Source organism: Medicago sativa, chromosome 3, assembly GCF_051527215.1.
Source record: "Medicago sativa cultivar Bolivia chromosome 3, Bolivia_mono, whole genome shotgun sequence".
Classification (NCBI taxonomy): Eukaryota; Viridiplantae; Streptophyta; class Magnoliopsida; order Fabales; family Fabaceae; genus Medicago; species Medicago sativa.
This window is the reverse complement of record NC_140751.1, coordinates 60,183,889-60,255,977: the sequence shown is the minus strand read 5'-3', so window position 1 is coordinate 60,255,977 and position 72,089 is coordinate 60,183,889. Positions and strand designations below refer to the sequence as shown.

The 72,089-nt window shown below is 33.4% G+C and overlaps 5 protein-coding genes across 6 annotated transcripts in view; 3 read left to right on the top strand and 2 right to left on the bottom strand.

Annotated features, from left to right (window-relative positions):
* Positions 1-4,076, bottom strand: part of LOC146938774 (uridine kinase-like protein 4) — a 6,427-nt gene extending 2,351 nt beyond the window's left edge. The window contains exons 1-7 of one of the 2 annotated variants that reach the window (XM_085752684.1): positions 3,802-4,076; positions 2,861-3,024; positions 1,816-1,907; positions 1,433-1,502; positions 951-1,063; positions 657-753; positions 207-286 (exon numbers count right to left, since the gene is read on the bottom strand). In XM_085752684.1, coding sequence (XP_085608810.1) covers positions 207-286; positions 657-753; positions 951-1,063; positions 1,433-1,502; positions 1,816-1,907; positions 2,861-3,014 — 606 coding nt within the window. In that variant the 5' untranslated portion in view covers positions 3,015-3,024; positions 3,802-4,076. The remainder of the gene's footprint in view (positions 1-206; positions 287-656; positions 754-950; positions 1,064-1,432; positions 1,503-1,815; positions 1,908-2,860; positions 3,025-3,801) is intronic. The other variant, XM_085752683.1, reaches the window with a different exon arrangement.
* A 23,620-nt stretch (positions 4,077-27,696) lies between these two features.
* LOC146938773 (uncharacterized) lies at positions 27,697-29,367 on the top strand. Its single transcript, XM_085757871.1, has one exon. It carries the CDS (start codon positions 27,697-27,699, stop codon positions 29,365-29,367), a length of 1,671 nt encoding a protein of 556 aa, XP_085613997.1.
* A 12,823-nt stretch (positions 29,368-42,190) lies between these two features.
* LOC146938772 (uncharacterized) lies at positions 42,191-42,688 on the top strand. The gene has a single exon (XM_085749682.1). The coding sequence runs from the start codon at positions 42,191-42,193 to the stop codon at positions 42,686-42,688; it is 498 nt and encodes a 165-aa protein (XP_085605808.1).
* A 13,719-nt stretch (positions 42,689-56,407) lies between these two features.
* On the top strand, positions 56,408-64,656 carry LOC146938771 (kinesin-like protein KIN-14F). The gene is made up of 17 exons (XM_085752682.1): positions 56,408-56,588; positions 56,797-56,970; positions 59,141-59,451; positions 59,595-59,957; positions 60,409-60,477; positions 60,608-60,832; positions 60,936-61,017; positions 61,103-61,198; positions 61,274-61,453; positions 61,682-61,788; positions 61,902-62,082; positions 62,190-62,352; positions 62,465-62,718; positions 62,982-63,145; positions 63,224-63,415; positions 63,538-64,190; positions 64,279-64,656. The coding sequence occupies exons 2-17, from the start codon at positions 56,808-56,810 to the stop codon at positions 64,436-64,438; spliced, it is 3,363 nt and encodes a 1,120-aa protein (XP_085608808.1). The 5' UTR covers positions 56,408-56,588; positions 56,797-56,807; the 3' UTR covers positions 64,439-64,656.
* A 2,738-nt stretch (positions 64,657-67,394) lies between these two features.
* On the bottom strand, positions 67,395-71,500 carry LOC146938770 (Leucine-rich repeat receptor-like protein kinase family protein). The gene is made up of 2 exons (XM_085752681.1): positions 68,564-71,500; positions 67,395-68,203 (listed from the first exon to the last, which is right to left on the bottom strand). The coding sequence occupies exons 1-2, from the start codon at positions 71,406-71,408 to the stop codon at positions 67,746-67,748; spliced, it is 3,303 nt and encodes a 1,100-aa protein (XP_085608807.1). The 5' UTR covers positions 71,409-71,500; the 3' UTR covers positions 67,395-67,745.
* Positions 71,501-72,089: the final 589 nt, after the last annotated feature.

Here is a 72,089-nt window from a genome sequence, read left to right as displayed (position 1 = left end):
TGGTATAATTCCCCAAAAATTGAAAAATAAAGCATGGGTTTCATTATTAAGGAATTTCAATAGCAGCCAAATCAGCATTATGAAATTAAAATTATTTTTCCCAAGTCTTGAAAAGAAATGATATAATCAATATGGGGGAAAAATACAAGACAAAATCAAAATGAACTCATGGTAGTGCAAAATGATGTAGTTTTAAATAGATATACTTGATCAAGAATTGCTCCAATGTCCCGATCCTTCTCGCTGGTATCACGCCTGATCCTTCTTGCCAAACGAACATCAGCATCTGCACTGAACATTTTAAAATGTAAAGTGACAGCTTAATTTAGTATTTCAACAATGACACGGAAAATCTACCGGCTTATAAAATAAGTAAAAGGTACACAGGCAAAAATTCATTATAAAAATAATCAACAAAATAAATGAAAAAAATAATACAGCAAAAGTTAATCTAACAAAATATTCCATATAAAATTAACATATGCTATGTATGGAGAGTAGGAATTTTCCTACATCACATTGTGGATTATGAGGAGCGGGGACACCAATTCCGCGAGATGAAATAAAATTAATCTAACAAAAGATTGAATATAAATTAACAAATGCTATGTGAAACATACACAATAAAAAATATGAACTAAAGGAAATAAAAGGACCTGTGTCAACAAATATCTTCATATTCATCAACTCCCGAACACGAGGATCGTGGAAAACAAGGATGCCTTCCAAAATTATAACATCTGAAGGGTTAACCTGAAGACACGTTAAAACAAAATAAAATGGAATGATCGTGACATGAGCTTTCTTACAAAACTGAGACTAAATATGCATTTAGATTATGATACTATATATATTTTATGCATGTGATATGCACTAAAAAAGAAAGGTATTCTTTGCATGATATTTACAACTTAAAACAGCTAAAAAAAAAAGGTTCCAAAGATATATACCCTTCTTAACGCATCACTTTTGTAACTCTTGAAGTCATACTTTGGAATATCAACAGCTTCGCCATGCTTCAACTTGTCCATAACACGAAGCAATTCCTCAGTATCAAAAGCATCTGATGATCAATCATATTAGATATAGAAGAACATTCACATAGTTATGCAGAAAATAAAATGTATATTTTTTTTCCTTATCCTGCTAGCCTGTCAATTTTCAGGATATTATTCACTAATACAAAGCCTCAACTAATACATTCTTAATTTGTCTGTGGTAATGACTAAAGAACGAAAAAAAGTCCACATTTTGGTCAATGAATAAGAAGTAAAGAGGAAATATACAATTGCACCAAACAAAAAAAAAAAGAGAAAATATAGAAAAGCATCACAGTAAGATAACATAAATTTTTATCATCTGCAGCATCTTAATATAAAAAGACACTCGCTGACACTAATAATGTCAGACTAAGAGGTATAATTGTACTGACCAGGATGATCAAAGTTGTAATCTTGTACTCTTGCTCGTTCCTCCTCAGTCAAGTTATTGTAAAAAGAATCCTGTCATGTTAAGTAGTTAACTTATTAAGCCTAAAGTATCAATATAAGTACAATAAGACAGGTTTAGCCCTAACTCTGAAACATATCTCCAAAAAAGAAAAATAAGACAAAAAGGAAGAAGGGAATGAATGATCAATAGAAGCATATGATATTGTTGAAGAGGTCAAGAACAAGCTTGACAGAACAGGATGCTTGAGGTCTGAAGCATTAATTGATTGATTGTGCCCCCAATGATCATTTTGAGAAACAAAAATTAAGTCTTAATATTTTCTTGATTTGACCACGATGTGTATGAATAGAAAGAATTTATTACCTGATTAACAAGCACAACTCGCTGGTCATGAAGCTGCTGAACAATCATATCACAAACTGTTTTTTTGCCGGATGCTGCACCACCAGCAACACCTGCAAAAATAGATAAATAAATTAGAATCATCAAGATAAAAGAAAAAAGTTGTAAAAATTTAAAACGGTGCATCAAAGCGGACTAAACCTAGGATCTTATCATGTATGATAGCTGTGCAGGAAGCTCTACTATATAAACATAACATGATATAAAAGCTGACAAAATCTTAAAGCTTAAAATAATCGCTTAACAGGAAATAATGCTAGATCTCGTACCTGCATATTAAATGCTAAGTAATTTAATTTCGTGTTAATTTAGAATAACACAAATAAGACAAGCGTGATTTCTTTACACAGAAAACATGAATTCTGACCTATTTATGAGATTATGTCACTTTTATTTCAAAAAAATGTATTTCAAATGTCAAGAAATTCTTTTATTTATTTCAACTTAAAATAAAATTGTGTTAATGTCTAGTGCTGCAACAGCAATTTTATTCATGTACTCTGTAGCAGAACTTAATGCCCTGTGTGAACTACATTCAAAGACATACAAACTGAGATTTTATTACAAAGAATTGGCGAAAATACTCTGATTGCAGAACAACAATATAAAACCTAGAAGGTAAGTAACCGCCCTGCCCTAAGGCCCTAATGCTCTCGAATGACTAGCTACTTTCTCCGTTTCGCTCTTCTGTATTTATGTGCACTGCGACCGTACCTATCCTCTCTAACTACCTAAGTATCTATTTACAAATAATTAATTAATGGTGTTATCGAACATAATGCAAACCATTTATGATCTCTATCACCTCTTAGTTCCTACAAAATATTAGGTTTTTAGATTATCCTTACAAAACTGACTTTTAAAGTAACTGGTCTCACTATTTATAAACTCTCTTCAGACATCAAGATAGTAAAACACAACGCATAGATTGTCCACCACCAAAGGACACAGATAGGTAGTCAATGACTTCATTACTACTTGGGGACCTTGTCATAAGAAAACACACCTATGACGAAAGGTTGGTTGTACATATCAGTTGCTGATGTTGTTGGTTGTTCTACGCTAGCCTCTCTTTTCTCAAAACCATCCATGTGAAATCCAGAAAAATGAACTTCAGAAGAAGATCCCATTAAATCAACAGCTGACTTAGCAGTACCCATCAGTAAATACCTGGTTAAAAATAACAGTTTGATAAATACTACAAAAAAAATATTCAAGAAAAGACAATAAACATATTAATTATGGATATAGAGGGTTTATGCAGGACCTTGAAGGTTAACACAATCTAAAAACATTCAAATCACAGCTTGAAAATATGTGTTTAATTGGATCAAGTCAAAACATTTATTTATTCAACCCTTACACTTTTAGCCATCACTCAATTATTATTATTATTATAAAAAAGACTAGGAATATTCTTATGCAGATCAACACACGCATTGACTAAAAACCACCTTAAAGTAGCATGTTGTTCCTTTGTCTCACCAAAGTCATTGCAGATTAAGATATTGTGGAAAATCCATAGTGGATTTGGTAATTTTCATACCCAACCATAGTATCATACAAGTCCATGGAGTCTGAATAAATTAAATATAGCTGCTAAAACCATGCCAACAGAATACTAACTTTGGCAGAATCACGGTATGGCACCGCAATTTTGGCAAAAAAACTACAAGGATTTCCCAGACACAAATATTTTCTCAAATATCCCCAAAAAACACTGTAACTCAATCAATAACTCAAGTTCAATAATAATTCATTCTCTAATTTTATTTTCCCCCAAAAAAAGAAAAAGTATTGAAGCTTTCCAGAGGACATAAATTGTATTGCTAAAAGTGAATTAAACATATATAGACAAAAAATTAAACACCTTCAAAGCAAGGAGAAGCTACTGTACAATGCAAATTGCAACCAAAATAGAAACAAAGAAACATACTTTATACTCACCCATTTCATTTCATCACTGTACAATCAAATGGGTTTTCCACAAATAATAAATCCAGATCCAATAAAAAGAAGAAAAAAATTGCATTTTTGATTAATTTTTTTTTGATACCAAACAAAAAACTAAGCAATGCACAGTAAAAGATGGTTGAACCATGAAACCAAGTAGTCAAATGCTGAGTAAAACACGTAGTATACCTTGTAAGCACAAGAAATTGAAGAAGGTGAGAATTTTCAATCTTTGTAGTAGTTCATATGTCAACAAAACATTCAATGATGAAACACCTCATGTGTTGGTTTGGTTTATATAGTATTGTCGGAAAATGATAATTATCCATGCTTTTATTTATTTTTTTTATTATTAAAAAAAAGATAAATCTTCGTTAACTTGTTTTAAAAAGTTTTTTTTTTTTTTTTTTGAGCAAAATTGTTTTAAAAAGTTATGAAAACGATAATTAAATATAAAAATAAGTAAATTTACGATAATTTTATAATTCTTGTATATTTCACGATGTCGGTATATTTGAAATGCTATTTTTGTCATTTTAATAAGCCTACAAAAAAAGTTCTTAAAAATTTGTAAGTATACATATACATATAACTTTTGGGTAAATACCTACAGTACTTTTAGGACTAAAATTATTCATAATTTAAAAAAGAAAAGAGGAGTTAGTCCAGTGGTTGGATTTGACACGACAACCTAATAAAATTGATTTGTGAGGTGATGATTGTCCCTAACTTATAAACACATTGTCGGATCATCTTATATTTGATGTGGAACTCTTTAATACACCCCTCACGCCCATGATTGGTCATCTGGAGCATGGACATAAATGATGGGTGACCCGTTAACGAAAACATGATAGTAGGTGGGTTAATGGATCTTGAAGAGACTCTGATACTATCTTAGAAATCGTGGTTGAGTTTAATACAACCCCATAAAACCGATTTGTAAAATGAGGATTGCCGTCACTTATAAATACATCGTGAGATCATCTCTTATTCGACGTAAGACTCTTTAACATGTTAGAATCTATACGATCTTTTATGAGTTGTATCCAACTTAGTTTAGTTTTAATTTTCTTCTAATATTTTTTTTTTGAAATAATTTTCTTCTAATGTTATAATGATCACTATAACTGTTTGATTTTTTTTGCGGTTTGTCTTTCTGTTGGGCTTAAGTTTTCTTTGTTTGGGAAAAAAAATAAAGGGTTAAATATGTTTTTGATCCCTATATTTTGCGCCACTTTGAAGAATAGTCCTTACAATTCAATAAATGTTTTTAAAATCCCTACATTTTTATTCCGTTAACAAAATTAGTCCCTACAGTCAAATTTCGCTGACTTGGCAAACTGAACATGCCACATAGACGCCACTATGTTGCCACATGGCCTCACTAATAACACATCATACCACATTAAAATCCTAATTTAAATTTAAATTTTAATATTTTTTTTATATATATTTGGTAAACCAATCTCTCTCTGTTTTTTTTTGTTGATAATCTCTCTTCTTCTTGTAATCGGAAAAAAAAAAAATCTCTCTTCTGCTTCCTCCGTGATCTCTCTACTAGTCCACCAACACCACCCATCATCGTATCTCTTTCATTTTTTTTTCTTCAGAAAACCTATAACACCCAGAATAGTATTGAGAAAAAACACAGATTTGAGGAACCACAAATCTAGTCTTTGATCGGAGCACCGCCGTCACTGCCGTCTCTGGCCAGCGCAGCTCCCACCACCATCAAACCTCTCTTCAACTCTCTCAAGGATCTGTTTGTAACCACCCTCACTCTCACATGACCCATGTCCCTCGACGATTTAACCCCGCCACCGTAAGTGCCGCTTATCGCAAATCAGAACTCTCATCCTCTGCATTTTCCACGCTTCACAGTCACAGCCATCACGACCTCACCATACCCATACCATCACTGTTGTCGTCGATGCTCAAATCCCACCACTCTCACCGTCTCACCACCACACCACTTCCCTTGTTGTTTATCCGATGCAGTTGAAAATGGTGTGACATCATGTTTGGAAACAACGGTCTGAGTAGTTGATGATTTTTCGGATCTAGCTTTGTCTGATTTTCTTAGCATCTGGATTGTCATGAATAACAGATAGATGAAAATCGTTTGGCTTATTAGAAATTTTTTTGATTTTTTTTCTTCTTTCAACATGCCTGCCATATAAGACGAAAATGGACCCCACTGTCATGCCACATCAGCATTCTGTTAACTAAATAGACGGCGGGGACTAAATTCAGTAACGGAGTAAAAATGCAGGGATTTTAAAAACATTTATTGAATTGTAGGGATTATTCTCAAAATGCACAAAATGTAGGGACCAAAAAACATATTTAACCCAAAAATAAAAAAGTAAAGATATGTGAGAAAATATAAGAGAAGAAAAGAGTGATGTGTTATGATCTTGTTTATCGATTACAAAAATTCTTAACATAATACTCCTTCCGTCCTATAATACTTAACACAGTTGACCGTATTACACATACCAATGCATAACTTTGAGCTTAAATATCTTGAATAATATATTACAAAAAATTATGAAAATTTGATATTTTGAAAACACTCATCGAGACGAATCTAACGACATCTTATATGATATTATTTGTCTTTGTATATTAGTAGAAAAATACGGTCAAAGTAAGTTAGGTCAAAATTGCACATTTTCAAATGAGCCATCTATTGTGGGACGGAGGGAGTATGTTATGACCAATAATAATGAGTGTTGTAGACCATCCTATAAATTCAAATAAAAACTTAGAAAAATAAAGATCCACAAATATTCATAATATCTCCAAAGCTACCAAGTTTCAAAGGTAAAACAAACAAACAATTTTACAAGTTTAAGTTATCAAGAGAAAGAAAAAGTGGGGTAATTATAATTGTATGGAGGGGCAAAGTTCATGTCACAATGAAAGAGTCTCCAATGAAGGTGATGATGATGATTTGAAATAAAAATAATTAAATAAAATAAAAATTGAAATTAACATGTATAACCGGTAAAAAGGTGATGGGTGGAATTTGTTGATGATGTGGCCCAATAGTTGAGAGTGTGTCAAAAAGAGTTTGATAGAGAGTTTGTCAATAGCATTTCTCATGCAGTATTTGTCTTTTTGGGTCTAGAATGATTATCATCATAATAATGCATACATATGACCGAAGATCACGTGACGTCAGTAAGTTATCAATTCGTGTATTTTTAGTCTTTATTTTGACTGTATTTGATATACATACCGTCTTGGACTTGTCAGTGTGTGTTCTTCAAAGTTGAACAGAATTCTTTCAATCCTCCGTGGCAGCTGAATCGGATAGGGGTATTTGTTAAAAGAAAATGAAAAGAGAAATGAAGATAAATACAATGAGGTGTTGAAGAGGTATAAAAGAATCAAAGGTGTACAATTTTTATTACACTCCTTTACAAATGTAATTTGTTGACATGATATCAAATTTAAAACACTTAGACCTATAATAAATTTTTGGAGAAAATAAATTAAATTAATCAAATGGGAAAGGACAAATAATTAAGATATAAATAAAACGGGGGACATTATGATTCAAAACCACCTCATAATAGAAAAGTTTGTCAACACCATGATTTTTTCTTGATAGAGAGGGACAGATCCATATATTTCAATTAGTGGAGGATCGAGTTAATATATTATAGACATTTATATATAAAAAATAAATAATGAAATCATTAAGAAATAAAAACGTGACATTATAAAGGACACACACTTAATTAATTATTTGTATAATTTTGGTCCCATAATTAATTTTTGGTCCTTTTAAATCCAAAAGGTACACTCAAACTCAATATTGATGGCAGCTTTCTAGAAGATTCTGGTTGTTTAGGTGCTGGTGGTGTTGTTCGCAACCACGATGGAGATTGGATAACTGGTTTTTCCCACTATGAAGTTGGAGGTGATGCGTTATTAGTTGAGTTACGTGCTATCCAAATAGGTCTTCATTTTTGTAGTACAAAAGGTTATGTCGACATTATTTGTGAGAGTGATTGTTTGGAAGCAGTTGACCTGATTATTGATGGTCATGATCATACCTTGCACACTTATGCTACTGACATCCTTCATATTAGAGATGTTTTACATGAAAATGGAAATACAACATTGGTGCATGTTATTAGGGAACAAAACATGTGTGCAAATTTTATGGCTAAGGAAGGATCACATGCAAGGTGTTTTGCTCATTGGAACTGCCCTCCGCCTGACATGGAATCTCTCATCCTGAGAGATAAGCTTGGAACTTAATTTCGCCTCTCTCTTTTTTTCTTTTTCTTTTTGCCTCGTTACATTGTAACACTACAAAAAAAAACCCATTAAGTTTATCTCTGTTATACAACTTGGTTCATTCCGTTAAGATATTAATCTCAAATGTCTAAGGTGGACCAATATTATAGGTGGTCCATCATAAAACTCGTTAGTTAATTTTTTAATCTTACATGTTTGATCTATTTGTCAAAAAATAAATCATTGGATATTTTTTTTTTAAGTTGTTGCGCTCACATTCTTCCTATTTTTTTAGAAATTGATGAATAAAAATTTCAATAAATGCCAATATGACACGTGTAATTGGGTTGCCGTTTTTTTAGTAAAATTAACGGAAGGGAACAAATTGTATGACGGATATGAACTTACGAAATTTAAATAGACAAAATTAATTATGAGATCAAAGTGATATGAAAAATAGTTTTTTCTACAAGACATAAAAAACACTTAAAAGATCGTAAAAGCAATATTTAGCCTAAATTATTAGCATTAAATTATTATTCTCTTAAAAAAATAGTCTTTTAAAAATGTAAATTAAAAAATTCTCTATTTTTTCCTTATATTTTCCACCCAAAGCCCTCCTCCCTTTTAAACTTCCAAACAAAATCCAAATGAATGTTAATTGACAAGGAATACTTCCTCCGGTCCTATTTATAAGAGAAATTTTGGTCAACAAAAGTTAATGTATCTAGTTAAAAAATTGGTCCAGATACATTCACTTTTGTTGACTCAAATGTCTCTTGTAAATAGGACCGGAGGAAGTACTATTTTATGTTTGAAAGACTGCCTGAATATTACTCCCTCCGTTTCAAAATGAGTGTCGCTTTAGCCAAAAAAAATTGTTTCAAAATGAGTGTCGCTTTCAGTTTCCAATGCAATAATAACTTTTTCTTTTCAATTGTACCCTCCAATTAATACTCTGTACACTACTTCCAAAGTATTACTTTTAAAACTAACCAATAGTTAATAAGGATAATTTGGTAAAATAACCATTCTCTTTCTTTTAATCATTGCATTTCTTAATATGTGTGTAAACACCTAAAACGACACTCATTTTAAAACGGAGGGAGTATATAGGAGAAGAGAAAACAATTAAAGACGACTAGATAGATAGGAATCACATTCCAAAAAGTGTTATTTGTTGAAATACATACCGTCTTGGACTTGTCAGTGTGTGTGTTCTTCAAAGTTGATCAGAATTCTTTCAATCCTCCGTGGCGCTGAATCGGATAAGGGGCCCACTTCCTTTTTCTAGCTTGTTTCATTTAATGCTTTTTTTCTTGTGTGGAAATTGAAAATTTAATGCTTAACTCTAATGCACGTGTCCTTATAGCAGCAAATATTCGTCCTTGTAGAGGGAGTCTCATTTGTTTTCTTTTTTGGAAAAAGATTGGTGAACAGACATACACCTCTTATAAATTATGAGAGAAATAAAAAAAAATTGATGTGAGAGATATAATATATTGATAAGATGATGAGAAGACATATTTGTTAAAAGAAAATGAATAGAGAGATGAAGATAAATACAATGAGGTGTTGAAGAGGTATAAAAGAATCAAAGGTGTACAATTTTTATTACACTTCTCTTTTATAAATGTAATTTGTTGACATATCTGATGTCAAATTTAAAACACTTAGACGTATAATAAATTTTTGGAGAAAATAAATTCAATTAATCAAATGGGAAACGACAAATAAGATATAAATAAAACGGGGGACAAAACGCGACATTATGATTCAAAACCACCTCATAATAGAAAAGTTTGTCAACGTCATGATTTTTTCTTAATTGAGGGGGACATATCCATATATTTCATTAGTGGACGATCGAGTTAATATATTATACATATTTATATAAAAAAATAATAATGCAAAAGCACTAAAATATAATGATAATCATTATGAAATAAAAATTTGACATTATAAAGGACACTCACTCACTTAATTATTATTTTTGGTATAACTGGTCTATAATTAATTTTTATTCATTTTCAATCTCTTAAGTTATCTACCTTATACAACTTAGTCCTTTCCGTTAAGGTGTTAACCTCCAATGTCTAATATCGACCAAAATTATAAGTGATTTACCATAAACCTGGTTAATTTTTTAATCTTATCTATTTAATCCATTTATCAAAAAATAAATCATTGGATCTTGACGATTTACTGGATTATATTTTGTTGCTGCTTGTGTTCTTCCTGTTTTTTAGAAATTGATAAATAAAAATTTCAATAAATGCTAAATGCCACGTGTAATTGGGTTATTTTTTATTTTTTTAATAAAACTAACAGAAAGAGAGCAAATTGTGTAACATATATGAACTTAAGGAACTTAAACGAACCAAAAAATAATTATGAAATCAAAATGATAAAAAAAATAGTTTTTTTTTTTTAACTAAACTAAAGAATAGTTAAGAGATCATAAAAGCAATTTAGCCTAAATTATAAGCATTAAATTATTGTTCTCTAAAAAAATAGCCTTTTAAAAAATGTAAATTAAAATAGTTCTCTATTTTTTTTCTTATATTTTCCACCGAACTCCTCCTTTCCCTCCCTTTTAAACCTCCAAATATCTCCGTGAGTTTAAGTTAGTTGGTAAAGACAATACATAATATGTGTAAGGTTCGGGGTTCGAACCCCAGACACCACAAAAAAAAAACTCCAAATAAAATCTAAATGAATGTTATTGGAGAAAGTCTTACTTGGATACAGACCCAACACCTCATATTTAAGCACACTCACATAAACTAAAAAAATTAAAATAAACTAATTTAGTCACATCGATTAATATTATTGAATTTCATTCTCTTTTAATTTCTTCCATTTTATGTGAGTGTGCCCAAATCTTTTTGATTTGGGTTTGTGACCATAAAAGACTTTCTCATGTTATTGACAAGGAATACTATTTTTTATGTTTGTAAGACTTCCTACGATAGTATATAACCACTAGGGAAAATACTTAATTGGACACAAGGGTTTGAGCACTTGGTTTGAGCACACATATTTAATTGAAAAAATATAGAGAGAGAAAATAATTAAATAATATTTCTTTTTAAATAATTAAATAAAATATGCTTTTGTGTGTGAGTGCCTAAATGATGTGTCTAAATGCTTGTGTCCAAGCAAGTCTTTCCCAACCAGTAGATAGATAGGAATCACATTCCAAAAAGTCTATATCAACCTTTGTCAAATGTTATTTCAATGGCTAACATAAAGAGACGATAGCAATAACGAATAAGAGATGATAACAATAACGATAGAGTCTTTAATGTCATAAATAATAAATATCTTTAATGTCATAATAAATAAATAAATAAATAAAATTACCACTCCCTACATTTTTTTAAGTGTTTTTTTTTCTTCCTGTTCTAAATATATATATTTGAAAAAGTTGACAAGGTGGTCCATTTTGTGTGTAACTCCTTTTAAAATACCATGTGTTTATTAATTAATTTGTCTAACTCTAACTTTTCATCTTTTCGAATAAAGTAGTCCTCCTTTTGTTCCTTTTTAATCAAATTAGTTAAGTGTATTTTTGCACATTTTCTTTCTATTAGACCCTCATTTTAATCCACCAATAAATTCTTATTTTTTTCACAAACAAAATTGTTAATTAGTTTGTCAAATTTTTTTTTGTTAGTTATTATCTCTTTCTCAAAATTGGCCTGAGGCCAAAACTGCAAAAAGGGCCGTACTTAGGAGGCTGGATTGTATTTTATTTTGTTAGGGGGCCAAAATCGCAACTTCCTGGTACTTAGGAGGCAAAAACTGCTATTAAGCCTTTTCTAAATATTGTGCACATCTCTTTAATTATTTTAAGTCAATTTCCAATGAGTCTTCCACTGTTTATTTATTTTGAACATTTATGGAGTCTTTTATTTATTTTTTTCTCAGATCTGTTCTTGTACTTTGCACTTCAAATTTTTAACAATTACTACCTATCTTATTTATAGAATTTTAACTCTTCATAGAACCATTATTATAGGTAACAAAATTTTGTTTAAATTTAACAAGAAACAAATTTTGTTTTTATTTTTTAAAAAAACTTTGTTTAAAAAACACAAACTTTAGTTTTCCAAATATATAACATTAATTAGTTTTATTGAAAAAGATAAGAGTAATTGACAGAGGGTATAATTGATAAATCGTACTCGTAAAATACCAAAACGACAATTAAATAGGAACGCTAAATTCGCAGTTAAACGACACTTAAAAAGAATGGAAGGAGCAACACTAAAACTTCATATACTTTAGGCTTAAATGCTCAATTGGTCCCTTGACTTGATTTCAAGTGTCGGTTTGGTCCCATCAGTAATAAAAGGCCCGTTTAGGTCCCTTAACTTTATTTAAAGTATCGGTTTGGTCCTCTTTGTTAATTTAATTCAAAAAAACGTTAAGTTTAGGGACCAAACCAATACTAATTAAATAAGTTAAGGGACCAAACTAATACTAATTAAATAAGTTAAGGGACCAAACTAATACTAATTAAATAAGTTAAGAGACCAAAATTTAACGTTTTTTTGAATGAAATAAACAGAAGGGACCAAACCGATACTTTAAATAAAGTTAAGGGACCTAAACAGACCTTTTATTACTTATGGGACCAAACCGATACTTGAAATCAAGTTAAGGGACTAATTGAGCATTTAAGCCTATACTTTAAGTAAAAGAATAAAGATTTAAAAAATTCCATTATTTAATTGAATAAAGCTATCATCTGCATGCAAATTGAAAGACTATAATCTCCACAAATTAACTGAGATTCATTTAATCCAAAAAATATGTTAACTGAGATGCCCTATGTTCCTTGAATCCTTATGTTCACAACCTGTGAATCCCAGCTCATGCATAAAAATCTTTTCCAAAATGGTATTTGGACTTGTAACTATCTGACAACACAAATTGCAGGACAAATTCAATCCAAAATCAGAAGCTTTTTTATCATTAACAACACCAATTGGATTCACTTCAATTTGAAGGTGAGAAAAACACAAGAAGGGGGGTTGAATTGTGTTTTGAAAAATTCTTCGTTTCTCTAAACAACTGAATACACTGATCAGAAGCTAAGTGAGACAGCTTCTGAAGTGATGATCAGAATCTAAATGCAGCGGAATAAAACAGAGAGAGAGAAGAAGAACGACACAAAGCAATTATACTGGTTCCTTCCACAATCCGGAAGTAGTCCAGTCCCCCTTGCACTTCCAAGGAGATTTCACTATGAGTAATATCTGATTACAAATGCTCAAGCACACAAGCAAGAGACTTCCAATGCTCAAGCACACAAGCAAGAGACTTCCTTTGCTCAAGAACACAATCAAGAGACTTCCTGCTCAAGCACAACTGCAAGAGACTTCCTAACTAAACAAAATTACACAGAAAATTGTTTAAGGTTGAACACTTGATATACAATCAGAGGTGCTCACAATACAAATCAGATACAGACTCAATGGACTTAAGAATTTCTAAGATATGACTTTGAGACACAGAAATTCTAAGTGAATGCAGAACAATTTCAGCAGAGGTTTGGTACTTGTGAAAATCTTGTGAGTCTTTCGTTCAGCGTTCTTGCATTACCAATTCTCTAGGTCTTCACTCCTTTATATAGAGGTGTGAGAGAGACGTTGTGAAATTGCCAGCACACCAAAGAGTCGTTGTTGAAGCTTGATCTTTCACCAATAATCTTTTGCCTGATTTGGCTGTTGTCCTATGAAGAACAAATTTGAAATCCATTCCTTATCCAAAGGAACATCTATGCAGGCGAAACCGTATTCTGGAGCTGTTTTCTTGTCCTGTAGTGCGGACACAAAACAGAGTAGTGGAGAACGTGGTTGTACAATTCGTACAAAGTACAATGTCAACGCTTTCGTCCAAATTGCAAACACATGCCTTCAAACACCTTTGAAATGACCGTTGCAAACTCCACTAATCCTTTGTTTGTGTTTTCGAATCCAATAGACAGCTTTTGCATTGATAATTCTTCAATTCTTGATTCTTTGCAAATCCAGTTGATATTCAGCTTCTGGTGAAATGGCTTCTGATGAGGCAGCTTCTGATGATGCAGCTTCTGATGATGCAGCTTCTGATGAGATGACTTCTGCAGCTTCTGATGATGCAGCTTCTGATGATGTGACTTCTGGACCTCTTGTCTTCAGGAGCACTATTCTTCAGGAGCAGCTTACTTCAGGAGCGCTATTTCTTCAGGAGCAGCTTGACTTCAGGAGCGCTTTTTCTTCAGGAGCAAGTTGCCTTCAGGAGCGTCCAAGCTTCAAATTTTTGTTGTTTCCATAGCTCTTTATTTGCTCATTCAGAACCAATGATGATGTAACTTTATAATTATGGTCCTGTACACTTGAACAAATATTAGCTAATCCAATTTACAATTTTTAATACCTTGTTATCATCAAAACTCTTTAAGGTTTATTGTTAAACACATTTTGTTCCAACAATCTCCCCCTTTTTGATGATGACAAACAAAAGTATTTAAAATTGATCAATTGTTGTTAATCTAATTAACAAGTTGACTTTGGGGTTCTGAGGTTTGTAAGCTCAGAATCTGAGGTTTGTAAGCTCAAACTCCCCCTGAGTCTGATAGTCTTTAAGGTGAGGTTTGTAAGCTCCCCCTAAGTTCTATCCAGGTTAATTAAATTCATTTTGCGCACAATAATCTTATCAGAGCTTAAAAACAAAATTGAATCATTGAAAGAATTTACTTATATATAAGAAGAATGGTTCAATTAACTTTACTTGAATTTTGATACTCCTTCGTTCATTCATAGCTTATACCAATAAGGTAAAAAGATAGAAGTTTTTCAAAAATTTCAAATGCCATTAATGGGGCTCAGAGCCTTTAAATACTTGTCACATATACTCCCCCTTTTGTCATTATCAAAAAAAATTAGAATAAATTTAAGCATAAAAGACAAAAAGATATGAGAAAAACTCAAACAGGAGAGAGTATAAAAGAAAATGAACTAAATAAGTCAGAGCAAAATATATGAACATGTATATCAATTGTCAGAAGCAGCTAAACAGTCAGAATCAGTAAGCATTCAGAAGCAAAAGAAATAAGACAAGATGATTTCAGAAGCAAGGACTAAGAAAATAAAACAAACAACAAACAAAGAAAAACACAAGGGTGTGCAACTAAGGGTTGGTTTGTTGTTGTTTCTTCATCTCTTCCATTTCTTCAATCTTCTTCTTCAACAATTCTTCAAGTTGTTGTTGCCTCTGAAGAAGAGCTTGTTCCCTTTCTCTAGCTTCTTGCTGCTGCTGTGCCATCTGTTTCTTCAGAAGCTTACACAGCCTTGCTTCTCTGGTCAAGTAATCCGTTTCAAAGAAGAAAGGCTGGTTTGCCAAGAGCAGTGTAGAACTTCTTACTCTAAGACTCTGATTCAGATTTTCCATTAGCCTTCTGACTGAAGCTTGCTTGACTCTGATGCATTTAGCCTTGATTTCTTCAATAACCCCAGCTGCCCGGTTCTGAAGAGATACCCAGGAGTCTTCATATGCACCTGTGAGATCAATCGTCCTTCTTTGATCCACCAGATTGTGCATCTGACTCAAGATTGTCAGAAGCTCAGAATTGATATATCCAGATTCCAGGATGTTTGTAGGTGGATGTTCAAGGATTTCAAGATCAGAATCACTGATTTCTAAGTCTTGAATAGGGTTAGGAACTGGAATGGTAAGGTGTGTTTGTGTGTTAGAAGATGAGGGCTGGTCAGAATCAATGTGTGTGGTGGAGGTTGAGGCTTGAACATTGACTAGAGAGATGTCAACATCCATGGGAGTTGGTTCAGGAGAGTGTTCAGGTAAAGGTTGAAATTCAGTTTCAGATGGTGGTTGTTGTGGTGAAGTTGTTGTTTGAGTGTTGAGTTGGGGGTCAGTGATGGCTATTGGTGATTGTGGGGGTGTTGTGGGTTTTTGTGGTTCAGGTGTTTGTTGATGAGGGTTTTCTGAAACAATATTTTCAGAAGCAGCTGCTTCTGGAGTTGTTTCAGAGGCTTTTTCTGAGGTGGACTCAACATTTTCAGGAGGAATCATGTTGAGAGGTTGAATGCAAAGGGGTTGAGGGTTAAGGCGAAAGATAGAATCAATGACTCTTTCTCTCTGCTCAGCCAGTTCAGCTAACTTCTCATTAACTATGTGGCCAACTGGTTCATAAGAAGTTGACGAAGAGGGCTTATCGTTGGTTTTGGTTGATGTTGATTGGATTTTTACTGGTTTTTGAAAAAGTTGAGCTAAGGGTACATCATCATCAGAATCATCAGAATCTGATAATGATGCGGATGCGGAATCTGAAGATATATTAATTACCTTTTCTGGTTCAGGATCAGAATCCTCTTTAGCAGATTCACTGGACACCTGCAACAGTTGCTTGGCTTCTGAAACTACAGACTCTCGTAGCTCAGCAGCAATTTCCAGAACTTTTCCAGCGGCTGCTTTCTTCTCTTGTAACTCTTTTAACTTCAAATCAGAAGCAGCTTGAGCTCTTAAGGTGATATGAGGAAAATCCTTGGTTCTCCTCAAGGCTGGCTTTCTCTTCCTCTTTGGTATAGCAGGTTGATCAAGAGAAATGTCAACACCCATGATCATCCTGGAGTCCATGTCTTCAATGGCTTCTTCAATAGAAGGTACTGATGAACTACCAATTTTGAGCTTGTCAGCAGCAACTTTTGCCTTTTTAGTAGTTTGTTCAACCTCTAGATATTGCTCTGCAGTCATCTTCCTTTTTGACTTTCTGCCTCTGGCTCGTGGCAGAGCACCACCATACATTTCCTCTGGAATATCTTCCAATCTGATTCTCTCATTGGTTGCCTCAAAATGTTCCTTGATATAGTACAATTGCACTTCAATGGGATCCTTCTTGCAGATGGGTGGAAAGTCCTTCATAAGATCAGACATAACAAGTGATTCACTTAAATCAGTTTGAAGTTTGGTGACTTCACTGATTAGCTTCATATTCAATAGAGTATGAGCATTAATGAATTTTCCAGTTTTTGTGTCAAGTAGCTGATCTGTGAAGCCTTGAGATTGACTGAGACTGTTCAAGATACCTCCTTGATAGAATATCTCTGAGAGGAGTCTTCCATAAGGAACCCAGGGTTTATCCAGTAGCTGACTCTGCTTCAAACACTCTACCAAGTACTTGAACACGTATTTGGGCACATTCACCTTTTCCTTCTTGATGAAGTGCTGGAGAAGGACCTTCTGAGCTAGATTTGGTTTCACACAGTCACCACTTGGAAACAGGGTCTCATTCTGAATCTTCAGAAGCATCTTGGTTTCCATGCTCAATTCAGCATATTTCTTCTCCTTCTCAGAATTGTAAATCACCAAGTTGGCTTGCTTTTTCCAAATGCGTTTTTCAGCAGCATCTGAAAGATCAATTCCAGAGTAGTATCCAGAGGCTGCAGCCTTGAGAACATACTCTATGTGCCATTGTGCAATTCTTATTGGAATACCACAGATGCTGGATCTGATTTCATCTTCAACAAATGGCGCAAGACCCATTTCTTCTCTTGTTTTCCCTTCTAATTCAGGATACATTAGCACCATTTGACTTTCCTCAGATAAGGATGCCGCTTTGTTGTAAAATTTTGCTCTTACCCAGAAGTGTCTAACCAGAGCTTCATATGTTGGTCCATTCAACATTCTGAAATAATCCATGAGTCCTTGCTCTTCATAGTAGCTTCTGATAGAACACCTATGAAAATTCAGAGAATCAAAGTCCACTGGATTCTCTATCTGAACTTGCAAATCCCATTCTTCCAATTTCATGCTTCTTCCTCTGTAGTCATATTCAGGGACCATTCTTGAAGTAGATACTGAATCTTTTCGTTGCGAGCTTGATGATGCCTTTTGATGATTGACGAAGATTTGAAGAAGATGAAGATTTTTAGGGTTCTAAGGTTGAGAGAATGCGCTTACTTCGCAAACGGTTTGAGAGCAAATGTGTTTGTTGTGAGTGAGTAGTGTGTGAATTGACAAAGTGTTAAAAGTAAAACGATTGCAATTCAAAAGAGACAAACAAACATAACATTTATGACAAAATTGGGGGCGCGTGAAAAGTACTTTCATAGCTATTAAATCATCATTGCCCTTTTTAGTTATACACCAACACATACAGGCCACGTAAGAAGTTCACAGAGTAACTACCAAGTTAGTGGGCCAGAAGTTACTTTAACAAGTAACTCCCAACGTTTCCACTAATTCAACTATTCAGAAGCAACAAATCCAGCTTCTGGACTTCAGATGCTGACGTCATCATCAGAAGCGAGTTTTCCTCAGAACCTCAATAAAGAGCTTCTGATGGACTACTGCTTCTGAACTAACTTCAGAACCTAAAATCCTATTCAGGAGCAAGCAAGCATTTAATCAGATACAAAGTGCATGTTCAAATTTTTCTTTATAAAATCAAATCTTTCAACAGTTAAAGGCTTAGTAAATATATCAGCCCATTGATTTTCAGTATCAATGAATTGTATATCTAAAATTCCTTTTTGAACATAATCTCTGATAAAATGGTGTTTGATTTCAATGTGCTTCGCTCTTGAATGCAAAATTGGATTTTTAGACAAACAAATAGCAGCAGTATTATCACAATAAATGGGAATACTGTTAGCAGTTATCTGATAATCTTCCAACTGATGTTTCATCCAAAGTAGTTGTGTACAACAACTTGCAGCTGAAATGTATTCTGCTTCTGCTGTAGACATAGCAATAGTTGTTTGTCTTTTGCTAGCCCAGGATATAAGATTATCGCCCAGAAATTGACAATTGCCACTGGTTGACTTTCTTTCAATCCTATCACCAGCATAATCAGCATCACAGAATCCAATTAGCTTATAATCTAAGGATTTCCTATAAAGGAGTCCAAGATTGGTTGTTCCTTTCAAATACCTGAAGATTCTCTTGACAGCAGTCATATGAGATTCTCTAGGATCTGATTGGAATCTTGCACACAAGCATACACTGAATAAAATATCTGGCCTAGATGCAGTGAGGTATAACAAAGAACCAATCATACCTCTATACAGCTTCTGATCTACTTTAGCTCCTTCATCTTCTTTGCTCAGGTTGCACGTAGGATGCATTGGAGTGTTCATCACTTTACAATCTTCAAGTTTGAACTTCTTCAGAAGCTCCTTTGTGTACTTTGATTGATGAACATAGACTCCATCTTTGCATTGATTGATTTGAATGCCAAGGAAGAACTTCAGCTCTCCCATCATGCTCATTTCAAATTCATCCTGCATTAACTCAGAAAATTCCTTGCAAAGAGATGCATTAGTAGAACCAAATATTATATCATCAACATATATTTGCACAACAAGAATATCTTTCCCAAGGGTCCTTCTGAAGAGTGTAGTGTCAACCTGTCCTCTCTTAAAATCATTTTTGATTAAGAAATTACTTAGTCTATCATACCAAGCTCTGGGAGCTTGTTTCAAGCCATATAGTGATTTCTTCAATTTAAAAACATGGTCAGGATATTTAATATCCTCAAATCCAGGAGGTTGCTTAACATACACTTCTTCTTCTATGACACCATTGAGAAATGCACTCTTGACATCCATCTGATATAATATTATGCCATGATTAACTGCATAGGAAAGAAGTAACCTGATTGCTTCCAATCTTGCAACTGGAGCAAACGTTTCAGTGTAATCAATGCCTTCTTGTTGACTATACCCTTGTGCAACAAGTCTGGCTTTGTTTCTTGTTACTTCACCTTGCTCATTCAGCTTGTTTCTGAATACCCATTTTGTTCCAATAATGTTCTTGTGCTGAGGTTTGGGTACCAGATCCCACACATCATTTCTTTGAAATTGATTCAACTCTTCTTGCATAGCTAGGATCCATCCATCATCTGAAAGTGCTTCATCAACTGTTGTAGGTTCAATCATTGAGATTAGTCCAATCATTGACTCTTCTTGTCTGAAATGTGATCTTGTTCTTCTTGGACTATCTTTGTTTCCAATGATTAGCTCCTCAGGATGTGAAGACTTGTGTTTGAATGTGTTTCTGGGAGGATCTTTTTAATGTGAGCCATCTTGTGCTTCATCAGAAGCAGTTTCATCTTGCGCTTCTGATGTGGGTTCAGCTTCTGGACTATCTTCAGACTCAGCTATCTGATCAGGTTCTGGAGTAGCTTCAGGAACCTGTATCTCTGCAAAACTTTCACCCTGCTTTGAAGTTTTATCTTCAAGATCCTTGTCATCAAATTTAACGTGCATAGATTCTTCAACACAGAGTGTTTCTGAATTATACACTCTGTATGCCTTTGACCTTTCAGAGTAACCTAAAAAGATTCCTCTTTGGGCCTTGGCATCAAATTTCTTTAGGTAGAGCTTGTTGTTCAGAATGTAACAAGTACATCCAAATTGATGAAAGTAAGAGATATTGGGTTTTCTTCCTTTAAAGAGTTCATATGCTGTTTTCTCCAAAATAGGTCTAATATAGATCCTGTTTTGAACATAGCATGCTGTATTCACTGCTTCTGCCCAAAAATGTTTTGGTAAATTGTTTTCATGAATCATGGTTCTGGCCATTTCTTGTAAAGTTCTATTATTTCTCTCTACAACCCCATTTTGTTGTGGTGTTCTAGGAGAAGAGAATTCATGGAAAATTCCATGTTTTTCACAAAAAGCTTCAAATGGCTCATTTTCAAATTCTCCACCATGATCACTTCTGACTTTCAAAATTTTTGATTCTTTTTCAGATTGAATTTGAGTGCAGAAGCTACTGAATACATCACACGCAACATCTTTACTCTTTATGAATTTCACCCAAGTCCATCTGCTGTAATCATCAACAATGACTAATCCATATCTACTTCCATATAAGGATGCAGTACTTACTGGTCCAAATAAATCAATATGGAGTAATTCTAAAGGTCTTGAGGTTGAAACAATATCTTTTGTTTTAAAAGATGATTTCACAATTTTCCCTCTCTGACATGCACCACAGAGTGCATCTGAATGATAGTCAATGTCTGGTAGCCCTTTCACCAGTTGTAACTTACTAAGCTTAGAGATTAACCTCTAGTTAGCATGTCCCAACCTTCTGTGCCACATCCATTTCTTATCATTCACTGATAGTAGGCAAATCACCTTCTGATCAGCCAGTTCAGAAAAATTGATTTTATAGACATTGTCAACTCTCTTTCCTTTGAACACAATGGATTTGTCTTCCTTGTTGATTACTGTACAGTTGGGTTTTTCAAAAAGCACATCATAACCATTATCACAAAATTGACTAATGCTCAAAAGGTTATGTTCAAGACCATCTACCAACCATACATTATTAATCGAGGTAGAGGAGTTACCAATAGTTCCTGTACCTATGATCTTGCCTGACTGGTTGCCTCCAAATTTCACATTTCCTCCCTCTTTCATTGTTAGGCTGAGGAACATGGACTTGTCTCCTGTCATGTGTCTTGAGCAACCACTGTCTAGGTACCATGATCTTTGCTTTGGCACTGCTCTTAGACATACCTGCATCATTGACATTTTTAGATTTAGGTACCCATTGTTCTATGGGTCCTGGAAGGTTAGTACATAAGGCTTTACTCTTCACTTCTTGTACCTTGTGCTGTGAGTTGGATTGCTTCTGATTAACCATCACCTTAGGTTTTGGTACTTCAGAAGCAGTAACTGTCTTCTTCTGAAACTTAGACTTCAGAACCCCAGATTTTGGTTTCACCAGACTCTGAGGAATAGGTTCTGATCTTTTCAGGATCCTAACCTTTGAAGTTTTGGAATCAGATTTGATCATAGCCTTTGACTTAGAGTTCTTTGGCTTTGAAGTAATCTTAGCCTTAGAACTAGAAGCTTCAGGTTCTGATTGAACAACAGTTTCCAACTCAGCCCCTTCTGGTACAAAGAATGTTTTCAGACCTTCCTTGATGCATTCACAACAAGACTTTAGATTGGTTTTCTCCAGTTTCACTTCTGGAAAGCCAATTCCTCTGCCATTGTTCTTGTAAATGCTATAAATCATAGAAGCCACTCTGCTTCTGTCAATGCCAGATATAATGAAGTCTTCAAGAGCAATTTCATGATTACTTAAAGGTTTTTCATTACACTTTTCTTGTAGCTTCTGACATAAGAACCTGAGCTGGTCTTCATATGTTTTACACATGAAGTCAAAGCCCCTAAGTCCCTGTTCAGAAGCTTTCAGATCCAATAGAGTTGATTTTTGCTGTTGTACCAAATCAGCATATTTTTCTTTTAAATCCTTCAACTCATTGGTTCTTACTTCAAAATGTGTAAGAAGTTCTTTAAGTGACTCAACAAGTTCATCTCTGGGAATTTTGGAATATACCTCATTTTCATCTTCTGAGTCTGAATCTGATCCAGCTTCTGAAGTTGCTGTTGCTACCAACCCAACAGCTACCTTTGCATCTTCATCAGCTTCCTCTTTATCAGATCCAGATTCACTACCCAAATCATCCCAGGTTGCCATTAAACTCTGCTTAATCTGCTTCTTGAATTTGCTTGGTTTGAATGTAGACCTCTTTGACTTGTCCTTTGACTTTTCTCTTTGAAGATCAGGGCATTCAGCAATGAAGTGACCTGGCTTCTTACAGTTGAAGCATCCCTTCTGATCTTCTTCCCTTGAGCTTCTGGAGTTACCCCTTCTGGAGAGAAACTTTCTGTTCTTCTTGGCCAGATATTGAAGTCTGTTTGAGAGCATGGCCATTTCAGCAGCATCTGGTTCAGAGTCTGAACTTGACTGTTCTTCCTCTTCAGATTCAACCACTTTGAGAGCTTTTGATGACTTGCCTTTGGATGGAAAAGCTATTGATTTACTCTTCTTAGTAGACTCATGTTCATTAAGACTTAACTCATGAACTTTGAGAGAACTAACAAGATCTTCGACACTTAAAGTGTTTAAATCTTTAGCTTCCTCAATGGCAGTCACTTTCGGTCTCCATCTGGCAGGTAAGCTTCTGAGAATCTTGCTTACATGATCAGAAGCAACATAGCTCTTCTTTAGAATCTGTAGACCAGAAACTAAGGTTTGAAACCTTGAGTACATCTCCTCAATAGTTTCATCATCCTTCATTTTGAATAACTCATACTGATGTACAAGCAGGAGAGCCTTTGCTTCTTTGACCTTCTTGCTCCCTTCATAATTTGAACAGAGAGAAGCAAACATAGCTTTAGCAGTGGATTTGTCACTCATCTTCATGTATTCTGCTTTAGGTATGGCAGTGACAAGAGCTCCTCTGATAATATGATGCTTCTTGTAAAGTTTCCTCAGTTCTGGAGTATGTTTCTTTCTATCCACAGCAGCTCCTTCTTCATCAAGGACTAAACCACCAACGCCGTCTTCCAGAATATCCCACAATTCTTCATCTAGGCTCATGATGTAACTGTAAAAATTGGTCTTCCACCAAGAGAACTCTTCAGCATCTCCATTGAACTTTGGAACTTTTCCAACACTGGTTTTCTTACTATCACTATAATCATGTGAGACATTTTTATAGCTAGTATCACCATCAGGAGGAGGAGTAGTCATGTTTTTCTCAGATCTTTGACTGTTGCACGGTTAAGTGATACACAACAGACCAAGGCTCTAGATACCAATTGAAGGTGAGAAAAACACAAGAAGGGGGGTTGAATTGTGTTTTGAAAAATTCTTCGTTTCTCTAAACAACTGAATACACTGATCAGAAGCTAAGTGAGACAGCTTCTGAAGTGATGATCAGAATCTAAATGCAGCGGAATAAAACAGAGAGAGAGAAGAAGAACGACACAAAGCAATTATACTGGTTCCTTCCACAATCCGGAAGTAGTCCAGTCCCCCTTGCACTTCCAAGGAGATTTCACTATGAGTAATATCTGATTACAAATGCTCAAGCACACAAGCAAGAGACTTCCAATGCTCAAGCACACAAGCAAGAGACTTCCTTTGCTCAAGAACACAATCAAGAGACTTCCTGCTCAAGCACAACTGCAAGAGACTTCCTAACTAAACAAAATTACACAGAAAATTGTTTAAGGTTGAACACTTGATATACAATCAGAGGTGCTCACAATACAAATCAGATACAGACTCAATGGACTTAAGAATTTCTAAGATATGACTTTGAGACACAGAAATTCTAAGTGAATGCAGAACAATTTCAGCAGAGGTTTGGTACTTGTGAAAATCTTGTGAGTCTTTCGTTCAGCGTTCTTGCATTACCAATTCTCTAGGTCTTCACTCCTTTATATAGAGGTGTGAGAGAGACGTTGTGAAATTGCCAGCACACCAAAGAGTCGTTGTTGAAGCTTGATCTTTCACCAATAATCTTTTGCCTGATTTGGCTGTTGTCCTATGAAGAACAAATTTGAAATCCATTCCTTATCCAAAGGAACATCTATGCAGGCGAAACCGTATTCTGGAGCTGTTTTCTTGTCCTGTAGTGCGGACACAAAACAGAGTAGTGGAGAACGTGGTTGTACAATTCGTACAAAGTACAATGTCAACGCTTTCGTCCAAATTGCAAACACATGCCTTCAAACACCTTTGAAATGACCGTTGCAAACTCCACTAATCCTTTGTTTGTGTTTTCGAATCCAATAGACAGCTTTTGCATTGATAATTCTTCAATTCTTGATTCTTTGCAAATCCAGTTGATATTCAGCTTCTGGTGAAATGGCTTCTGATGAGGCAGCTTCTGATGATGCAGCTTCTGATGATGCAGCTTCTGATGAGATGACTTCTGCAGCTTCTGATGATGCAGCTTCTGATGATGTGACTTCTGGACCTCTTGTCTTCAGGAGCACTATTCTTCAGGAGCAGCTTACTTCAGGAGCGCTATTTCTTCAGGAGCAGCTTGACTTCAGGAGCGCTTTTTCTTCAGGAGCAAGTTGCCTTCAGGAGCGTCCAAGCTTCAAATTTTTGTTGTTTCCATAGCTCTTTATTTGCTCATTCAGAACCAATGATGATGTAACTTTATAATTATGGTCCTGTACACTTGAACAAATATTAGCTAATCCAATTTACAATTTTTAATACCTTGTTATCATCAAAACTCTTTAAGGTTTATTGTTAAACACATTTTGTTCCAACACAATTCAGGTTCCCTTCCCACAAATTCTTTTAGAATGCCAAGACTTGTTGCTAGTAATTTGGTCTTTAGCAGATGTGGTGATGCAAATGACAAGAAATTTAAGTGAGTAATTCTTATAGTTTAAGAAAGATGTTTTCATGTGATGCAGCAAGGGTGTGATTGAAAAACCAAGACAATAAAACCTTAAAATTGAAGCTTATAATCAATATTAGAGACTGAGAAAGTAGACTGATATCTATATTTATAAAGTTCCGAAGAAAAGAATCATTAGTAATCCTTAAATAATTCCCTAGTGTTAAATCAAATATAGGTTTACCATCAAACTCAGAAACAAGCTAAGGATTAATCATACAACCAACAAGCACCTTCAATCATATTCATGCCATTTCTCTTTGATGATTGTTTTCAAAATCTTTTTCGCACAAGCCAGATTGATCAGTTACACAAAATTGGGCAATCAACGCATATTTCTAGCTTAAGAAATCACACTCAAAGGCTATAAGAAACTGGCTTTTTCTCAAACTCATCATTTAAAACCAATGATATAACAGTTTGTACTAAACCTCTTAGCTGCTTTTCCAATCTAACATTATGATATACACTCATAAAGAATTCAGTTAACAGAGATTGGGAGGGATAAACATGCAACTGCATTTTTTTTAAAAATTATACAGCTGCATGATTGTAATTTTATAGACTAGCTTCAGACATTTTATTATTAGAATTAAAATAGATTAGAGTCTTGACGATCAGAACTCGGTTTTTTAGGCAAAAGCTGCTGAACAGATTTTGGATTTTCGACACTGGGAGGGTTAAAAATGCAAATGAAATTGATTAATTGGACCTCTATACGTTGACTAGGAAGCCGAACTACCAACTAACTGACATGATTCTAAGCTAACCAGAGCCTTAACACATGAGGTCAGACCAACAGTTATGGAGCACTACTTTGACTAGCATAAGTTGTATATGCATTGAAGTTATATAACTTATAAAACTAGAAATTTAGCAAACGTGGGAATTGGCAAGAACAAGAGTGAAGAACGTGTAAACAATATTGTTATGTGATCCCAAGAGAGAAAAATAGAAGAACCTGCAAGCTTAGGGCAAATTTCTCTCAAACCAACTTTTTGCGCATCTATGTTAGTCTGGCCTAAGAATCTTAAGCAACTAGTAACTCCCCCACTAGAAGTTGATATCAAAAGTGTTAAGTATCCAAATTTTTAAGGCAAGAACCACATTAATGAAACAGAGAATCAAATGAAAGAATTAGTGAAGAGAACAATTTCCTGTTTAAGTGGCAGTAAAAGCAAATAAATATTGGATGGTTGTTTTAAAATTCATAATAACAAACTGTAACTAGAAAGCATCTCACCTAGTTTTACTCTTTAGAGTAGACCTCTAGCAATCATTTCACTAAGAAGTTTCACCGCCTTATCATTTTTGTCGCTTTCAAACAAAGCACGAATAGTAATTTCATAAGTTACACCATTAGGAGTGCAACCGTTGTCTTCCATTTTTGAGAGTAAGGACAATGCTTCATCAAAAAACCCTTGTTTGCAAATCCCATTAATCATCACAGTATACATCCTAGCATCTAAATGATAGCCTTTAATTGTAAGATCCCGATAAACTTCTTGCACATCCTTAAGTCTTCCATTTTTACATGGTCCATCAACAAGTATAGTGTATGTATACTTATTTGGCTGAATTCCTTGGTTCTTGATCTTCGTTAACAATGTGATTGCCTTGTCAACCTGATGGTTTTTGCACAAAGCATCCAATAAAGTGTAAGTGATCACGTTAGCAGATTGACCATCGACCAATGTAGTAAAAGTAAGAACATTCGGACTGATGTCTTTCAACGACATTTCATTTAACAAATCAACTGCTTCGTTCATTTGACCCACAATGAAAAGACCATATATTAGAGTACTATAAGTGACAACATCAGGGTAAATTTTCTTGACAGTCATTTCAGAATATAGTAAGAGGGCGTCGGTGACAAGTTTATCCTGGCACAAACTATCAATGAGTGTATTGTATATTACCACATTTGGTTTCACCAATAACCCTTCAATCTTTCTAAACAACTGCAGGGCAGCTTTTGTTTCTCCGGATTTACATAACCCGTTGATCAAGGTCCCATAACTAACCTCATTAAGATGAAATCCCTTTGCTATAACATGATCATGAAAGTAAAGGCTTTCCTAACCTCGCCATTAAGACAAAGACCCTTCATAAGTGTAGTTAACGTTACAGTATCAGCCTTATAACCTAACTTGAGAATCTTACCCAATATAGAAAAAGCGAAATTGATTTGATTCAGATGGCAGAAGGAATTAATCAAGATGTTTAAAGTAACAATATTAGGTTGAATTCCTTTTATTTCCATTTGATGAGAAAATGATATAGCGGTGTGGAAATGAGTCATTTTAACAAGGGAAGATAAAATTTTACAGAATTCGAAGATGTGTGGGGACATTGATAGGAACACAAACTGTGATATTCCTTAAACCACAATAATGTTTTCACGTTCAAGGTTTGTTGCTTTTTCTGTTTTTATTACCAATTTTCCTAATTTCCAATTTCTAAACCCTATTTTCCTAATTCATTGCTTCTCCTCTTATTCTTCTTTTTCAAACTCAACAACCTTATACTCTCAAACTCAATTACACAATCTCGTTTCCTCATTCAATCACTTGCTCCATCAGAAGAACCCTACACCATCCATCATCCAATTTGGCAAGATTTTAGGTTCTCTTGTCAAGGCCAATCATTACTCCATTGTTGTTTCCCTTCATCGACAAATGGAATTCAACGGAATCGCGTCAAACATAGTCACTTTGAGCATCTTGATCAATTGTTTTTCTCAATTGGGTCATAACTCTCTTTCATTTTCCGTATTTTCCAACATTCTGAAAAAGGGTTATGAGCCGGATGCCATAACTTTGACTACACTCATCAAGGGTCTTTGTCTCAAAGGCGACATTCATAAAGCATTGCACTTTCATGATAAGGTGGTAGCGCTTGGATTTCAGTTGAACCAAGTTAGTTACGGGACTTTGATCAACGGGTTATGTAAAGTTGGACAAACAAAAGCTGCCTTAGAATTGCTGAGACGAATTGATGGGAAATTGGTTCAACTTGATGTGGTGATGTACAACACGATTATTGATGGTGTGTGCAAAGATAAACTTGTTAATGATGCTTTTGATTTATATTCTGAAATGGTTGCTAAGAGAATTTGTCCTACTGTTGTCACTTATAATACTTTAATTTGTGGTTTATGCATTATGGGTCAATTGAAAGATGCAATTGGTTTGTTACATAAAATGATATTGGAAAACATCAACCCAACTGTGTATACCTTTAGTATATTGGTTGATGCATTTTGTAAGGAAGGAAAAGTGAAAGAAGCTAAAAATGTGTTTGTTGTGATGATGAAAAAAGATGTAAAACCTAACATTGTTACTTATAACTCTTTAATGGATGGATATTGTCTGGTAAATGAGGTGAACAAGGCCGAAAGTATATTCAACACTATAGCTCAAATCGGAGTGGCTCTTGACGTTCATAGTTACAGTATCATGATTAGTGGATTTTGTAAGATTAAAATGGTGGATGAAGCCATGAAACTCTTTGAAGAAATGCATTGCAAACACATTTTTCCTGATGTGGTGACGTACAATTTCCTTATTGATGGTTTGTGCAAATCGGGAAGAATCTCATATGCTTTGAAACTTATCGGTGAGATGCATGATAGAGGTCAACCACCTAATATAATTACTTACAATTCTTTATTGGATGCTTTATGCAAAAACTATCATGTTGACAAGGCAATTGAATTGTTAACAAAACTTGAAGACCACAATATACAACCAAGTGTGTGCACATACAATATTCTTATCAATGGATTATGCAAAAGTGGAAGACTAAAGGATGCGCAAAAAGTTTTTGAAGATGTTTTGGTCAAAGGCTACAATATTGATGTGTATACATATAATACTATGATCAAGGGATTTTGTAAGAAGGACTTGTTTGATGGGGCATTGGCCATGGTTTCAAAAATGAAAGCCAGTGGTTGCATTCCAGATGCTACAACTTTTGAAATAATTATCCGTTCTTTGTTTGATAAAGGTGAATATGATAAGGCAAAGAAACTTCGCGAAATGATTGTAAGAGGTCTACTATAACAATGTATGTAACTAGGTAAGATGGTTTTCTTGTTACACATTGTTATTTTGAATTTATATTTCAACTTCATGTCATTGTTTTGTTTTTGTTTTTGCTTAGCCTAATGAGAAACAAACATTTGCAGTTTGCTATTGTTGTTTCTTTTGCTAAGTGTGTTTATACTTAAAAAACTGAGAGATTGGTGAGTTTCAACTTGAGGGAAGTGGTAGAATATAATTGTTATTGTTGTCTTTGGATTTTACAACTTCTACTACACTTTCTCTAGAACACTGCAGAGTGTAGTGTGACATGACTAGCATAGAGAGAAGTCGATGAGAAGTGATTTATATTATTGACTCAAAACCATTATTAGCTTCAAGAGATCTGAAATTTAAGCCAGGACGTCTACATTATACAGAATGGAACTCACATCTCCTTGTGTTGCACCAGTATAGTTTAAATCTGCACCTGAATAGGGTGCTATCGTAGCAGAAGTTGGCTGAAGATGATTTTGTGCCAAAGAAGTTACAAGTTTTAGACTCTTGAATATTATTTCTTTAAAAAAAACTACTAACAATGTCATGACAAAAATGGAAAATTGTAGGGATTGCTCAAAACTCTAAGCATGTAACTGAGTAAGACGAGGCCTTGGAACAGGAGAGGAAGATTGCGAGAGAATCTCTTATTTCTGTTTGTGACAAAAACATAGTTAATTACAAGGCTGATGCCTGATGTTTGCAGCATGGAGCTGAACATCTTCAATAACAACAGAAAAGATGCTTGCACTAGTAAGTGTTCATGTTGTATCTTTAAACCTTAAGGGAAGAATCAAAAGGAATTAATGCATGGAATCAAATGAAATTGGAACAATCGTGTACAAGCAGATGGTATCAGTTCACTGTATTATTACAAAGAGGAGTGAGAGAAAAGGTATGAAGCCTGGAATCATGAAATCTGGGAATATCATTTGAAAATAACATTCTCCAATTTGTCTTCTGAGGTCTTCACTCAGTTAGCCTATCACTAATTGATAACCTTTCATCACCATGAACTCTCATTTTTATCAGCTCGAATTTTCAAGCATCCACCTATGATGTATGGCCTGAGATGTGTATCCTTACAATCTTTTAAATCTGATGTATCAGATTTGTTACATGTATCCTTGTGGTTATGTATTACAGTAATCGACTTTCACATAACAGTTTCTTTGGGATACTTGCTTATACTTCTGCATAAAGATTCTAGCCTTACTATGGCTAACGACTTTAGAATTCTACACTTAAGGTTGAATTGCTAAGAGCTGTGTTGTACACACAACAGGCACAAGCGTGGCCCTTAAGTTGCTGTGTACTTAAACATAAAAGAAGTATCGAGAATTGGAAAGGTCATGGAATTGCTACGAGGAGCACAACATCGTGTAGATCTTGATGCTTGTAGGAAGCATGATTCTCTTTGCTGCACAAATGCAAACTTGTAGTTTTGTATGATTTTAGGATGAATTGATTGCCCAAAATCTAGTTACCTGAATGGTATTAATAAGGTATCCTAGAATGCTATCTTTTATGATTGTTTATTTCAAGAAGTAATAAGGTTCTAATACTAGTATACATGATAAAAATCAATATTAAATTGTAACTAGGTGATTAGAGATTGAATAGCAAGTGAAGTAATTCAAAATTAATGCTTTATTCCCACTACAAGATAGTTTTAAGTACATTTTAATACGCTGATATATCTCTTTGCCGTAGGTTAGAAACTACATGACATAAATGAATTCAATGGAGATAATTTGATATTTATATATGTATATTTAGGTACACAAAGCTTCAGTTCAAAATGAAGTGAAGAGCTATATATAAAATTGGACCAAGGTAAAGTCAATTTTCTGCAACTTTTAGCTGATATGCCTACAGTTTAGAAAGTTTCCCTACTCCATCAATCTCTAAAAAATTGGGACAATTATGTAGTGCTTATGAAACTTTTAACTGAATTTCTGAATGAGTCATGTACTAAGTGGATTCTTTTGCAACATGGTGTGTGAATGGTTGAGCTTTGAAACTAATGTTAAATTTTATTATTGGAAGGATTATATGTTGTTTGACTTGATTTAAATCTTGCTTAAATGAAGTCCATGTTTTGATAGAGTTGCATATGACGCATTCACTTTGCTTAAAATTGGAGAGGTTAAGGCTTTCTGTGCATAGAATATATCGGTAACAGAGTGCATAGGGACGTGCCATCGCGAAGCGCCACCGACCACCAGCCAGAAGCGCCACCCACTGGCCACTGTCATCGCGAACAGAAGTACCGTTGTGAATAGAAGCGCCACCCAAATAATCAACACAGATTTGGAATTCAATGTATGAGTTGTATTGATTTGAATTATCACTAGTGAAGGACCTAAATGTTGTACTTAGAGTAGTAATACAATTTGAAAAGGCATGCTTGATAAGCCATTTAAAAAAAAATATTTTGACAAAAAAAAAATTATTACTGTGGTTTTGAAAACTGATGTGAAATATACATATTTAACTTAAGTGTCTATCGTATAACTGATGTGAAAACTCTAGTGTTAAATTTCAAAGTGTGTCTATTACAACAGTGGAAGCGGACCTGATGTAGAAATTCAAGATTTCACATCAGTCGCAACCTGATGTGAAAGGATGTAAACTTACCACATCATGTCACCTTACATCGGTTGCAAACTGATGTGAAAAATCATTTTCAACTGATGTAAAAAATAATTTTTGTAGTAGTGTGATCATGGTATGATTTTCGCCTTTCTTCTAATTCTCTAGTTTTTTCTTCAAGATCCTGTATAGCCCTTTTTTGGACTTCTGTCTGCTGAACAAGCTACTGGTACTAGAGTTGTAAGATATCTACATCAGCCTGAATGAAGCATCTTGAGTTATTACGCAAGCAAAACATATAAACAAGTCATTGTTTGTTGCCAACACACACAAATAGAGTTTGTCAGTGACAATAAACATTAAAACCAAACAGTCTTTTCTTTCACCTCTAGAACTCCTTTATATCATCTGGTATTTGTTGCCCACACTTCTATTTATAAATCTCCACTTTACTTTAATTTGTATCGATGTGGGACGTTTGAGTTATCTTAAATGTGGATGCAAGGGACATGGCCCATGGGTATCCTCAGTTCAGTCTGCAGCATCACCGGAGGTTATGTTAAATATGGATTACAAAAATTAATTGAAATCTAAACTACAGTGGCAGAGCCTACATTGATTTATCTCAATTAATTTCTCCTTGACTCACCGTATGTTCTTTATCATTTATCACCCACTGTTATGTTTATTAGTAAGCTAACCAATATTAATAGCATGATAAGCACGGCACAGGAACAGCTATCAGACACTTACAAATTGACACCTATAATAATTTGTAAAAATGAAATAATCCAATATAATCACATAGATCGGTGTGACACATGTTGGATATAGGACACGCCTCCGATAAAAAAAAGTGTTGGTGTTACGGAGCTTATGCTATAACACACTCAATCAAACGCAAACAGAAAAATTCAAAACAAAAAGCAATCCCATCTCTAAAAATTCAATCACACAAAAATTCAATTACACACTCAAAATAAAAATTCCATGTCTAAAAATTCAATTACATACTCAATCAAACGGAAACATAAAAATTCAAAACAATATCACAACACAATAACAAAATTAAACAAAAATTAAACAAAATTAAACAACAATCTATAACGGAAAAAAAAAATGAAAGAAAGAAAAAGGTTATATTTTTTACTGTTGAGAGAATAGTTGGTTGAATTTCGTATAATGCGGGAAGAAACAGGAGTGACAACATTTCGATTCTGAAATATTGAAAAAAACAAAACCAGACAAAGCATTAGGATTAGGAAGAAGAAAATAAAAAAAAATGTGAAACTACTCTTCGTTTTCTGCAAGAAATGAAGGAGAGAGCACATTAGAAAATAGAACTTCAAAACTCCTTCCACTATTTTACTAGAAAATTTGTCTAAGATTCTTCGGTTTTCATTTACACTTGTAATCCTTATATATACAAGGATTTCCTTTTTTGGTGGTGGCCGGGGTCGAACCCGGACCTTGCATATTCTATGCATTGTCCATACCAATTGATACAAAGATTTCATGTATACATTTAAACACGCAACATCGTTAAAATGTGTGGATTAGTTTTCGTAGTTATAGACCAAGGATAACCGATTTATAAAGAAAAAAATGTGTTAATTGAGCAACCAGGAGTTACAGGGTATTATGAGACATTTGCATAAAAAAAATGAAAAATAAGTAAATAACAACTTCCTTTCTAAGTTTTTTGTCAAAGAAAAAGAACTTCCTTTTTAAGTTCTTGTGAAAAAAACTTCCTTTTTAAGTCTTTTATCAAAAATAAAAAATTTCATTTCTAAGTCTCTTAAAAAAGAATATATTTTAATTTGTTTCCAAATAACATTTATGTCCTTTTTAATTTTAAATATAATTATATTATGTTTTATAGTATTTTTCCTTTTTAATTTCAAATATAATTATCCCGTGTTTTATGGTATTTTTCATTGAATAATGAAATTTATGTATATATAGTAAAATTTAAATAAAATCATATATCTTTTGTAATCAGATATATAGTAAATTATTTGTGATTTTTTTTTTTATAGAATTTTAATTGTGCTTCTTTTAACGTAATCTTAACATTTAATTGTGATTTTTTTATACAATTTTAATTATATCTTGAGTTTTCCAGAAACAAAAGTTAAGTGGGAAATATTTTGTGGGGGTGAAGTCAAAAGATAAAAGGGTAAAATTGGAAATTTTAATTGTTTGTTGGGTGAAGGTATAAATGTTGGGGTATAGGGTATAACTTTCAAATTATACCAAACAAATTTAACATACATAATAATAAGAGTATTACTTTTTCCACCCTACTGCCTTCTCGCACGCCCTGCAAAACTCCCAAAAATACCCCTGGTCCGGATTATATAATCCGGACCAGATTGTTAGTGATATCCGAAAAACGAAATCCGGACCAGATGTTATGTGCTTTTTTGTGTCTTTCTTTGATGTCATGAGTCTCTGTTGACCGTTATATGAACCCCATACAAGCTGCAATGCAATTGCAGGGTTCATATGAACGGTCAAGAATGACCATGACACCACCGACACCCCTAAAAAACTAAGAAAATTTGAAGAAAATGGAAGAAAAGAGGTGAAGTGAAGAATGAAGATATTTGTTGAAGATGGAAGCCTATTTATAGCCTAAAACAAGTCCTAGGTCATTTGTACAGTCAATGAAAATGTGTTAGTGGTTGTAACCGTCCAAACCTACATTAATGGCTCCACACAAAAGAATCCAATGCTGAAGTTTTCCGGATTATACATTTCGGAACGTCCTTAACCCTACAAGAAGTTCCAACTTTTCCCTCGTTCACCAGTATCGCATTATTCCGGAAAATATATTCCGGAAACCAAAGGTGCATTCCAGATTGTATTTTCCAGACTGCATCAGTGTCATGGCTGGTGGTCTGCACCACAAGCAAAACGTTTTTCAAATGTTTTTTTTTCGGTGGTCAAGTCAACAAAACGTGTTTTACCACGTTTTTTAACTGCATTTATGGCCTCCCAACCATTTTTTGACCCACCCTCCCTATAAATAGCCTTCCAAACCCCACCATTTCTCACACCATCCTCTCCCACCCTCTCCTACTTTTCTTCCTTCTACAATCATGGTTTTCCATCGTTGGCCTTTCATAGATAAGGGCCTCGTTGAAAACTTTCAGGGTTTGTATGAACGGTCAATGAGGATGGAACTGCACTGCAAAGAAGTGCGGTTCATATGGGGGTCATGTGGGTCAGTGTGGTTCTTAGCTTGGCCTGTCTGGGCGTAAGTTTGAGCACCCCTTACCTCCCTCAAGGGCATTGGTTTCTTCTTCCCGCCCTCCTCTTCCTTCCTCCCCTGGTTGCCCTCCAACAGGGAAACTACTGGTATGTCCCATCACATACCAGTGGTTAGGCTCTTAGGAGATTAGAATTAGGCTCTTAGGAGATTAGAAATAGATTTAGGTTCTTATGTAATAAGCTTAAAAAGCTTCAACATTATTGTAATGTATTGTTCATATATTAATAAAATGAGTTGTTTTTATCTTTTTGTCTTTATATTTCTGGTTTATATGTTTATTTGCATTTATTTTCGAATTTCAAAGCTTAAAATTCTGGTAAAAGACCATTCCGGAATTTATAATCCGGATAAATCTGAAAAACATTAACAATTCATTCCGGAAAATGAATTCCAAACCAGGGTTAAAAATGGAATAAATAGGGCGCGCGAGAAAAGTCATAGGATGGGGAAAGTAATACTCTAATAATAACATAATGTACGAAAAACAACTTACAGAATATATCCATAAGATGTTTTCACCTTATTTTCACAGGGCCCCATATATATATATATATATATATATATATATATATATATATATATATATATATATATATATATATATATATATATTTTATGTTAAAGACAATTTTATTAACGGAAGTCTGGCAATAAATCAAATGCCAAGACTGTAGAAATACAAGGCGGAGTTTCTTCAATCCATATGCAATCTAAATTCTTAAGAGCATATTTTGCTAAATAATGAACAAATTGGTTGGCTTCACGCCTAATATGTGAAAAATTTAAACAACGAAAACTACCCTTAAAACTAATACAATCTCGAATAATTGAGCCAACATAGTTGGGAGATTGTTGGTGAGCATTCAACGCTAAAACCACATTAGAAGCATCTGATTATGCTATAAGATTCAGAAAAGACATGTCTTTTGCAAATTCCAAACCCTTCCGCATAGCTAAAGCTTCTGCAACCTCCGAATCTGGTAAAGAAAAGACTTGCCAGCAACTAGCACCAACGACAACACCTTCATTATCTCTAACCACAGCATCAATACCCCATTTATCACCCTTTATTGGACCTGCTGCATCAACATTAAGCTTATAGAAGCCACTAAAAGGAGGTGTCCAATGAACATTAGATATTGCCAAATTTGAATCTCCACTTAGTGTCTCCACTTAGGGCCCCATATATCTTATGAAAACATGTTATAGTTTACATAAAAACAATTTGACACAAATTTTTATTTTTACAATATTTTTTAAGGACATAAAAGAGATTATCTATTACAAAATTGCCTCATTTTTAGTTATTTTTTTCTTTTCTAAAAAAAATATTTTTTTTTTATAAAAAAAGCTGATATAATTTTTTTTAGGTATTTTTTTCTTTTCTAAAAAAAAAATATATTTTTTTATAAAAAAAGCTGATATAATAATGAGCCGTTTTTTCTAAAAAAAAAAAATATTTTTTATTAAAAAAAGCTGATATGAATAATGAGCCGTTTTTTCTAAAAAAAAAAAATATTTTTTATAAAAAAAAGCTGATATAATAATTAATGATATAATAATTAATAATGAGCCGTAACCGTCCGTTTAACCATTAAAAATTTGTATTTAAATTTAATAATCAACTCCTTAATATATATCACCTATTATTTGTTGCCCACACTTCTATTTATAAATCTCTACTTTTCTTTCATTTGTATCGATGTGGGACATTTGAGTTATTTAAATGTGGATGCAATGGACATGGGCATCCTCTGTTCAGTCGGCATTACCGGATGTTATGTTAAATATGGATTGAAAAATTAATTGAGGTCTCAACAAGTTGGTTATTGATTGTTTCATTAGCTTATTGTCTTACTTGTCACAACTAGAGGTGTCAATGGAGCCCCAAATTTCAAAGTCCATTTAAAAAAGCCCTTACCAATAGGGGTGTGCAAATGGTTTATCCAAACTGAACCACATTAAATTTATGGATACAATTTGGATCAAAAAACTACTTTCACAAAAAAATGGATTTTTTTAAAACCAGTTCGATACAGTTCAGTCCGGTTCAGAACCGGTTCATGTAACTTGAACCGGATTTTGTCCTGAACCGGTTTTAATACTTTGAACTGGTTTTCTATCGACAACCGGATTTTATGCCTAACGTACAAAACTGAATCAGTCCATCTATGTTCTTTTTTTCCTACACCTACCACCGCCGCTTCTCTCCCCTACCACCGTCGTTTCTCTCTCCTCCGCCACCGCTACTGCCGTTTCTCTCTACTCGCCACAACCACTTCTCTCCCTTCGTTGCTCTCCCTCATGTGTTGTTATAAATCCAGTTTCCAGAAAATCAAAATTACCGCACATCATGCAATTCACATCAGATTCGTATTCAATAACTCTGAAAACGAAATCCACAATTAGAAGTTGAGATTAATCAAGAAATTGAGATTCATTAATAAGATCGGAGATCTATGCTATGGGTTGTGAAATCAACAGCAAAACCGAATGGAACAAAGGAGCTGTGTCGTTTGCAGAAGAAGAAGAAGAAAAAGATGGAGACTTGAAAGCTGCGCCTGCGATGCATATATATATATATATATATATATATATATATATATATATATATATCAGTGAAATGACAGTGATAGGGTTTGATTCCGTAAAAAAAAAAACAGTGATAGGGTTTGTGAAACGGGTATGGATAGTGACCGGTTTTGAGAAACGGTTAACCAACTTGTTTTTTAATTATGAAACTGGACCGGGTCAGTTTTGTAACTGTTAATTTGGGCTTTTTTGGATCAGTTAACTGGATTTTAAGATACAGTTCATGTATCCAGTTTTTATGCACACCCCTACTTACCAAGCCCACTAAATTAATGTCCTCTAATTGAAAAGAATTATTTGGGGTCAAGCCCACTATAAAATCTATTTATTTGTGGGCCTAATAAAGCCCCATATTATAATTTTTTTCTTAACAGTTTATTTATGCAAAATAGCTTATTCGAAATAGTTTATTTATGCAAAACAACTTATTAGAATGACTTTTTAAAAACCGCTTATTCAAAACAACTTATTTATGCAAAACAGCTTATTCCGATCTCATTTTTAAAAACAACTTATTCAAAACAGCTTATTTATGCAAAACAGCTTATTCGAAACAACTTATTTATACAAAACAGCTTATTTGTGCAAAACAGCTTATTCAAAACAGCTTATTTATACAAAACAGCTTATTCCGATTTCATTTTAAAAAACAACTTATTCAAAACAGCTTATTTATGCAAAACAGCTTATTCGAAACAACTTATTTATACAAAACAACTTATTTGTGCAAAACAACTTATTTATACAAAACATCTTATTCCGATTTCATTTTAAAAAACAACTTATTCAAAACAGCTTATTTATGCAAAACAACATATTTATGCAAAACAACTTATTCAAAACAGCTTATTTATGCAAAATAAATAAGATGTTTTGAATAAGCTGTTTTGCACAAATAAGCTGTTTTGTATAAATAAGTTGTTTCGAATAAGCTGTTTTGCATAAATAAGCTGTTTTGAATAAGTTGTTTTGTATAAATAAGTTGTTTTGAATAAGCTGTTTTGCACAAATAAGCTGTTTTGTATATATAAGTTGTTTCGAATAAGCTGTTTTGCGTAAATAAGCTGTTTTGAATAAGTTGTTTTTTAAAATGAAATCGGAATAAGCTGTTTTGCACAAATAAGCTATTTTGTATAAATAAGTTGTTTCGAATAAGCTGTTTTGCATAAATAAGCTGTTTTGAATAAGTTGTTTTGCATAAATAAGCTGTTTTGCATAAATAAACTGTTTTGAATAAGTTGTTTTTTAAAATGAAATCGGAATGAGCTGTTTTGTATAAATAAGCTGTTTTGCACAAATAAGCTGTTTTGGATAAATAAGTTGTTTTGAATAAGCTGTTTTGCACAAATAAGCTATTTTGTATAAATAAGTTGTTTCGAATAAGCTGTTTTGCATAAATAAGTTGTTTTGAATAAGTTGTTTTGCATAAATAAGTTGTTTTGAATAAGTTGTTTTTTATAATGAAATCGTAATAAGCTATTTTGTATAAATAATTTGTTTTGAATTAAAAAAATACTTTAAAAATAGTTTTTTTTTTTTAAAAAAAACTTTAAAAGAAAATGTTTATAGAAATTTTGAGGCTTGGGGGCTTTTGATTTGTGGGCTTCCATGAATGTGGGCCTTTTAATCTTGTGGATTTTTAAGCCCCATTACTATGTGGGCTGGGGCCAAAACTTCAAGGCCCCATGATATTGACACCTCTAGTCACAACTACAGAGGCAGTGCCTACATTGATTTATCGTTTGACTAACTCATGTTTATTCGTAATTTGACTAACTCATGTTTATTCGTATGAGAACCAATATTAACAACATGATAAACACGGACCTAGAATAGCCACCGGATACGATCCGGACACTTACACGTTGACACCTTTAATAATTTGAGAAAATGAAATAATTCAATATAATCACATGGATAAATGGACAAAATGCAATCCCATGTCTAAAAATTCAATTACATACTCAATCAAATGTAAACTGAAAAATTCAAAACAATATCACAACATAATAAATAGATTAAACAACAATCATAACGGAAAAAAAATGAGGGAAAGAAAAAGAGTAATGATATTTGTATATCCAATTGATGACAACTTTGGTGACAACCTTGTTTTTCTCTCTTCTTATTGGTCAAAAACAATGGAGAGGGAAAAAGGAAGAGAGAGAATAAGAATGTCAAGTGAGTATGAGAGAGAAAGTTATTCAAAAGTTGTTGCAAAATGGTTGTACAAATATCATTTCTCAAAGAAAAAAGGTTATGTTTTTTTACTGTTGCGAGAATAGTTGGGAATAAAACGCTGGAAGAAACAAGAGTGACAAGATGAGCCTTTTCCATTTCGATTATGAAATATTGAAGAAAACAAAACACGAAGCATTAGGATTAGGATTAGGAAGAAGATGGAAAAAAAATGTGAAACTGTTCTTCGTTTTTTGCAAGAAATGAAGAAGGAAAAAGCACAGTAGAAAAAAGAACTTCAAAACTCCTTCCACTATTTTACTATTTACATTTGTAATCATTATATATAAGGATTTCATTGGTGTAGAAAGATCTTATGCGGTAAGTATTAAAAACATTTGAATGAGATAACATAAGTCTCTTCTAGTTTATTAACGATCTTGGACTTGAACCTGAATTTAGACAGACAACTTCATTTTAGTGTGGGGATTAATTTTCGTAGTTATACATGGAGAGTAACCGATTTATAAGAAGAAGAAAAAATGTGTTAAGCGAGCAACCAGGAGATACAGGGTATTATGAGACATTTTCTATATATAAAAAAAATGAAAATTAAGTAGAAAAGTAAATATCAACTTCCTTTTTAAGTTCTTGTAAAAAAAAAAAACTTCCTTTTTAAGTCTTTTGTCAAAAATAAAAAAATTTCATTTTTAAATCCCTTAAAAAAATTATATTTTATGTTGTTTCCAAATAACGTTTATGTCCTTTTTAATTTTAAATATAATTATATTGTGTTTTATAGTATTTTTCCTTTTTAATTTCTAATATAATTATCCCATATTTTGTAGTATCTTTCATTGTATAATAAAATTTAAATAAAATCATATATCTTTTGTAATCTTAACAATTAATTGTGACTTTTTTTTAGAACTTTAATTGTGATTCTTTTAACGTAATCTTAACAATTAATTGTAATTTATTGTTTTACCTTTTTTGAATAAAAAAATCTTAGATAAAAAAGTTGAACTATCCTTTAATTTTATTTTGTTTGAGTACATCAATTATCCTTAAAGTATTTACCAGATAACATTTCATATCATTCTTCAAAAAAAAATCATTTACTTCAACAAATGAAAAACATTTCATGTCCTTTCTTAATAGAATTTTAATTGTGATTATTTTTATTTCTTCAAAAAAAATTGTGATTATTTTTACTTAAACAATTAATTGTGCTTATTTTTTTTGGATAAATATGTTTTTAATCCCAAAAAAAATCACGACCTTTTAAGTTTAGTCCTCTTTAAATTTTAATGATAATTTTAGCTCTTCACAATATCACAGTTTGTAAGAATAATCCATATTATCCTTAAAAAAATGGTCTATATTATTAAACTTTTTAAAAAAATTATATTTTTCGTTCTCAAAATAGTCCATATAAATTAAAAATAACGGCTAAAATTTATTATTTTTTTAGGGACTAAACTAAAATTGTGATTATGTAGGGACTAAAAAGATATTTAACCTTTTTTCTTGAGTAAATAAATCTTATCATAAGTTATATTTAAAAGAATCAATTCAATGAACCAAATCAATGTGATAGTCACTAACTATGTGATTCAGAGAACTCTAAGATATATTCCATCAACAAAAAAAAGAATAATGAAAAATAAAGGAAAATTTTAAAAGTAATAAACAAATTCCATTTTAAATCCCGTCAAAATATCTCTTTTAAGTCATATTGAATTGTTGTTTCGACTAGCTACCGGAAGAGTAGCATTAGTTGCGTGTCAATCCTCCATAAGGTGACAAACTCGATCTACTACATGAGCACATGTTTCTGTGGCTTCTTGCCAAAGTTTGAGATTTCTATGCTTCCAAAGGCTCCAAAGGACAGCTGCAAATCGTTGACCAAGTTCTTGTGAGAATTGATGTAACAATTCAAAAATGGCATCAACTGCTGAATTCTTTTCGAGAAACACCTTATGAACCGCATTCCAAAGGCCAATCTTATGCCAAACCTGCACAGTAAAAGGACACTCAAAACAAATATGTGCAAGGTTTTCAATAAATTCAGTTCGTAATGACCAGACAACAACAATAACACCGATAAGACAAGGTAATTCAGTTACAACTCGAATTTCCTCTTCTTCTACAACAACGAGTGATATGGCTTCAGACAGGTGGCGGCGTCCACAACGAGGCCGTCTGAAATGTAATGTTGATGCTTCATTTTCGAATCAGTTGAATAGAACAGGTATTGGAATATGTATCCGTGATGATGAAGGTACCTTTGTGTTGGCTCAAACTATCCTGCTCTCTCCTATGTATTATGTTGCCGTGGGAGAAGCCTTGGGTTTATTCCACGCCTTACAATGGCTAAGCGACATGCAATTTGACGACGTTGATGTCGTCTTGGATTCAAAGATTACAATAGACACCTTCCACAATCGTCAGGTTGATGTTACGGAATTTGGACAAGTAATTTCAGCATGCCAGAGTCTTTTCAACACACACTTCTCAAACTCTAAGGTCGAGTTCAACAGGCGACAAGCAAATGAGGTAGCTCATACACTTGCCGGGGTTGCTGCATTAATCGCTAGTCCCACTATTTATTATTGTGTACTTCGTTGTATAAACTCTCTTATTATTAATGAAATGCTATAAGCATACTCCTTTTCTTTCAGAAAAAAAGTCATATTCAAATGACACATATGTTTTTTTAATTTTAAATATAATTATACTGCATTTTATAATATTTTTCACAAATATATAGTAAAATTAAAATAAAGTTATATATCAATTATAATATTAACAATTATTTCATTCGTTTGGTACTTCAGCAGGTTTTGCATAATCGCGATGTTCTTTTATGCATTTAATTTGGTTTGCTAGTTCGTGGGTTATTTGGAAGGAAAATAATGCTAGATTTTTCTAAGCCAAAGAAAACTCACTTTCTCAACTTCTGGAGAACATCAAACTTCTTTCGTATTCGTGGTTCAAAGCTAAATTTGTCATTTATCATTATAAGTTTTATGATTGGTGCTAGAACCCGTTCTCATGTTTGGGTCTAGGCTAACTGTTGCTATTTTTGTTGAATCATTGCTGTAATTATTTGTTATTTCCTTTGGCACACCTTTTGCTGGGGGATAGCCGGCTGATTTAATATATTCCATTTTGATTTTTTCAAAAAAATAATATTTATTTGTGATTTTTTTCAAAGAATTTTAATGTTGATTCTTTTAACATTAACAATTAATTGTAATTTTTTTTAGCTTTCTGAATGAATAAATTTTTTCTAATTAGTTCAATGGGCCAAATTAATGTGCTTAGTCATCAACCATGTGATTCAGATAATTATGAGATATATTCTATCAAAAAAATAGAGAGAAATAAGGGAGAGCTACATTGGAAAAAAGCGTGATGGAAGTTATTCCTATATAAAGGCTGGATACGGATACGTGTTCGAGTATGATACGATACGGGTACGCGGATACGCGAATTTTTTAAAATTTAGGATACAATACGGCTAAGATACGTTAACAAATTTTTTATATTAAAACTTATATGTATGTAAAATACTTGAAGAAAATAAACATTGATTAAAAGAACTCAACACAAATTTTATCTAATGTTGATTAACTGAATCACCTCTCTCGTTACCTTCATCCACAAGAAGTATAATTTTAAGTGATTCATCGAGAAACAATTCTAGTGAAGCATATCTAAAATTGAATCGTATACATCTCTATTGAATGTCTACAACATTGTCTCACTTTTTTACTCTTCATCTTTCTCTAGGATACGTATTTGTGTAGTATCTTTGTGTATATGCGAAGTATCGTATAAGTATCCGTTAAAATATTTTTTAAAAATTTAAATAATTAATTCCGATACTTCATGGGTGCGTATCTGCGAGCATCCGTGTAGTATCGGTATCTGATACGTATCCGATACGGGTACGTCTCCGTTTTGGAGTATCCAGACTTCATAGCTAGTATATACCCTATGATGACAGTTGTTATTTCTAAGTTTTGTATTGAAGAGATTCAGAGACTGCAAATGAAAATTATTTGGGGTGAATATGATAATGAGAGAAAGGGTCATGAAGTGGGTTAGGAGAAGGTGACTAAGCCGAAAGAGATGGGTGGCATTGCGCTTCGAAGATTAGATTTGATGAACAAGGTTTGTATTTTAAAGTTTGGTGTGAGGTGCTGCACGAAAAGTATAAATGCAGCGAGAGTATGAAGGATTTTGTAGATAGATATTCGAGCTCTAATTTATGGAAGGTCGTTGTTAAATTGTGGCCTAATTTAACTTAGTGTTGCTTTTGGTATTTGGGGGACGGTAGGAGTGTGGAGGCTTGGAGTTGTACATGGATTGATTTGGAAGTTCATGTAAATGATATGAATTTGTGAATTCATGATGATATTAAACATGTAGAAGTTGTTGATTTTGTATCAAGTAGTGGCGTATGGAATTAGAGTGTTATGGAAAATTGGATGCCTATAAATATTATGCAAAAAATAGCACGTATCCCTCCTCCAAGTGATTATTGTGGTGCGTGTAAGTACATGTGTCATGTGTGTAGTTTGGGACTCGAATATTTATTTTCGGTAGCTAGTATGTACAAGATTTTGTGTAACTTCTATCAGGATAATGATGATTGAGATTGGAGATCGATTTGGAAATTACGAGTGCCCGTTGATGACAGTCCGTCATTCCACATTTTTAGAGTCTTTTTATGATATTTTTATAGCATTTAGGGAGTCAATTACTTGTAATTCATGGTGAAATCAGATTAAAACAGGAACAAGAGCCCAAAGGAAGAAATTGAGAAAAAAAGGAAAAAATGTGAAGAATCGTGCCACGTTTGCTCTAATCATTGCACGTTGCAAGGATGTAGAGTTCACTGATGCGTTCTGGAAATTTCGTGGCACGATGAACCACGAAACGTGCCACGATGATTAAATATAGTTGCTGCCACGTATGAATTAATTTGGGTGGTGTGAATAATAGAAAGATTAGGAAAGGAATTGGGCTTTGACCTAATGGTGGGTGTTGACCCGAAAAGAAAAACAAGAAGAAAAGTTACTTGGAAAGAAAGAAAGGAAAACGGCACATGACATGGTATATAAAGGAGAAAGTTGCTTTTTTGACAAAGAATACTTCCAATTGACACATGGAAATGACCTTAATGCCCCCAGTGGTTGTTAACTGCCGCTGGAAAAAACGTCGGTAGTTAACTACCGTTGAGTGCCAGCGGTTGTTAACTACCGCCGAAGTTGAATGTAGCGGTTGTTAACTGCCGCTACGTGCTTAACATTTTCCAGAAGCTCATTTCCATCTTCCTTATTTTGTGTCTTTCCTAACCAATTTTAACTTTCATTTTCATCTAAAATTTTTATCAAATAACCAATTGAAAATTCTTCTAAAATTTTCATCTAATAATACCTAAACATATTCATCCAATATTTAACAGGAACATGGTAAAATTAAAACGCAAGAAATAATATAAAACGAACGTACGTATATGTCATAAAAATAGAAAAATGTATGGAACATGTCATAATAATACATCATGATCATCATACTCAAAAAACACATAAGTAAATCCTAATACTAATCAGCCATGCCTAGCCTGCCTCTGCTGCCCCCTGCGCCGCCTGGAAATCTGATAAGTAAGGACAGGCTCAGTAGCACTAACTATCCGCAAGACCTCCTGGACAACCTCCTCTTTAGTCATCTCGCCATGCCTGGCCGCAATATCTCGGGCTATGTGCGCCACATCCCGGACGATCGTCAGTGTGTCAAGCTACCTCCGAGTCTTAGGGACATACGGGTCATCAACCCTCTTTTCTCTCCGAGCACTAGCGATACTCGCCTCTTTACCTCTCCGCATCTTATCCTCTTTAATAACCTGCTGCTGCTCATCCGTATCCCTAGCCATAGCTGTACAAAACACAAATTAAAAGAAGGCATAAATACGTGGGCAATGTATACTTTACGGTAACATGATTCTAAGTCATTGAACATATCATAAAAATCCAAGGCATTGAACCTAAGGCAAGTAACATGTAACATATCACAAATATAACTTAGGCATTCATAAAAATCCAAACTTAGAATAATTCAACTTGGGCATTTCATCAAAAAAAATTATGTATCGTATAACATTATGTCATTCTTAAACTTGCCAAAAAATGTCAAAATCCAGGCTTATAATAATTACAACATCTATACATTATAAAATTGAACATACTTGAAAAAAAATTACACAAAAAAAGCAACAATTTCTCACTTATGCATTTTATCAAACACCTTATGTGCATTCTAAAGTAGGAGCATAATTAGTGTGATTTGAACATCTAAAGGGCTACATTGTACCTGCATTGTTTCTAAACAACAAATACAGCAGAAACAATCCATTACAACATCAAATTTTATACTAATTTGCAATTTCTAAACCGAGTAATGATATTTTGACATCCATTTGATGACAACTTTGTTGACAATCTTGTTTTTCTTACTTCTTATTGGTCAAAAACAATGGAGAGAGAAAAAGGAAGAGAGAGAATAACAACATCATGTGAGTATGAGAGAGAAAGTTGTCCAAAAGTTGTCAAAAAGTGGTTGTCAAAATATCATTTCTGTTCTAAACCTAACCTAAACACTAACATTTTGCTAAAATTATGAAACTACAACCCTAAACAATCTACATTGCATGTAAATAGGAATAAAGGCACTTACTTGTGATTTACTTGAAGCAAATTGGATGATTTTCGTGCAAATGATTGTTTGGGTGAATTTGGTTTGCTTTGAACTTGTGTTGAGTGTTTCTGTAAACCATAAACTACAGCTTCTGCGTTCTTAAGATGCAGAACTCAGCGGTTGTTAACAACCGCTGGAACTCAGCAGTAGTTAACAACCGGCGTGATTACCAGCGGTTGTTAACTACCGCCAGGGGCATTAAGGTCATTTTCATGTGTCAATTGGAAGTATTCTATGTCAAAAAAGCAATTTTCTATAAAGGAAGCATCACACTTTGGCCATTCATTCACGTTTCTTGGCAGCCATTCAGGTTTCGGCGGATCACGTTTTTGGAAGGAGAGAAGCCGCAAGCAACACGAGACAAAAGGAGGAGGAGAAAAGCTCATGGAATTTGGAATATGCAACAGTACTGATTAAATAGAGCAAAGCCGGTAACACTATAATTCGATCGGTTTATTTCTTTTAATATGTTGTTTATTTCTTTGATCATGTGTAGCTAATTTCCTTTGATTAAGCCATGCTGAACCTATTGTAATATATGAATAAGTAGTTGAACTCTCTTTATTATCAATGTTATTCAGTCTTTATTTAGAATTATTTGTGTTCATTGCTTTTTATATGATTGTTTGTATGACTATTAACCCTAGCTTCTTGCAATCAAATAAATTGATCTTAGGAATTGAATGACTACTAGCCCTAGCTTTTAATCCTGAAATAATAATTTTGTTTAACTCAACACTAGGAACCTAGAGATAGGAAATTGAGAGTTATGACATATAAATTGACGTTCTGATGTTGCTTCCACAGTTATTCAATCTAGTTAAGAGATTAATAGGGTTATAACTTAGGAAAGGGTTTTGAGTCAAAAGATTGATCTAAACCACTTAGTTAATTTGTCGTAAAGAATGAATAGTAATTGAGAGTAAAGAGAGGTAAACTAATCATATAGAGCAATAGCAGATTCATCGGCTTAATCATTCATCTTCCATATAATCTCCAACCATTTTTATTTACTTGCAATTTATTATTTTTAGCATTTAATCCAACTGCCTAGGGCAACCATTATAATCTTTACACATCCTTAATTTTAACATCTTTGTCAAGTAGAAATTGAAACAGTCCATGTGGATACGAACTTATAAATTTTATTACTTCGATATATTTTTGGTACACTTGCCAGATATCTATCACCCGTAAGGGTGAGGCACTTTGTTCGGATTATGTGGCATGACATGCTTTTGACAAACACCAACAAAAGTAGGATGGGTCTTGGTAGTGTTATATGTGGGTATTGTGGTTGTATTATTTAAAGTACTTTACATGTCATTGGAGAATGTCATCCTGTAATGCGTCTTTGGTTGAATGTTGTGCATGTGAGTGCTAGAGATATGAAGCAACGGTTAGTTTTCAACATGAGTTAATGGGTTGGAAAATGGTGGTTGGGTGGAAGGATTTTTAGGCTATGGCGTGTCAATGTTTGTGGCCTTGGAGGAACAAAGAGATTCATGAAGAGCACTTTTTTTTTTCTAGCCTCATTATCCATCCAATCATGTTTTGAAGCTTATTTGAGAATATTATAGAGCATACAAGGCGAATAGAGTTGTTATGGCATCACCTTGTGAAATTGTTCAAATTGGTTGGAACTTGGAAAATGGCTATCATAAAGATAATGAGTTAGCTGGTTGTGGTGGTGTTATTCGTGGAAGTGATGGTGAATGGGTTGGTGGCTTTGTTAAAGGTGTTCGTATGTGTAGTGCCTATATGGCAGAGCTTTGGGTAATGTTTGAAGGTTTGAAGTATGCAAGAAGGTTCAAATTCAAAGCAGATGAATTGAATGTGGATTCTTTGGTGGTTTCTAATGTCCTTTCTAATAATAAGAATGGAAGCCCATTGGTTGTGAAGATTCGTCGATTGCTTGAGTTAGAGTGGGAGGTAGTGGTGCATCACTACTACAGTTAAGCCAGTCAGGGTGAGGATGTCTTGGTAAACTTCAGATGCTTGAACGCCGATTGTTTATTAGGAGACTTGTCCGAGTTAATTCTCTATTTTGGTTGATGCTGATATTAGGGGATTTAGTGCTCCACGTTTAGTCCCTTTGTAGCCGGTTTTTTTTTATTTCCGTGTTTTAACCCTGTTTGATAAAAAAAAGTATATAACAACATCCATTTTATGTCCAATAAAAAAAACCGCTTTTATTTCATTTCCAAATAGATTTATGTCTTTTTTATCAAAGCATTAAATGCAAAACATACGAAAATTAAATATAACTCATACCATAATTGAATAAAGAAATTGCATAAATGAGTTTCAACAAATAAATAGAGGTTTACCTTAGAACCTTAATCTTTAGGTGTTGAGTTACTCATGATAACTAAATACATAATCAAAGAAAAACAAAACATACCCCTAGAACAAACTGTCGGAGCTTGTAACTCCTTTTTGATGCTTCGGTGCTTGCCTTCGTCTTGAACCGCCAATTTTCTGAATGAATATTTATCGGTGCACATAGCCCTTTTAGCTAGGAATTTTTCCACTGGGTTTACATTGGGTTATTGGCCATTTTCCCCTAACATGCAGTCGAAAAACAACAGAAGCTATTTTTTTTCTTGCCCCGCTTTTTTTCCCTCCAACAAATATTGCAAAAACAAAATCAAAGCAAACTAACTATTTTTTTATTTGGATTTTTCCTTGAATCAAACCGAGTGACATCCTAACTAAAATATCTTTATTAATAATTAATAGAGTAGTTAGTTGGATTGAAATACCATAAATAAAAAATTATATGGTTATGAAGTAGTTGAATATTGATGGAAGTTGTAGTACTTCCGGTATTGGTTTTAGAGGTTTACTTCATGATAACAAAGGAGATTAGATAGTAGGATTCTCTTCCGGTGAGGGGGAGATATGCTTTTGAGCTGACATATGCATTGTTTAAATGAACTTACATTGAGATACTATAATTAAATCCTTAAGATTGTTGTAAAATATTGACATAAAATTATATCCAAATAATAATCTACATATAAAAATAAGAAATAATTAAACATTAAAGAGAATAAACAAGAGAGATATCAAGTAAACTTATCTGTGCTATATATTATTGTATGACTTGGCCATCGACACAGGTCCATCAATATCCTCCACCGACAATTCATATTAAACCCACACAATAGTAATCCGGTATATAACCTGAGGTGTGCTGATCGCACTGTCCTTAAGGATTTATCCACCTCATAAGCGCAAATCCCCCAGGATTCAGCAGGCTCTTCTTGGTTTGAAACCAAGGATGCAGAACTATCAAGAAGAAATATTTTCAGGAGGATGTAACCCATAATTATATGTCAGACTCATGAAAATCTATTTATGTGTAGCTTGAAGCATAAAAAGAAAAGAGGGATATTTGTTTAGAATGTGCATGAGTTTGTAAAACCAAAAGAAAAAATAGTTTTCCTGATCTCAAAATTAAAAGAACGTAAACTCCATATGTAAATTGGCAGTTAGCTTTTTGAGCATAAATAGGCACAATCTTCTCAAATACAATAATAACTCATAGTCAAAGTATGACTGCTTTCTTAACATTGTTTCCGTTGCAAAATAAATACCATGTGCCCAATTTATTGTTTCAAATGAGAGTAGACTTAATCTAGTCAAAATGATGGGCAAAAGTTATGGTGCATAAGAAAATTCTTATGCATTGTGCATAAACACTTCACAACCATGAAATCTAATGTACATGTGTCATAATCCTAGGCTTCTCAAATTGGGCCTCTCAAATTACACCAAATCAAGGAATAAAGAAAGAGGTATAAGTGACATGAAGCATGAGCTTCATCTTCTCTCTACAAACAGCAGATCGGAGAAGAAAGGGAAGGGTGGTCGAAACACCTCCGACGCGGTGGTCGGCCGGAGAGCCGCCACGCCGGAGTTTTTTTTTTACTTTATTCTGAAATTTTTTATACCAAACCACTCCTCTTTCTCTTCTCTACTCGAATCTACAAACAAAAACACAAAAAGATGAACAAAACAAGCTAGATCTACAGTTTTAGAAACCGAAATCCAAACAAACGTTCTACCTCTCTTTGAGCTTCGATCCAGTTGCTTGTTCCTCTTTTTCTTTTTGTTCAAGCACGATTTGTTTCTTTGAAGGTAACGGTTCGGATTTGCAAACCCTTGAGTGTGTTGGATTCGGAAAAAAATCGAAACAGTGATGAGTTTTGTGAGTTTTTGTGTAGTTTGATGAGTTTTGTGATGAACACTATGGATGTGTTCTTGAGGTTCTGGAAAAATGCATATGAATGTTCATGAGGTTATGGAATTTTGCTGGAAAAATGTTTGATGGATTTGTCGTGAAAGCTTAAAAAATGAATTGCTGAAAAATATTGTTCATGTTGTTCTTGCTGGAAACCATTCCCACGGCAAAATGGTTTTGGAGTACAACTCACAGAAACCATTTCCACAACAAAATGGTTTTGGAGTACAACTCACAGAAACCATTCCTTTCCTCCTCCTCCAATTGTAACAGTCCAAAACTGAATGATGGCAATGACTCTAGGTTCTTAGTTTTTTTCACTTGTTGGAAACCATTATGTACATTTAATGGTTTTGGAGTACAACTCACAGAAACCATTTCCACAGCAAAATGGTTTTGACATAATTTCATGTTTTCATTTTTTATTACATGTTTTCATTTTATCTAAGACATGTTGAGTTTTTTACATGTTAGTGTGAATTTTTTTTGAACTGGAGCATTTTTTTTTCTTCTCCAAATAGTGAAGATTTTGTGCAATTAATTTTAGGGATGTGAGAAAAACTGGCCGGTTGACAAAACTGTAAAATTTTATCGAAAACTTCTTACAATAATAGATTTTATATATAAAAAAAATGTTTGAGATAAAAATAAGAACTAATTGAAATTAATCAAATTGTTGGACTCAACAAACTTTTGTTAATAACGAATCAATTGAAAATATGAGTTTTAATGTTATAGATGGAACATTGTTCGGATAAACTTTTTATTTATTTTTGGTACAAGTTATTTCCCTCACAAATGAACTCCCAATTGTCAATGCTCCTTTCCTGAGAATTAAGGTTTCGTTTGGGGTGTAGGAAGCAATTATGTTGGGCTATCGGTTAATGGGTTGGGATTTATGCACGGTGCATAAGAATTTCCTTATGCACCATAACCACACCCAAAATGATGTGGCTAAACAAATTAGACCAAGTCAAATATTATAATTAATAATATGATAATAATTTTTTATTAAAATATTTTTCTATATTTCTCAATTGAAAATATGAGACACAAAATATTTGAAACTTTTGAAATATATTCAAAATTTACACTTTTTGCTGAGCTATTTGGGGTTTACAATGGTTTGATGTTGGTAATCAACAACTCTATTCAGCAGGTTATTTGTGAGATGGATTCTTTAGAAGTCCTCCATCTTCTTCAACATTTAGAACACTCACATATGCATGTATACACTTCTTGTTGGTGAAGAATTTTGGTTTAAAGGAGCATATTTCTAACATTTCTTTCCATCATATGCTTAGAGAGGGCAACTGTTGCGCATATCAGGCGCTCTTCAAGGTTAGGTGCGACCTTTTGACAAGCTCCCCTATCGGAGTTTGAGACAGGTTGAGCCTTGTTTATTGATTTTTTTTTCTTTTTCTTTGCTTTGTCATTCTACCAAAAAGAATCAATAAATAAAAAATTATAAGTGAAAAATTTAATTAACATTTCATCGATATTTTAAAATAAAAAATTATACGAGAAAGACAAATATACTAAAGGCTTAATTGCATGTTTGGTCCCTTATGTTTATTTTAGTTTTCAAGTTGGTCCCTTACGTTTTGAAAATTTCAAGTTAGTCCCTTATGTTTATTTTAGTTTTCAAGTTGGTCCCTTACGTTTTGAAAGTTTCAAGTTAGTCCCTTATGTTTATTTTAGTTTTCAAGTTGGTCCCTTATGTTTATTTTAGTTTTCAAGTTGGTCCCTTATGTTTTGGACCGACTTGAAAACTAAAATAAACATAAGGGACCAACTTGAAAACTAAAATAAACATAAGGGACTAACTTGAAACTTTCAAAACGTAAGGGACCAACTTGAAAACTTTTAAAACGTAAGGGACCAACTTGAAACTTTCAAAACGTAAGGGACCAACTTGAAAACTAAAATAAACATAAGGGACCAAACATGCAATTAAGCCTATACTAAACTTGACAATTATATGAAAAAAAGGAAGCATGATAATAGATAGCCACTTCATGCATGCTTGTAGATGAAGTCTCTTCTTTTCCACCTTTAATCAACAAACCTAGAAAAGCCTCAAGAGTGAATCAACAATATAATGAGAGAAAGAGAAACATGAAGATTTTCTTTTTGTGGTCCATGTAAAACTATACAAGGAAAGCTAGCCTCGGTAATGATTCAAATTTTAGGATCCAACGTTCACAAACAAATAAAAAATTGGACCGTTTTGTTTTTCTTTTTTATAAATCCAGTCTCTAAACTCTCACTTTTGAGTTGATATAAATAGTTTTGAGATTAAATTGACAAGAAAATAGTTTAGATTAAATTGACTTGTTTTGAAGCAATCGTGTCTTTTCAACCTACTATAGTTTATTGTGGATATCCCTTTGCCATCTTGTTTTTTTAATGATAAATGTTAATTATTGTATTTTTTTATGCATATGTTTTGTTAGTAGTAATCAGATATGAACTGATAATATTTTTTGAGAGGAGTTGAAGTGATAATGTATATTTTTTTTGTCACGTAGAGCTGGGAGTGTGCACATTTTTCGGTTATGAGGCAAGCAGTTGAAATAGTAGAAATCAATAATGCCTCCAAAAAGCAAGATGATTAATCTTTAGTCAAAAGATTGATAAATTTAACCATGTACTCCCTCAAAATACATGTTCAATTTTTGCAATGTGCACTATTCATTTGACTTACTTTAACCATACTTTTTAACTAATGTATAAATACAAATATTAGCATGTAAGATGTTGTTTGATTTGTCTCGACAAATATTTTCAAAATATTAAATTTTTATAATTTTTTACTATTAAATTTTTTACTTTAGATTATTAAAGATATTAACAGTCAAAATTGTGCATTGGCATATGTGAAGTGGTTGACTTGGACATGTATTTTGAAACGGAGGGAGTAATTAGATTCAAGTGGAGTAACAAAAATAAAAAGATTCAAGTGGTTAATAAACTCTACTAAATGACAAATTGTTCAGTAGAACTTGAGTTCTATTTTTGAGTGGAACAATTCTTGGCCAACTATACTTACCTTACGGCTGAATTATGCATTAACAGGGTACCCTACTTAATCATCCAATTTTTAAAATTAATATTCTATTAATCGATCAAATACCGTGTTTCTTTTGAACATGAAGAAAACAAAAAGAAAAAAAAATGAAAACAACAACAAAACAGGAAATGTCAAGTCTTGATAAAAGTTGTCCCCGTAGCCTATTTGACAATTAACAGGACAGTTCAAGGTTTTGAGGAGGTGCTGCAGAATGTTTCAAGAAATTGCTAGAGGAAGTTTTGCTATAAATTAAGCATATAGTATTTCTTTCTTAGGAATGTACGTGTTCAAGTTTAACCCTTCAAAAATAAAATCATTAGTCACCATCTAGATAAATTACCCTTGAATTAATATAGTTTGTAATTTCCAATACTCTTACTCTCATGAAACAACTTCTCATAAGGGGTAATTTGGAAAATACATTACTTCTAAACTTAGTTTAACTGCTTTTTTTAAAGGGTGTTTCTTTAATAGTGGTTACCCAAGTTTTTTAGTGAGAGAACTTCATCTTCTTTTTAATTTCCCTTTCTCCTTCACTTAACGAGGATGGGTTGTTTTGAGTCATTTTTTGACCTAAAATCGTTCCTGTGTATCTTTTTTTCCCAATTTCTTTTAATCTAAATAAGTGGTTTTCATATATATATCAAGTTTTTTTTTTCGTGTCTTTTTCCTTTGTAATTTTGTCGTCTGAGTGCGGCATTGTGTAGTTCGTCGTCTTGTGTGACATTGTTTGATTTCGTGTTTTGTTGCGGTGTGCGTTCGATTTCTATTAAAAGATTGTCTTTCAATAAATTACAAATTCAATCAATGATTTAGACGTCAATGTTGCAGACCTTGAAACACGAGTATTTCGTTGCCTTGGATTTTATCATATCATTTGTTGCATTTGCTGTTGTATGTTATTAACTTGGGTGTTGTGAGTTTGTTTGCAAATTCACTCTTTACATTTTTAGCGATGTGTTGAACATGTTATTGTATCTGTCGTACTCTATTAATTTAAAAATATTGCTTTGTTTTTGTAAAAAAAAACCTAATGAAATACTTTTCCTAAAATAAAGTTAATGAATAAACAATATTTGTCTTGTTTTAAGTATTTTTTTATAATCAAAATATTTTTTTTTTACAAGTTTGATAATCAAACTAAAGTTAAGGGTTGATTAAGTAAATGATCCATATAAATATTCAGAATTTTATTTTTAGTCCATCCAAAATAAAATCACACTTTTTAGTTCATGTAAAATTTCTCATCAGCATTTTTAATCCTTGTAAAATATTTCATCAGCATTTTTAAATTTAATCCCTATAAAAATTTTATGTCAACATGTTTGGTATGTAAAAAGCTAAAGGAAAATATCATAGGAACTAAAAAGTGTGATTTTATTTTCAAAAGACTAAAAACGAAATCGTCAATGTTTATGAGACTATTACTTAATTAACCCTAAAGTTAATGAATAAACAATAATTTTGTTGACAAGTTTTATAATCGTTTTTTTTTTTACTAATTTAATACTAAAGAGTACAAGAGATACTCCAATCTATATTTATATTACATTTACAAATCAAAATAGAGTAAAGCAAAACAAAACAGCGAACAAGAAAATTAAACCAGTCCGAGTAATAAACATCAACAAACTAAATCCAAAAAATTTATATTCCTAAACATCTACAAAAACCACACAAATGTAAATGCAGTCCAAATTAAATGTCTAATTTTCTTATTAAAAAAACAATATAATGTCTCATTCATCTATTAATTAAATACACTAAAGTATGGGCTTCGGCCCTCGTTGTAATAAAAAAAAATTACACTAAAGTAATCAAAAGTCAAAGTTACCCAATTAGAGTTAGTTACTACTAGTTGGTTAGTTAAGGCAGTTAAGTTCTATAAATAAGACTAATATGTTGTTTACTCCATCCGGTCTCAATTATATACAAATTTTACTTTTTTAAGTTCATTCAATATATTTTATCAGAAATCAAAATTTGCTTATAATCGAGACCGGTTTCTTAGGAGCTTTTGCCAATATAGCCATGCTATGTGCCTCTCTTATGAGTATGATCTATGGAGTTGTAATTCTATGATTCTTCACGTATTTCACACTGTTTTGTTTATCATTTTTTTTGTTGCACGAACATAGCATTGAGCAGGTCCAGCAACTAAAATCTCACCTAGCAATGCAACCCCACAAATTGTCAAATGACGCCGTCAGTCACTCTTTTCTAATTTGCCTTTAGTAAGTTGGAGGGTCCTACAACTAACTATAGAAAGAATTAATGCCAAATTCCCAATGATAAGTTGGTAACAATATTTGAAATTAATTCTACAAAGACATTCTCTCTCACACCAACTCTCATTATATTTCTCACAACAAGGCCAAATTATTAACATACATTTAATGCAAGTCTCTTTATAGTTTTCAATGATCATTCATTCACCAAAGAGACACTAGCTAAAACCCTCTTCCAGCTTCCAGGTTACATATATATTTTTTCTTATTTATTTAGTCTCATCAATTATCTTCTTTACTTTTAATTCTGATCAATGATCATGCATGTTCTAGCTAGCTTGATTATGAGCACCACATTTGCAAAAACTGAACAATTTCAACTAACTAATTGTACATGCTAATTTTTTTACTTTGTTATTGCATGCTTAATGTTATTTGATTTTGTTGGTTATAGATCAAAGAAAAATGCCACAGGAAGGGTCACTGTCACAAAACTCTTTTTTGATATCTCCTTCAAAGAGAGGATTGAAAGGTATAGTTTCTATGAACATCAAGGAAGCTTCATGTCCTGCCATAGAGGAGAGTTTCAACGATCATGATTTGGCTCATAGGAAAGCAGAAGAAGCAGGTAAATACATGCATTTCTTTTCTTTCTATGATCTATATCTTAATCAATATTACACCATGTCATATATACTTACTTGAGTATTATTAATTACGTGTAACATTATTCACTTTATGCTAGATTTTTATTTTATGCAACATTTACTTTACCTGCATAAAGTACAAGTTCATCCAAAATTAGGAACCATCATGTAGTATTATATAATTTAATTTCTTCTTCTGGTTTCTTTTGGAATTTGGAAGCGGGAATAAAACACAATGTACAAATTTATGAAGAACAAAAAATAACTTTTTCTGACAAAAATGGTTGCACATATGCTACATATTTCTCTCATCTGTTGTAATTTTCTAGAAAAAGAAAAATAAAGATACAATTTGTTGTCAAAAGTGATTAATTGACAAAAAAGATGCTTGAGTTGAGGCACAATTCTTGGACTAGTTTCTTATGGCTAGAGTGAAGAAAAGACACAGATTTCATTTGATTCTTTTAACGTAATGTATTTAATTTAATTTTGTTCCTTACTTTTTTCTTTTTTTTCTTTTGGACAACCAAATCATTACTTGCACCCCTTTAATTAACAAAAGCATAACAAATAAGGTAAAATAATCAAAAAAAGCAATAATTTGGTTTTGCATGTTAAACAAACAGTGGCTACAAAAGAAAAAGAATGAGATGGTCCAAAAGATTATTTAGCAAAGCATGATAGAGAGCATTCAATGGGGGGAAATATGTGTAGTAGGAGTACTAAATGGGAGTGGCACCCCACCACTCATCAACGGTGTAGGACTGTTCCCCTTGTCTCTAAGGATGAGTCCAATTTTTGTGACATCAAATATATATCTAGTAGAAATAATTCTAGAAAATTGTTTAGATCATCAAAATCTTTGACTTTAGTTATCGATTAAGACTTTGTAACCTAGCAAGAAGCACTATAATTTTAGTTGCATAATCAAATGTCACACTTTGCTACAACTAATGATAGAAAGTCCACTTTAACTTTTAACATTAACTAATATGTTGATCTATATATACATTCTATGATTGGGTTTGAAGTAACAGAACAATAAGTCAAAGAGGCAATTGAACCCCTTCCCCTTCCTTTCACTAATCTCAAGAGTGGAGCAAATTATGATATTGATGATGATGATAGAGGCATTGAAATTATTTTAACATCGCTAAAGTCTCATTTTGGTATTTGTATACATTTTAATGATAATCTAATTTATACATTTTAATTATTGTATAATATTAGGTTATCATTGAAAGCTAATAATTAAAAAAAGTTTATTTTTATTTAGAAAAATAAGTTTATCTTATCCTTACATTAACTACCCATAAATATATATTTTATGATTAAATATTTGTAGTATTAAATGCATATGAAAATGTAGAAGTACTGTTTTTTTAATTTTTTTATTTTAGTCTCAATTTAATGTTATATATTTTATATCTTTTAATTTATTTGATTTCTCAATATAAACATCTCTCAATATCAATTAATCACAAACTATCACCATAAAGAAGTATATAACACAACCAAAAAATCACAAACTATGTTATATGAAACTTTTTATATATTCAACATTAAAGTCTAAAATAATATTCAACACTAAACTGTGTTAATTTAATAGTAAGATATTGACTTTGTAACTTGACATGGCTTAAATCCCATTAGAAACAATCATAGAATCTCATTTTTAAGAAATAATTTTTTACTTAAGAAAATAATATGATTTTAGTCCAAAATTAAAAGTTACATACTCATATCATCTATATTTTGAGAGAAGACCCGATTTAACTCATCACAATTTTTTTTCCACGGTTCAATTTAGTTTCCGACAAAAATAAAATCTAAAATAATCCTTAAAATTATTATACTGGGCAAATTAGTCTCTCTATTATACTAGGTCAGAAATTAACTTGTTCTCAATATAAAAATAAAAATGTCAGAACTACTTTGAGATTTAACTACGTGAAGACTAAATTAGCCCATACGAAAATTATAAACGACCAAAATAGGTCTTCACTCATTTTTTTTTAAGTGTTAACCCGCAACTATGAAACTGGAACACTCATCAAATCAGGTGTGTCCCAATATCGGACACGATATGTGTCCGACACCAACATGAAGAATCTGATGAAAGTATTGTTGTGTTTGTTTTGGTGTAAGCAGCTTCAAGAAGATACGAAGCATCAGAATGGCTACGTCAAATGGACAACGTTGCATGTTCATTGTTACCACAAAAACCCTCAGAACAACAATTTTGTCTCTCACTCCGCAACGGTCTCATTCTCTGCAATGTCCTCAACAAAGTGAATCCTGGTGCTATTGTCAAAGTTGTGGACAATCCTGCACTTGCTGCGGCTGCTTCAATAGAAGGAGCAGCACATTCTGCTATTCAGTATTTTGAGAATATGAGAAATTTTCTTTATGCTGTTAAGGATATGCAACTCTTGACTTTTGAAGCTTCTGATTTAGAGAAGGTGAGTCAACTATATAATTTTGTTTTGCTAACTCATTTTGTTATTGAAGATGATACATTGTTTCACTCTCAGTTTCAATTTAATTATTTAATTTGTTTGTTTGTTTGTTTTTTCGATTGGTGTTTTGAAACTTGAAAATGCAGGGAGGATCATCAAATAAAGTTGTGGACTGCATTCTATGTTTGAAAGGATACTATGAATGGAAACTATGTGGTGGAATTGGTGTGTGGAGATATGGTGGAACTGTGAGGATTACTTCCTTACCGAAAATCTCTCCGTCTTCCTCCATAGTTGGCAGTGAAAGTGCTGATGACTCGTTGGACGAGTCTGAGTCATCGCAGTATGAACATCTGCTAGAATTTCTTCACCTATCTGAAGAGTTTTTGAATGAAGAAACCAAGACTACCAATGTTCTTGCTTTCCTTTTTGATCACTTTGGACTCAGACTTCTTCAGGCATACCTTAGAGAGACAGATGGGATAGATGATCTGCCTCTGAATACAATGGTCGGTAAGATCTTTACTGGTTTGTTGCAATGTTGTATATTACTCAATAAATGTGTAAAATGTATTTATTTGTAAGAGGGTAAGATAGATCTCGAGTATGACTCATATTCACCGATAAGTGGACAGTAGCTCAAGCATAGCGGTCAGATTCAGGGTAAACTGGTAAACAGGATCGTAGTATTTAAACACTGCATTGTACTCTGCGATCCTAAGGATTGCATAATCGAAAAACTACAACAGACACCATGTTGTTAGAGTCGTATGCGAAATTGGCTGAACTTTGTGATCAATCGTTTGTCTTCTTGTGTGCGTTTAGTTATCTATTTTCATAACAATAGGAAAATATAATGCTAACTGAATTGAAATGCAGTTGAATACATAACAAATTCAAATATGAAAATTGTTTTAAAGGAACTTCTATATATAAATTCCTTTGGGTGACAATTTGTAGGTAATTGATGCCTTACTCGGCAAGGTAGTCAAGGATTTCTCTTCTTTGCTTGTTACTCAAGGCGCTGAGGTACTACATAAATAAAAATTATGTATTTCTACTTTCCCAGCTACACAATTGTCTTTGATTTATCAATTTCCTTTTCTATACTGTAATAGGATTTATTAAAATACATACACTTCACAACAATTTTTTGCAGCTTGGACTTTTCCTGAAGAAAATATTAAAAGGAGATATTGGTTGTCTCTCAAGGAGGGAGTTTGTAGAAGCTATCTCACTATATCTTAATCAAAGAAGTAGTTTGGCATCAAATGATTTCTCCAAATTCTGCAGTTGTGGTGGCATGCGTGATAATGTTCGACAAAATGTTAATTATTCGGCCAAATATACTGAAGTAATCAATACTCAACAGAAACAACTTGAGGTATAATTTGGATAACATGACCGACTGCCCTTGTTGCTTAAACGTACGAGTTTAGATTAGCAGTTTAGAACCACATACTGTAAGTTTTCTTTTCTTTCTACAGACGGTGAAATACTATTTTGAAGATACAAAACTGGAAGTCAAACAAATTCACTCAGAGTGGGAACAAGAATTGATTAGGCTAGGTAATCTTGTATGACTTAGTTTTAATTACCTTGTGTTTTATGTAAATCTTACTTATATGCTGACTTGAGTTCATGTCCTACTCAGAGCATCATGTCAAGAGCCTTGAAGTAGCATCCTCTTCTTACCACAAAGTTTTGGAAGAGAACCGTTCTCTTTACAATCAAGTACAAGACCTTAAAGGTGCATAAGAATCCATGACGCTTCTTAAGAATGAATTTGATGAATTGATTAATGAATTTTCTTTCTGTCATACAGGAGCCATTAGGGTCTATTGTAGAGTCAGACCCTTCTTACCAGGACAATCAAATGGACAGTCTACAGTAGACTATATCGGAGAAAATGGAGACATGATGATTGTAAATCCAATCAAGCAAGGAAAAGATGCAAGAAGGGTATTTTCATTCAATAAGGTGTTTGGTACAAGTGTAACACAAGGTATTCTAATTTTTAATACCTTGTTGCAAAAGGTATACCGGATAGGGCTAACATGTACTATGGTCTACATGTATCTTACTATATATATGCCCATCTCATTGAAGACTTGTCTACTGAAACATTAGTAGCAAGGGGTTGAAAATCCCATAACAATTTTTTACATTCTGTTAGATCGTATTTGTTATAGTTTGAAGCTCTTCATGATGTTTTCTTCTTTGTCATCTGCAGAACAAATTTATGCCGACACTCAACCATTGATCAGGTCTGTTTTAGATGGTTATAATGTTTGTGTCTTTGCATATGGGCAGACCGGTTCAGGGAAGACCTACACAATGGTATTATATACTCATGCATTATATTTATAGTATATTGAACATAATATATGTTGCTGCATTCGTTTTTTCTCTCATATATGTAACTATATTAATGTGATTAATTGTATGTATAGAGTGGTCCTGATCTGTCAGCTGAAGATACATGGGGTGTAAACTATAGAGCTTTGCGTGATTTATTTTATATATCAAAGGAAAGATCAGATTCCATAAAATATGAAGTTTTCGTCCAGATGATTGAGATATACAATGAACAAGTGAGAGATTTATTAGTCAGTGATGGCTCTAACAGAAGATATCCTTTAAGCAAGCAGTGCTTCTATGATAACTCTTAATGTAGTATTATATAATTATTAGTTGTAGCATTTGTTTTAATTTCTGCAGTTCCTTAACAAGATATACATTAGATGTACGGAACACTTCCCAACTAAATGGCCTCAACGTGCCAGATGCATTTTTAGTTCCGGTTACTTGTACCCGAGATGTTTTATATTTAATGAGAATTGGTCAGAAAAATCGCGCTGTAGGTGCTACGGCTCTTAATGAAAGAAGCAGCCGTTCTCATAGGTAAAATCCCATCTTCATTGACTTGAATCTTCTGCAGTACACTGTAAAGCCGGACAAAAAAATAACAGTCAGATATATATTCAATATAATTATTGATCCGATCGTATTGCAGTGTTTTAACTGTTCATGTTCGAGGCAGAGAGGTAGTTTCTAACTCCATTCTTAGGGGTTGTCTCCATCTTGTGGATTTGGCTGGTAGTGAGAGAGTCGACAAATCTGAGGCTGTTGGTGAGAGACTAAAGGAGGCACAACATATAAATCGATCACTTTCAGCACTTGGAGATGTTATTTCTGCTTTGGCACAGAAAAGTCCACATATCCCTTACAGAAATAGCAAGCTTACACAAGTGTTACAAGATTCTTTAGGTACCAGAATTTCATTTATTTGTTCCCCCTCTTAATGAAAACTACTCATAAATCATAATAGTTGGTTATAACAACATTAATATTTAGATTTTGTTTTCCATTTCTCTTTTGATAATATAATGTTCTATTCGGATTTTAGCACATGTATACAATTTTTCTTTGAATATGATAACAATGACTTTGGTTAGTGCCGAAGGTTTATGCTCGATTTAACTTCTGTACTGATAAAGTAATCCATGTTTCTTTTGTTGTTTTATCGATAGGAGGGCATGCAAAAACTTTGATGTTTGTTCATATAAACCCCGAACTTAATGCCATCGGGGAGACAATTAGCACACTCAAGTTTGCTGAGAGGGTTGCATCCATTGAACTTGGGGCTGCTCAATCTAATAAAGAAACTGGAGAAATTCGAGACCTGAAGGAAGAGGTTCGATCTTCGGTCATAAACTGTAAAAATTTGAATTTAATAAACACAACAAATAAAGACAATTGGTTCTTTTTTCAGATATCAAGTCTCAAACTGGCGTTGGAGAGAAAAGAAACAGAGCTGGAGCAGTTGAAAGCTGGGAATGCTCGAAACATTGCAGAGTCTCCAAAACGAAGAGCTGTTTCACCTTACTATTCGCCCAGATATGGCACCAGTGGCAGCATGAAGCCTGAAGCTAGTCAACGAGTCATGGATGATAGAAACCTTGAGGTTATCGAATAATTACATACTCAATTCTAGGAATCTGTATACAAGTTCATTTGGAAACCATGCCATATCGAATCAATCTGTACATTCTATCAATAACTTCATCTCTGAAACTATATTTTCAGGCTAGAAGTTGCTCGTCGGGTAAGCAAAGGAGGTCAAGGTTTCCCTCGGCATTTATGGACAAGGAGTCCATGCCAAAAATGTCCCTTCTCACCGAAGAAAAATTAGTGCGCTCAGGGAAAGGAAGATCACCGTCACCTCCAGTCAGAAGATCAACATCTACTGATAGAGGGTCAGTCATTAAAAACAACCTCAAAAATGAAACAACTGACAACCAACCAATATTAAAGCATCCATTTCCAGCTAGAGTACCTGTCAACAAATTCCTTAGCACAATGCCAATGGCTGCAACCCTTGAGAATAATGCAAGGTTGCATGTGAATTCACCTGAGCCAGTAAAACATGAAGAGGAACAATTCAAGCAAGCACTTAGTGTGGTAAGACAAGGCGGTGTTAGAAAAAGCAAGGTTGAAAGTAAGGCTAAGGCCAAACATCATCAACTATCTCCCTTTAAGATTCAAAAGTCTGATTTTATCCCAACATTTATTTCTGGCACGGAGTTTGTCGGTGAAAAGACTGTGGAGACACCTCCAAAGAGTGATCACTCTGATCCCGAAAATGATCTTAGATTTGTTGACTCTCCTGTTCATGGTGCTTTAAATCTCAATAAGATACGTCAGAACTTTCCAAGGAATTTTCAGAACCTTGAATCAAGGTATGGCTAACAGTAGCATGAAGACACATTGCTTTTTTTGTCCTTAGCATCATTACTAGTGGTAATAGAGCTTTTTTGTCATATGCAGAAGAACAATGCAAGGAGGAGAGCCTCTATCTGCTAGCAAAGTTGATAACAAACCTTTAAATGGTTCAGCAAGCAATCATAAAGAAGGAAATAATACATCCATACCTGAATTTAGACGGAGCCGATCTACTCCACGCGGAAAGTTTTTAGGTTTATCTTGAGGTTTTTGTGTTAAACAGATACATAATTTTTAAAACATATATTTATATTTGTACATGAACTACTACAGATGTTGGAGTTCCAGCTCACACAGTTTTATACACCTTTGAAGTCTTGAGGTTAATGTGTGCTACCTATAACCTATCTCTTGTATTCTGGGCATGCTTTGGAATTTAAACTTTGTATATCAATATATATTTCTGTGCCATTGAGTTTTCTAGTGACTGTGTTCTAAAGTTGTTAGCTAAAATATTATCTCTCTTAGTATGGTTACTCATTTATTTTGATCCTCAATCATTTATTTTTCCTTTCCAATTGATTTGCTGAGGTTGGCTTTTGTTTTGTAAATAAAACAATGGAATACTGTTTAAATTGAAGACGGTAATGCAAACATTAGGTCTTCTTTTTATTATTGTAAGAACAGTAATTAATCAACTTCAAAAAGAATTGTGTGATGTTAAATTCATAATTGTTCGATATGAATATTTTTAAAAAATTAATAATTGGCAGGGGAAAATTTTATTAATCAAAGTGACACTAATGGCTATTATACAACTGTCTCCTACGAACTAAGTATCTTGATGTTATAAGGCTAAGCTCGTTCCACTGAACTAACACCTCAAGTATTGTTTAATATGCATAAAAATATTCTCAAAAGAGACTCAGAGACATAGAAATAGGTAACTTTTAATAAATATTCTTATTCTGATAATAAAAGTGGGTATCTTGTATTATCATCCATGACAATTAATTCAATGGGGCTTGATAATGGCTTTTGATCTAACTTATTTATTCAAGATTTTAATGGATCACATGGATGATCAAGGTTTTGGGCCAACCATTCTAGTCAAGGAACAAACTCATAGTGAAAATGAACCATTTGATTTTGATTGACATATCCTTGCAAAGCAAGTTGCATTGTGCTCTACTTCTGTGCATGCACTATAAGATGTGCTCTTTGAAGGATTCTTACCCCTTCAGGGGGCAAGACAAGACTAAGAGTAGTAGATTGTGGACTTGTTGTGGTAGCACCAATACCTACAATGCTTCAATAATCATCAACTTTAGTAGATTTGGTTACTGTAGTCCCTCCCGCCTCATCAGCAAAATCTCGATTGTTAGATTAATCAAACAATGAAGATTTGGCTAAAGAAGATGGAAGGACTGAAGAGCATCAACGTCCCTACTTTCATAGAACATTATGTTGGGAATTGAAGTTCAATTGTTTTATTGGACCCAACTTAAAATGATTCGGATCCTCTTCCACGGTACAACGGTGTACCAATTTATTTTTTAACTCTACCGCATGCGACAAACACTTTTTTGCACAAATTTTTTTGTTGCACCGTGGAAGAGGAGCCAAATCATACTCAAGAAAGTTACAAGTCAAATTGATGCTAAGAAGTTGAAATGGCTTTAAAGAACAATGACAGTGATCATTACCTTGTCAAGGATTAGCACCTTGATTAAGATGATATCATTAGTTTCTTATTGAGGAAACTAGAGGGCAGGATTATCCATAATGCACAACTAGGACATCCAATTTGATGCCAAACTGGAAATTCATTATTAGTAGGGTCCATGCATGTTTCTTCAGAATGTAAGAAGTGCAACATATTACATGGATATGGATGGAGCATCATGATCCACTCCATTGGAACTTAATAATGTGACAACAAATTAGTCATGTCAATGCTTCCATTGGATCAAGGTCAATGTCACATGGGATGGGATCAGAATACATGAACTGTACTGTCTAAGTACAATGAAGCCTACAACATTTTGTGTGCCTAGTCTAGGAAATTTGCTGCTCATATAATATGGAAAGAATTTCATGGTACTTCTTGTTCTTGTATGCAAGTGTTAACATTGTCATGCAATTATAATGCTAGCACTAAAGGAACAGATACTAGTTGAGTTATTTCATAATGGAATAGAAGAATCCAAGCCTAGTTGGATGCACTAAATATTTCATAAACAGAATCTGTCATTGAACTGCTTCAAGATTTACTGGTTGAACCAACTTAAATCAATGATAATTAAATTTTACTGGTTTTAATGTTAACCTTTGATGGCTAGATCTAATGGGAAAAGTTTACTTTCCTTACTGTCATGTGAAAAAGATTCTCTCACTTGTATGTGTGTGAATACAACTGTATGTATGGTATCTGTGTGTGACTTTGTGTATAATAAGAGTCAATATGATTAAAATAATTAAGTTATGTAATTTTTGAAGTCATGCAACTTCTTAAAGCCATTATTTGACCATTAAAAACTTTTAATCCTAACCACAAATGTATATTTGTATGGTCAAGATTTATTTCTTTGTCACAGTGTCACTCAATAATATATTATGTATGTATGTATGTATAAAATTTAAACATAACCAATCTTAATATCTATATATAAGATTGAATGATTCAAATAATAAGCTCATCTAGTAATCTCACCAAATCCCATCTCATATGCTTATGGAGAAGTTTTTAATTGCTGGAAAGTCTCTCAGCCAGCACATGCATGACCATCAGTCATGTGATATTGAACATGGCACCATGTGAAAACTGTTTTGAAAGGCTGGCTTGGATGTGCCTTTGTAATTGTGTGGGGATGTGAGAGAGAGAGAGAGAGAGAGAGAGAGAGAGAGAGAGAGAGAGAGAGAGAGAGAGAGAGAGAGAGAGAGGGAGAAGGAGTCAAGAAGTATTGTTCTCTATGAAAAAAATACAAATACTAATATCCAAAATTGCCAATCATTGCTTCAGCTTCTTCAACCCTTGAGGTCACTCTCATCCACATGTTTTGTAGCAATCCACACACCAAGGAAGTTTAAACACTTAAATTGCATGCAACACAACAAAATGTTAATAATCTTAGTTATTTATTCATTCAATGCATACACTTGAAATATAAAAAATATAATATAGAAGTATAGAAACTAAAGTTGTTATGTACATGGCTATGTAGGAAAATAATATTTATTCATATATACTCAATATATGAATTATTGAAATATGCAATCACTATATCAAATTACATTAAAATAGTAGAAAATCATCACACTAGATTTCCATAAAATCACTAACTAATAATTCAAGCTCTAATTTGGCATTGCATTAGATTATGTACAAATGGAATGAAGCATAGCTTCTCCATGACACTCTGACACCGGTAATAATTTAAGAAAATAGAAGTGATCTAATATAATTGCATGTGTCGGTGTCGGACACATTTAGACATCACACACGCCTTCATTCTGAAGTGTTGGTGCTACATAGAACTAATCTGAAATGCATACTTGCTCAACTGATTGAATTAACCATCTGAGAAATTATAGGAACAAGTAGAAGATCCATGTAAAAGTACATTCTTAGGAGGTGGTGGAGAACTATGTGATTGTGATGTTAAACCTCCTAATTTCAATACATCAGAGTCTGCTCTTGATGTTTCAACAGGTCTAATTTCTTTGAGCATTGCAACAATATCTTTCATTGCTGGACGGTCAGAAGCTCTAGTGCTTACACATAGAAATGACACTGCTAAAGTTTGAAGCATTTCATGCATGGTAGTGTCAGCCCTTCCTCTAAGTTTTGTGTCAAGAATTTCAGAAGGGTCTCCTTTGCTAGATAAATGGTTCCTAACCCATTGAACCATGTTTGCACCCCCTGGAAGACTTGGATCTAAAGGGTGCCTTCCTGTTAGGACTTCAAGTAGAACCATACCATAACTGTAAACATCACTCTTCTCAGTTATAGGCTGCATTGATGCATGTTCTGTGATTAACAAAAAAATAACAAATTAGAATTATATTAAAGGGTTAACAAATAGTGAAAAAATTACTCAATTGTGACCCTGTTTGGATAAACACCTTAATTAAGTTCTTATCATATAAGTGCTTATGTATAAGTTATTTCTATAACAAATGAATAAAGTAAAACTGTTTGTATAAGTTATAAGCTGTTTTCATAAGCTATCCTGGAGAGCTTATGGACATAATTTGAAAAATTCATAAGTTGTTTCCATAATCTCTCGCAAAACAGTTTTACAAGTACTTATGTCAGTAGATAATATAAAATAAGTCAATCCAAACATGCCTAGATTCAATTTTAGTAAGACAAAAAAAGAATATGTACCAGGAGCCATGTATCCATATGAACCAGCAAGGTAATGATGTCTTTGGATTGGCTTGGAATTAGTATTGTCATCATTTTCAGTTGCAGTTCTTGCCAAGCCAAAGTCAGCTAGGTAAGGTTGATATCCAGGACCTAATAGAACATTCATGGCTTTGACATCTCCATGGATTATAGAAGGAACACAATCATGATGCAAATATGAAAGTGCATGAGCCACACCTAATATAACATCATATCTTGTTTCCCATTCTGCTTTTCCTTTTCCTGAACCATGAAGTAATGAACTGAGGCTTCCATTAGGGAGATAGTCATAAAACAGCAGCTTCAGGTTCCTGTTGGATCCCCAACCAAGAAGCCTAATGATATTCTTGTGTCTGATTGAACCTAACGTTTGAATTTCAGAATTGAATGCTCCTGACTCTTCTGATGACCACATCTTTTTAACTGCAAGTGTTTCGCCGTTTGGAATTGTTACCTTGTAAACAACTCCTGAACTTCCGGTGCCAATCACATTGGATGATGTGAGATTCAAGACTATGTCATCAATAGAGAGTTCAAACTTTTGATACAAAGTCACCTCCCAGCTTTCATTTTCAATGATCACTTTGTTCGCCATATGCGAACGAATCAGGACATAGACTGTGAGCAGGACTAGTACTGCACTTGTGCTTAATAGAATGGACATTACCGACTTCATAACTGATTTTGCATGACCTTTGGATTCTATTCTATCAGAAGGATTTAAAACACCGCTGGCAATGTAAAGACCTTCGTTTTCGGCAAGATCACTAAGAGGGAGATTATGGAAGAATGGTGTGTTAGGTAACTTACCAGAGAAGGCATTGAAGGAAACATTTAAGGAAACAAGATTTTGAAGGTCAGAGAGAGGATCTAAATTCCCTGAGAGTTTGTTGTGTGAGAGATCAAGCACACTTAGTTTGCTAAGACTAGAGAATTGTGATGGAATTTCACCAGAAAAATGGTTGAAGCTGAGATTAAGGGAGATTTCTAGTGAAGGAATTAGACTCAATTCCTTTGGAATTTCTCCTGTGAAACTATTGCTTCCAAGGTCTAGAAGCTGTAGTTTAGAACAAGATAAGATCTCCGATGGAATTCTTCCGCTCAGTCGATTCTTTCCTAAGTTTAGTTTGCTTAGCTCAACTAATGAACCTATTGTGTGACTCAATTCACCTGATAGCCTATTGTCTGACAAGTCAACCAATTGAAGGCTTTTAGGAAGAGAATCTGGGACCGAACCGGCAAGACTATTGGAATGAAGGTCAAGAAACTCAAGATTTTGACATCCAGAAAGTGTTGTAGGAATCTCTCCTACAAGATGATTGTTGCTAATATCAACAAAATTCAAACTATTCAAGTTTCCAATCTCATTTGGAATGTTACCTGATATTCTATTGTGATTCAATCTAAGCCTATAGAGGTTTGTGCAGTTACCTATATCAGGTGGTATAAAGCCTGACAAATCATTGGAAATAAGCAAAAGTTTTGTGAGATTCCTCAAATTAAAAAGTGTTTTTGGTATTGGACCAATCAAACTATTGTAAGAAAGATCGAGTGATTGAAGTTCTTGACAATCTGAAAGACTATCTGGAATTTTTCCTGTTAACTTGTTCTGCCATGCAAAGAACAAATTCAAGTTTCTCAAGTTTCCAATAAGAGGAGGAATCTCACCAGTGAGAGCATTGTTGTCAACTTCAAGTTGAGTCAAAGAAGTGCAATGTGAAATCTCTGGAGGTATGATACCTGAGAGATGATTGACACTCAATTGAAGCTCTTGAAGATTTGAAAGCTCACCGAGAATCTTCGGTATGCTACCTGTTAAAAGATTTTCTGAAAAATCTATAACTTGAATCTCTCTGCATCTTCGAATATCTTCTGGAATAGTACCTACTAAACTGTTCTGCCATAGAAGTAAACTCTTCAGCTTGTTAAGGCTTCCAATTTGAGCTGGAATTGAACCTGAGAGAGAGTTCTGATACAAATAAAGGTGCTGCAACTCACTGCAATTTCCAATCTCTTGTGGAATTGAGCCTGACAATAGAGTTGTGTAAATAGCTATGGTTTTGATTCTTTTCAGCATTTGGATTGAAGAAGGAATACTTCCTGAAATACTTGTTTCTGCAAGGCCTAATAAGATCAAGTTTGTGCAATTTCCAATCTCCAAAGGAATCTCACCCTTGAGATTTTTATTTCCACCAGCTCTAAACACTTGAAGCTTGTTCAACAAACCAACACTCTTTGGAATTTCACCACTCAAATGATTATCATAGAGTGTCAAATTCACAAGACTTGATAGATTTCCAATGTTGGATGGAATGTTTCCTTCAAAGAAATTTGTATGAAGAAACAAACTCTCAAGTTTGTTTAGCCTGCAAATTTCTTCTGGTATTTCACCAAGTAGAGAATTTCCACTTAGATCAACAAAGATAAGCTCTTGATAGTCACCAATCTCTCTTGGTATGTTTCCTGTGATGTTTGTTGATGAGAGGATGAGAGTCTTTAAGGACTTTAGAGATTGAAAATTTGAAGGTAATGAGCCTTCTAAGTTCATTGACTTCAAGTTTATCTCTATCACATCTCCTTGTGAATTGCAAAACACTCCAAACCAATTGCATGGTGTTGTGGATGAAGAATTCCATGATGATAATGCATCTAATTCTAAAGTATTGTTTAAACTGTTTTTCCATGCTAAAAGAGCTTCTCCTTGCTCATTAAGTGAGTAAGAGTAACAAAATGGAATGAGAAGAAGAAAAGAGTTTAATAAGAGAAGTAAGGTGAAGGAGAAGTTTTTGGGAGAAAGTGAGAGATTCCTTAAGGTTTCAGGCATTGTTGAGAGAAGAGGACTGTTGATTTGTTTTGGGATTGTAGAGGGGGAAAACCCATGTTTTGTTTATAGAGGAAACAAGAGTTGGAGCTCTTGTTTCAAGAGCCAGCTTCTTTATTTCTTTTTATTATTGTAAATTGATTATTTAATATTAATTATATGAATAGATCATGTTTTCATGGTCAATAATAATCATATACATGTTCATGTTGCTTTTCATTTAGGTCAACTTTTTATTTTATATTTGGATATTATTCACTTTTCATCTTATGGATTTTTCACTTTCTGAATAGATTCCATCTTTTTATTCTTTCTTGTTGTTATTTACTGTTTCACTAATAGTAAAATGTTAGGTGAAAAAATGGTGGAACTGAAAATCATGTGAAGAAGTTTTTGCTCCCCACATGGGCACTAGTAATATTTTCTGCATTATTTGGTCACTACTTTCTATCCTTCCAATATTTTAGTGTCTATGGTAGGAAAGAAACAAAGTATATGTCAGTATCTCTCTACACTACTAGGAATTTGTATGTAGATATAGGATAGGACTAATGGGAAAAATTAAGTTGATTGCCTCACCAGTTATACTATGTTTATCATAAAACAGTTGGGACATTATGAATATTTTGAATGTTATTTATTTTGGTCTGTTTTAGTGGTCCACCTATTTTATGTGGTACATGT

Coding starts and splice junctions, on each gene's coding strand:
- LOC146938772 (XM_085749682.1), top strand. CDS start 42,191: ATGGCTTCAGACAGGTGGCGGCGTCCACAACGAGGCCGTCTGAAATGT.
- LOC146938770 (XM_085752681.1), bottom strand. CDS start 71,408: ATGCCTGAAACCTTAAGGAATCTCTCACTTTCTCCCAAAAACTTCTCC. Junction 68,204..68,563: donor ATATGGATACATGGCTCCTG/GTACATATTCTT, acceptor TGTTAATCACAG/AACATGCATCAATGCAGCCT.
- LOC146938771 (XM_085752682.1), top strand. CDS start 56,808: ATGCCACAGGAAGGGTCACTGTCACAAAACTCTTTTTTGATATCTCCT. Junction 60,478..60,607: donor TTGTTACTCAAGGCGCTGAG/GTACTACATAAA, acceptor AATTTTTTGCAG/CTTGGACTTTTCCTGAAGAA. Junction 64,191..64,278: donor TTTCAGAACCTTGAATCAAG/GTATGGCTAACA, acceptor TGTCATATGCAG/AAGAACAATGCAAGGAGGAG.
- LOC146938773 (XM_085757871.1), top strand. CDS start 27,697: ATGTTTTCACGTTCAAGGTTTGTTGCTTTTTCTGTTTTTATTACCAAT.